This window comes from Cervus elaphus, chromosome 30, assembly GCF_910594005.1.
Source record: "Cervus elaphus chromosome 30, mCerEla1.1, whole genome shotgun sequence".
NCBI lineage: Eukaryota > Metazoa > Chordata > Mammalia > Artiodactyla > Cervidae > Cervus > Cervus elaphus.
The window spans coordinates 7,154,844-7,226,932 of NC_057844.1; positions in this window are offsets into that span (position 1 = coordinate 7,154,844).

The following is a 72,089-nucleotide window of genomic DNA, read 5'->3' on the forward strand; positions in this document are numbered from 1 at the left end:
TGTCATGACTCCTCTTAATGTTCAGCCTTTATAATCTTGTCTGCTTATGTACTGTAAAACAAGCTACCAGATGGTGAATTCTACCTGTATACATTATTTCCTTATCTTGCAATGGGCAATCATCATTGCTTTTGATATTATACTTATTCATTAATGGCTTTTCAAATATAAAGGCCAATAGACCCTTTTTCATTTCTTTTAAGGAATTTCAGGTCACTTTTGTTTCCTTCATTCTTTCAATATTTTTATGATATTTATTTACTTATTTTTATATTAAATTTTTATCAGACAGAAAATTGATATGAAAGTACCATGAATTCCCATGTAATTCCTCTCTGACACAAAAATTTCTCCTCTTATTTAAGTTTTGCTTTAGTGTTGAACTTTGGTTATAATTACTGAAGTAATACTGATGCATTAACTAAAGTCAATACTTTACATTAGGGCTTATGCTTTACACTGTACCTTCTATAGGTTTTCACAAATGTAAAACACATATCCATCATTTCTGTATCATATAGAATAATTTCACTACCCTAAAAATCTTTGTTCCACCTATTCATACCTCCTTCCCCTTAACTCCGTGGCAACCACTGATTTTTTTACATTCTCCATAGGTTGCCTTTTCCAAATTGTCGCATAATTGAATTCATACAGTATGTAGCCTCTTCAGATTGGCTTCTTTCACTTAAAGTGATTTTAGATCTTATATTTTTATTTTTTCTATTTCTATAGACTTTTTCTTTTTTACTGATGAAAAATACTCCAATATATGAATACCCATCCACCTATTAAAAGACATCTCGGTTACCTTTAAGTTTTAAAAATTATGAATAGAAGTGCTATAAAAATTTGTGTGAGGGTTCTTCTATGGATATAAGTTTTTAACTTAGTTGTGCAAATACTTATAAGTGGAATTGCTGTGTATTATAATCTAATTTTTTAAGAAACTCCAAAACTGTTTCCTTTTTTATGGAATGCTTTTCCCTCTACTATATTCCCTCAATTATATTTCCCTTATAAATATATGTTCTCCAAATATTCTTCTATACTTCTCATACACTGTTCCTGGGAAACAACACATACATAAATGAGTTTACCTAATGCTAACAGACTCATAAATTTCTACTGAGTAGCCTTGTTTGCGTGTGTTAGTTGCTCAGTCGTGTCTGATTCTTTTTGCCCCAAGGACTATATCCCACTAGGCCCTTCTGTCCATGGAATTCTCCAGGCAAGAATGCTAGTGTGTGTTGCCATTTCCTTCCCAGGGATTTTCCTGACCCAGGGATCAAACCCATGTTTCCTGCATTGTAGGTCGTCTCCTGCATTGCAGGTAGGTTCTTTACTGACTGAGTCACCAGGGAAGCCAGAAGCACACCTGCTATTTGGCAATAGTTTTTATTCCTCCCCTTCCTCATGTCCCTTATCTAATAACTAAATAAGATGTGTAGATATAAGCTCTTAATTATCTGTCTTATATGTATGTTTGTCTTCATCATTACTTATATTATCCTAATGCTATATTTAAATGTTTATATTTTGCTCAAAATTACTTTATGGCTCCTCATTGTCTTCAAAGTAAAATCACACCTCAACAAGTTTTATGCAGTCATATTTAATATATTTTTCATAGCCCTCATTTTCTAGCATTGTATGTATTATTCCAAAAACACAAATGAGCATTTAACTCTTTAAATAGACTCTCTAAATAAAGTTTTCCACATGCTCTTCTCACAGCCAGAAATGACTATTCCTCCTCTGTACTTATATTTATTGAAAAAAGTATTTCTATAACAATTTATGCAAGTGTTGCTTCTTCAAGTCTACTCTGACTCTCATTTGCTATCTTGTATTTACACTATAGTTTTTCTAATCTTGTACTATTGTGCTAGAGTTAACCATGTTTTGTCAGTTTTCCTGACTCTTTGTTATGCTAAAAACGTCTTGAAAACAAAAATCTCCTCTTTTCCATCAAGTAGATCCGAAACAACCTAAACAGAGCCTTAAACAGTGTTTAGCAGGTAGTAAATGCTCACTAATTATTTGTTGTTTTAGTAACAGTAAATTATACAGTGACTGAGGCATTTGAATGAGTTGATTTTCAGCTTTAGGAAAGGTCAGCTTATTATATTCTTCTCTTGTAAAAAAAATATGAAGAAAGACACGTGTAATTAGAAAAGAATATTTTGAAGGATTTTGCCTTTTCACATTTGAAAGGGCAAAGATGATATGTGCTTCTACTTCATACAACTTGTGAAAGAGAAAATATTTCTTTTGGACAGAGAAAAATGTGACTAGTTTCTAAAAAACAAAAATAAATAAATAAATCTATCTATCTATCTATATATAGATAGATAGATATTGTTTTGTGAAATGACTTGAGTAAAAGAGAAGTCTGAGACAAAATTTTAATTTAAATTAATTAAATATTTAATATAATGCCCCACAACAATTTTATAATATCAATGATAGTTCAAATGAGAGATATTTTTCAGTGAGTAATACTTTGTCTCTGAACATACGGAAATAATAAAAATTAAAAAGCAACACAGAGTGGGATTTTTTTCTATTTAGTTGAGTTTGTTTATGTTTTTGTGCTAAATTTTCAATTGATTTAAATTCTTTTGCATAGGCTAAAAGACTATCAAGTCAAATGAAAAACATGTTAAATTAGTAGGTTCACAGAAATTTTGCTCATCTATGGATTGAGGCTCTATTTAATGTTTGCTAAATATATCTTTTACTGCAGTATGTTTTGATGACTTATCAATGTGCTAATAAACAAAACAGATATTGCCCTTGCAGAAGCACCAGGCACATAAGGAGGAATAAAACTACAATCTTATACATTGAATCTCCAGTGAAAATTGATTTGCCAAATACTACTAAGTTCAACTACCCCTGGGGAAAACATATGTCTCTTATCTAGGGAGCTTAATAAGATACAGATTTTGAGTAGCAGAGGGCATTGAAAAGCAAATGAACAAACAAAACTTGTATCAGTTATACTACCCTTAAGTGTCCTTGAAAAAAATGCTTGGAAATGCTTTAATTAGACCAAAAATTGAAAATTGAATGCTTTAGTGCTCTAAGGAAGTTGGTAATTTACACAAAGTTTATTCCAATTTCAAGAATAAATTAATAAATTCCCTCTGGTTAATTTTGGTGGCATATATTTACTTATATTAAAAAAGAAATCCTCTATGTAATAATCTCAAATGTTGGTGCTGTGCTGTGTAATGCTTAGCTACTCAGTCATGTCTGACTCTTTGCAAGTCCATGGACTGTAGCCTGCCAGGTTCCTCTGTCCTTGGGGATCCTCCAGGCAAGAATCCTGGAATGGGTTGCTATGCCCTCCTCAAGGGGTTCTTCATAACCCAGGGATTGAACCCAGGTCTCTCAAATTGCAGGCAGATTCTTTACTGTCTGAGCCACCAGGAAAGCCCATGAATCCTGGAGTGGGCAGCCAATCTCTTCTCCAGGGGATCTTCCTGACCAAGGAATCGAACTGGGGTCTCCTGCATTGCAGGCAGATTCTTTACCAACTGAACTACCAGGGAAGCCCTAAGTGTTGGTTGTTGTTCTTGTTCAGTCACCCAGTCATGTTGGACTCTTTGCAACTCCGTGGGCTGCAGCACACCAGACCTCACTGTCCCTCAGCAAGTTCATGTTCATTGTGTTGGTGTGATTTAGTCTAGCCGTCTCATCCTCTGATGCCCTCTTCTCCTTCTGCCCTCAATCTTTCCCAGCATCAGAGACTTTTCCAATGAGTCAGTTCTTCACATCAGGTGGCCAAAGTACTGGAGCTTCAGCTTCAGCATTAGTCCTTCCACTGAATATTCAGGGTTGATCACCCTTACGATTGACTGGTTTGATTTCCTTGCTGTCCAAGGGACCTTCAGGAGTCTTCTAAAGCACCACAGTTCAAAGGTATCAATTCTTTGGCATTCTGAGTCCTCCAGTCCAGCTCTCACAGCCATATGTGACCACTGGGAAGACCACAGCCTTGACTATATAGACCTTTGTTGTCACAGTAACATCTCTACTTTTCAACACACTGTCTAGATTTGTCATTGCTTTCCTGCCAAGAAGCAACCCCCTTCTGATTTCATGGCTGCAGTCACCATCTGCATTGATTTTGGAGCCCCAAAACAGGAAGTCTGTCACTACTTCCACCTTTTCTCCTTCTATTCGCCATGTAGTAATGGGGCCAGGTGCCATGATCTTAGGTTTGTTTTTTTTTGTTGGTTTTTTTTTAATATTTAGTCTTAAGCCGGCTCTTTCACTCTCCTCCTTCACCTTTATCAAGAGGCTTTTTAGTTCTTCTTCTCTTTATGCCATTAGAGTGGTATCATCTGTATGTCTGAGGTTGTTATGTTTCTCCTGCCTATCTTGATTCCAGCTTGTAACTCATCCAGCCTGGCGTTCCTCATGATGTGCTCCACCTATAGGTTAAACAAACAGGATGACAGCAGACTGCACTGTCACACTCCTTTCTCAATCTTGAACCAACTAGTTGTTCCATACAAGGTTCTAACTTGCTTTTTGACCCACATACAGGTTTCTCAGGAGACAGGTAAGTTGGTCTGGTATTCCCATCTCTCTAAGAGCTTTCTACAGTTTGCCATGATCCACATAGTCAAAGGCTTTAGCATAGTCGATGAAACAAGAGATAGATATTTTTCTGAAATCCTTTTGCTTTCTCTATAATCGAGCAAAAGTTGCAATTTGATCTCTAGTTCCTCTTCCTTTTCTAGACCCTGGATACACATCTAGAAGTTCTTGTTTCCCATAATCTTGAAGTCTAGCATGCAAGATTTTAAGCATGACCTTACTAGCACAGGAGACTAGTGCAATTGTCTGATTATTAGCACATTCTTTGGTACTAACCTTCTTGGGGATTGGGATGAGGATTGACATTTTCCAGCCCTGTGGCCACTGCTGGGTCTTCCAGATTTGGTGACATAGTGAATGCAACACCTTGATGGCATCTTCCTTTAGGGATTTAAATAGTTCTACTGGAATTTCATCGCATCCACTAGCTATATTAAGAACAGTGCTTTTTAAGGTCCACCTGGCTTTGCACTCCAGAATGTCTGATTCTTGGTGACTAACCACACCATCATAGTAATCTGGTTCATTAAGAATCTTTTATACAGTTTTTCCATCTATTCTGTCTATCTCTTCTTGATCTCTTCAGTGTCTACTATGTCTCTACCATTTTTATCCTTTATTGTGCCCAGTTTTGGGCAGAATGCTCCCATGATGCTTCCAGTTTTCCTGAAGAGATCTCTAGTCTTTCGTCTTTGTTCTTTTCTTCTATTATCAAGCATTGTTCATTGAAGAAGTCCTTCTTATCTCTTCTAGGTATTTTTTGGAACTCCGAGTTTAATTGGATGTACCTTTCCCTCTCTCCCTTGCTTTTTTCTTCTCTTTGTTCTTCTACTATTTGTAAAGCCTCCTCAGATAACCAGTTTACCTTCTTTTCATTTTCTTTGGGATGGTTTTGTTCACTGCCTCCTGTACAATATTATGGACTTCTGCCCATAGTTCTTCAAGCACACTGTTAACTCAATCTAGCCCCTTGAACCTCTTTGTTACCTCTACTGTGAATTCATATGGGATTTGATTTAAGTCATACCTGGCTGTCCTATTGCTTTTCCTGGTTTTCTTTAGTTTAAGGTGAATTTTGCCATGAGAAACTGATGATCTGAGCCACAGTCGGATCCAGATGACTGTATACAGCATCTCCATCTTCAGCTACAAAGAAAGTAACAGTTAGATTTTGTTATTGACCATTTGGTGAAGTCCATGCGTAAAGTCATCTTGTGATGTTTAAAAAGGGTATTTCCTATGACTAGTATTAGTGGTACTAAGTGTTTATACTAAATTTTTGTTGTGTGTTCTGAAGAATGGCATTTTTTTTTTTCTCTAGTGGGTCAAATACTAAATATTTCAGACTTTATGTGTCATCCAGTCTCTGTCAGAATCATACCTCTGCTGGTGGAACACAAAAGCAGACATAAACAGTTAATAATTGAATCTCTCTCTGTGTTCTGATAAAATTTTATTTATAATAATGTGGTCGGCAGGATTTGGCCACTAGCGTGTAGTTTGCTGGTCATTAGCATACACTGTCAAACATCATCTGTGTGCAAAATCATCTCCAGCTAAGAACCACTGTTCTAGAGAGACCAGGGTCAATACAGTCATGGATACCTGTTACATTCAGTATACTTAAGATATTCTACATTTTAAAATAGATATGTTTTAAAGATATGTTCTCTGAATAAAAGTGCATGGAGTTTAGTGAAACAGAAAACTCAGATGATAAGCACTGTGAGGACAAGAACTCCATAATTACTATTCATCACTAGCTGCAGAACCTGATAGAGGGAACTAACAATCAACATTTATCCAAAAAGAAAATGAAGAAAAGTTTGCAAAAATAACTACAATGAACAATGTAGAACTATTTGCAAAGTTTTAAGTTACTATCTTATTTCCCTTAAACACATTTTCTATACTCTCAGACTCTGGGAAGCATGTTTTATTGGGTAAGATAATTCTCTGCTAAGTCTTTGCAATAGGGCATGATGGAAGCTAGAAGGCTGAAAGAGAAAGAAGGAATATGCAGCATTTTGTTGTGGTCTCTTTCCTGGTTCTGTTGCCATCACCTTAGCAAAATGTAGTGATGGCTTTCCTAACCATGGCACTTTGTCCCATTATTAGCAACCTCCACAACATTTAAGAAATCAGAATCATAGAACCCAATGCAGAGGGACTTTCTCCTCAAACATCTGAGTTAAAGCTTAAAGGGCTCCTACTCTAAATTTCTTAAGATTTAAAAATTCTAATCCCTTTTGCTCCTTCAGTGTTAGAGATTTAGCTATTTCTTGCTGCTGCCTTCTAAGGCAGGAGGTGAACGGAATGACAGAGGATGAGATGGTTGGATGACCTCACTGACTCAGTGGACATGAGTTTCAGCAAGATCCAGGAGTTGGTGGTGGACGGGGAAACCTGGTGTGCTGCAGTCCATTGGGTCACAAAGAGTCAGACATGATTGAGCTACTGAACTGAACTGACTGGACCCCTTTTCTCCTCCAGCCTTAGAAGTATAGCTATTTCCTGTTGCTGTCTACCTAAGAAAACACTTTCATCTACATTATTTGCCTTTTCATTTTTTCAATACATAGTTAACAAGTCTGTATATTAAATATTCTTTGCTAAAGTAATTGCTGTGATTTCTATGCCCAAACTGAGTTCTGGATGATACAAACTGAGGGAATCGAAAAAATGGACACCATCCATTCTATGGTAGAAAAATGGAGATAGGAGGGCCAAATGACTTAAAGGGATGATTTGTAATTGGTTCCTGAAAAACTTATAGGTGTTTGACAGACTAACCATGTAAACATTTTTAAGGGTGCATACATGTATGCTAAATCACTTGTCATGTCCAACTCTTTGTGACTTCACAGACTATAGCCCACCAAATGCCTCTGTCCACGGGATTCTCCAGACAAGAATACTGGGTTATGGTGTGCTTCTCTAGGGGATCTTCCAAAACCAGAGTTCAAGCCCATGTCTCTTGTGTCTCTTGCATTGGCAGATGGTTTTGTTACCAGTAGCACAGCCTGGGAAGTCCTCATTAAGTTTATTTGAAGGAAAAGATAATGAGCCTCCTGGGGAGGGGGGTCGGGGGCAGACAGAGAACTGTGAAATAGCAAATTTAGAGACTGTGAGAATATTTTAATAAGTGGATAGGAAAGATTAATGTGATTATGATGGGCTAGGGTGATACAACACTGGATATTCTAGGGTATCAATCATTCACTCAACTGTTGTGCTAAATTTATGGAGTAAACAAAATAGAATATGTCTATAAAGGTATAGCATATTCAGTCTAGCTGAAAGATTGATGCTAAAGATTTAATTTTACTAATAATTATATAATTAAAAATTCCCCAGAGAAAAATAAATGGAAATTCAGATAGCTAGAATGAAGAATTAGTAAGAAACTTTTAAATTAAGATGTGGTAAGGAAATCAGAAAAGGCAGAAGAACCAGAGATCAAATTGCCAACATCTGCTGGATCATTGAAAAAGAAAGATAGTTCCAGAAAAACATCTATTTCTGCCTTATTGACTATGCCAAAGCCTTTGACTGTGTGGATCACAATAATAAACTGTGGAAAATTCTGAAAGAGATGGTAATAGCAGACCCTCTGACCTGTCTCTTGAGAAACCTGTACACAGGTCAGGAAGCAACAGTTAGAACTGGACATGGAACAACAGACTGGTTCCAAATAGGAAAAGGAGTACACCAAGGCTGCATATTGTCACCCTGCTTATTTAACTTATATGCAGAGTACATCATGAGAAATCCTGGGCTGGAAGAAGCACAAGCTGGAATCAAGATTGCCAGGAGAAATATCAATAACCTCAGATATGCAGATGATACCACGCTTATGGCAGAAAGTGAAGAGGAACTAAAAAGCCTCTTGATGAAAGTGAAAGAGGAAAATGAAAAAGTTGGCTTAAAGCTTGACATTCAGAAAACTAAGATGATGGTATCTGGTCCCATCAGTTCATGGAAAATAGATGGGGGAACAGTGGAAACAGTGTCAGACTTTATTTTTTTGGTCTCCAAAATCACTGCAGATGGTGATTGCAGCCATGAAATTAAAAAACGTTTACTCCTTGGAAGGAAAGTTATGACCAACCTAGATAGTGTATTAAAAAGCAGAGACATTACTTTGCCAACAAAGGTCCATCTAGTCAAGGCTATGGTTTTTCCAGTGGTCATGTATGGATGTGAGAGTTGGACTGTGAAGAAAGCTGAGCACTGACGAATTGATGCTTTTGAACTGTGGTGTTGGAGAAGACTCTTGAGAGTCCCTTGGACTGCAAGGAGATCCAGCCAGTTCATCCTAAAGGAGATCAGTCCTGGTGTTCATTGGCAGGACTGATACTGAAGCTGAAACTCCAGTACTTTGGCCACCTCATGAGAAGAGTTGACTCATTGGAAAAGACCCTGATGCTGGGAGAGATTGGGGGCAGGAGGAGAAGGGGACGACAGAGGATGAGATGGCTGGATGGCATCACCGACTCAATGAACATGGGTTTGAGTAAACTCCAGGTGTTGGTGATGGACAGGGAGCCCTGGCGTGCTGCGATTCATGGGGTCGCAAAGAGTTGGACACGACTGAGCGACTGAACTGAACTGAACTGAAGGAAATCTTTTCTGAGGAAGTGACATTTAAGCTAAGAACCAAATAGGAAAAATGATTTTGGCAGAATTAGAAAGAGAGTTTGCTGTAAATATGGGCCTTACCCTGGGCTTGGTTGAAAGATTTAAGTATGAAAGTTGCATGATCTTAGTTGTTTTTTAAACCTAGAGTCTGTCATACAGAATGAAGTAGCACAGAAAGAGAGAAACGTGTAGTGTATATTAATAAATATATATGGAATCTAGAAAAACCGTCTTGATGAAACTATTTGTAGGGCAGGAATAAAGATACAATCATAGAGAACAAACTTAGAAACAGTGGGAGAAGAAATGGATGGGATGAATTGAGAGAACAGCATTAGCATATATACACTTAGTTTGGTTTAGTTCAGCCTCTCAATCGTGTCCGACTCTTTGTGACCCCATGGACTGCAACACACCAGGCCTCCCTGTCCATCACCAACTCCTGGAGTTATATATATATATATATATATATATATATATATATATTACAGTTACTTTGTAGCACAAATAGCTTTGAAAAGATCAGCCTTTCTTTCCAGAAGCTATGTTATAGGCAAATTATAGTGAAAGATTTATGGAATTTTGCAACACAGGTGGAAAGGAAGGAAAGCCTGTGTGTGTAGTTCTGAAGATAACTTTGAGCAATTAAGATAGACTTAGTTTCATAGATATGGGAGATGGAAAGGGGTGGGATAAGATTCAGCTATAATTACAGGTTTCTGAATTTGGTGCTAATATGACCCAGATAATGCTATTTACCAAGATTAGCAATATAGGGTGATAAAGGATTTATTTTCAAATTTATGGATATGTCTATTAGATGAAGCTAGTCATTTATTTATGTTATTTAACTTTTCTCTTTTTTGATAATATTCTGTCAGATTGACCTTTTAGTTGCTGAGAGAGGTGTTCGAAAAGCTCCGAGAGCCGTTATGGATTTTCATAAATTTGTTTGAAATTCTAATAATAGTATAATAGTTATATGTGTTTTTGTTGTTTGTTTTTAGCTAATATTAAGTGAGAATAATTGTAACCAATTACTTTAAATTTTTTTGACAAAACAGCACTGACTTTACCTCCTATTTCAGTTCCTCTCTATTACTCTGCTTGAGCCACATTTTTTTCTCCTTTGTTATTTGGAATATACCTAGCTCCTTTCTTAGACCTTATGCAATTACTTGCTTTGCCTTCTTTCTCAACAATCTTGACTAAACATGATTTTCTTAAACTGTCTTTTGAAATGCCAACTTATTTAATAAATCTTCCTTGGGAACTTTATATAAAATAGTATTTCACTATATCAAAATCCATTCACTTACTATGCTGCATTTTCATTTCTAGCTCTTATCAATGAATTATTTATTTGTTTTCCGTTGTTGATCCCCACTAGAGTATGAGCTCTGTAACAACTAGAATTTTATCTGCTTCTGCTTTATTGTATCCCTGGTGTAGGAGTTTAATAAATATTTACTGAAGAACAAATATGAATTAAATATTTTAACACTACACAATAGCTTTCTTTATTAATAGCTTTGGTTTGAAATATAATTGGTATTATATTAATGTAGCACAGTTGTTCCTAACTGGGGGTGATGAAGGAAATGGCAACCCACTCCAGTATTCTTCCCTGGGAAATCCCATGGACAGAGGAGCCTGGTGGTATACAGTCCATAGGGTCACAAAAAGTTGGACAGTACTGAAGTGATTGAGCATGCAGTGTAACCCAGTGCTTCTCACCTGGTGGGGGGGGGGCACCGTTGTAATCTAAGGGTGATTTTATAATATCTGGAGATATTTTTGGTTGTTACAACAGGAGGAGGGTAGTGCTACTGGCATCTACTGTGTATAGGTCTGGGATGTTGCTAAACAACCTGCAAGGACATACCTTTATAACAAAGAATTATGCATGAAATGCCAATAGTGTCACTGTTGTGAAACCTTGATATAGCCACTCCATTTCCACTTTGATTAGCATGTTCTTGTATCATTTTACTTTACTTTCAATCCTATTGTGAGTTTATGATTTATATATGCATTTCATAAAATTATTGCCTATGTTTGTATTTTTATATTTTAATTAGTTAATCTGTTTAAATTCACCATGGTGCTTGGTATATTTGGAACACTTGTATATATGCTGATTATCTCTCTTTCTCATTCTATTCTTTCCTGACTTCTTTTATATTGATAAAAGAATGTTTTCAGAGTTTTTAAAAACTTTTTATCAAAATATAATATAGAAATCAAAATGCACATAAGTGTAAAAATCAGTGAATTTCACAAGTTTAACATACCTCTATGTCTAGCACTCAGATTAAGAAATGGGATTATCACCATCACCCCATGTGGTCATGCTCCCTACTAGTCTCTAGCTAATCACGAAGAACCACTATATAGACTTTTTAGCAGCATAGAGAAAGTTTGTTGTTGTTGTTTTTTTTTTTTTTTTTTGGTATGTTAGTTGAATAGATTTATAGAGTATGTGTCATTTTTTTCTGGTTCTTCATCCAATACTGTGATAAAGAATCATTCTTATTTTCCATGTATTGCAGACTTTATGTTCTTGTGGCTCTATCACATTTTGTGAATCTACCAGAGTTAACTTACTCATTCTATGTCTTATAAGCATTTGAATAGTTAACAGTTTCAGATGATTATGTGATTATGTGTGTACTGCTATACACATTAGAACAAATCTTTTGTTAAACCCATGTCCACATTAAATTTGAGGATACACCTTTAAGTAAAATCATCAAATAATTTTCCAAATTGGTTGTACAAATGGTACACAGAATTCTGGTTGCTCCCCATTCTTACCAACAATTAATATTTTTCATGTTTCATTTGGTACATTCTGGGGTTTAGAGCATTGTGGTGTTGTGATTTTATTGATAGCTGATTAACTTGAACAATACTTTTACCTATATTAATTAGGTATTTTGATATCTTTTTGGTGAAGTATCTTTTTAAATCTTTATATCTTTTTTCCCTCTTTTTTTTAATTAAACTTTTTTTCTAATTGATTTATTGGAGAACTTCATATGTTTTGCATTTGTCAAATATATGCATTTTGAATGTCCTTTTCCTCTTGAGGGTTTGCCAATAAGTTGGTTTTTAATCACTTTAGTTCTTCTCTATTGGTTTAGAGTACATGCATTCTATTTTAACTATTACTTTTGAAATTTTAACATACACAGGATTCTATATGTACTTCCAACACTGCATTCAAAAGGATGTATTCTTTTAACCATTCACTCATCCTATGAGAGATATGCTATCTTTGTTCTATTTTCTTTCTTTCTTTTTTGATCCTACAAGTTAGACATTAATTTATCATTATTTTATATAGTCCATGTTTCATAAAGTCCATCCAAACATTGCATACTTTCTTGTATTTCAGTTCTATGTAAAGTTGCTTCCTTTTGAAGCAATCCTTTAGAATGGTGATTCTAATATTTATCATACAGAAAAATAACGTGGTAGACTTGTTGAAACAGAAATTGCTGGGCACCTTAAAAGTGCAGACTCCTTCAGGGTGACACTGACACCCTGGAGCGGGTCTGAGGAAGACCGTGGAGGTGACCCACTGGCCTCATTAGTCTCTCTGGATAGTCACGGTCAGCTCCTGGACATAGACTTAGAAGCCTGACTCCCCTGCAGCATCTTCTGAAGCATGCAAATGGGCCTCCTTCTGAAGTATGCTAATGAGCCTCAGTCAGGGAAAGGTTGGAAATGGGGTGTTTCTATCTACTGCCTCTGTGCTCTGCCTGAAACTCTGTGCTAAGGAGTCAGAAAGAGTCCTCGGGCACTAATTAAGAAATATTTCTTTTTTGCAGTTGTACTGTGGGTCTGGACATCAACCTTATTGGGTTTTAGAGCTTCAGGTGGAAGTTTTATAAGTTGAGGTGCTAGATATTGGGTCCAATCCCTTTGCTCCTCAAGTTCAAGCTGACAGTGTGAGTTCCCTTCTGATTGTACGATGTTGTGCTGGGGACGTGGATTAGGTGACAGTGTGTTGGGGCCTTTTGTACCCATTTCAAGGTGGGTAATCACCGATGCAATGGACATGAACTTGATCAAACTTCCGGAGGTGGTGAGGGACAGAGAGGCCTGGTGTGCTGCCGTCCATGGGGTCACAAAGAGTTGGGTGCGACTGGGTGACAGAACAACAATCTCTCCTTCAGCTGATGTGTATGAGTTACTCACAGAGTTTCTGGACATTATTTGGTGGGAATTGCTCCAAGTGTGGCTATACATCCGGAGCCTCCTATTTCACCATGTTGGAACAGAACTCTGTCTTTCTTTTCACTATTTCCTAATCTTGTCATCAAACCTCTTCCCTCACAGTAAGCCACATCTCAGTAAATGGAACCTCACATCTTCAGGTGCTTAGGTCAAAAATTTGGTACGTCTTTAAAAAATATTTTCTCGTGTTACTCTTTTTTTATCATATTGCACTGCACTCACACTCTAATTTCAAGTTACATTGACCTTCTCACTGTTCCTAAAACAGACCAACAAGCCCTTCCTCTTATGGCTTAAAAAAAAAGAGAGACAGAGAAGCATTATTTTATTGAAATATAGTTGATCTACAATATTGTGTTAATTTCTTATGCACAGCAAAGTGATTCATACATACACACATTATATAGGTATATATATATATATATATATTTATATTCTTCTTCATATTATTTCTCATTGTGGTTTATCACAGGATACTGAATATAGTACTGAGGCTGTACATTAGGACCTTGTTGTTGAGGCTTTTGGCATTTAATATTTCTTCAGCTCTTCCTCTAGGCACATTCATGACTTGCTGTTTTTCCTCCTTCAGGTCATTATTCCTATGACACAATCCGTAAGACTCTCCTTGGACACATTATAATATTAGAACCCATTCTAGCACATTTCCTATCTTCTTTTATATATTTTCTTAGCATGTATTGTTCTTGCTTAGTGTTCCACAAGGGAAAAGGTTATTTTCTTTTATTCTCAATACTATATTTCTAGTGTCCACAACAGTGCCTGGCACACAATATTGAATAAATAAATTGACCTTAAGAATCATATTCTTTCATTTCCCTTGTTCTATATTATTACTTGATCTTTTGTTTTTTATTTTTTATTTTTTTAATACTATGATTTTTTTTTCATTTATTTTTATTAGTTGGAAGCTAATTACTTTACAATATTGTAGTGGTTTTTGTCATACATTGACATGAATCAGTCATCGATCTACATGTATGTAGATCTTTTGTTTTTTAAACTTTTAAAAAATTGCTTACTTGTATATAGATTTTCTTTTCCCCCTAATTAAAGAGACCATAAGCTCCTTTGTGATCATAGCTGTATTATCTTATTTTAAAATCTAGGTTTGAGGTAAATAGTTCAGGGAGGTGTTTATTTACTCATTTATCAATTTCTGTAAAATCTTTACAATATTAATGTACTGTGTAGAATTAATGTTTCATTTAATGATTTATTTAATGTCGAGTTTATTATGTGCTCAAGATATATGATTTTATTAATGAACAATGGAAATTTTCATTAATATTTCACTTTTCCCCTAATTCACAATAGATTATATAATCATTACTTCCTTATTATACATATTGCTCAAATATTTAGTAACTTGTATCTTATTATTTACTCATATTTAATCTCTTAGGTTTTTAAAGATAAATTATACTTCTAAAACCTAAATTTTTATGCTGTTCTCTTTACTTACTCCTGCTTTTTTGAGTATTTCTGGGGACAATTTTTTAACATTGCAGAATATATAGTTTATCAATAGTTATTTTGATTTCCTAATAGTAGAACCTTTTATTAAAATCCAAAATGGGTTAATTTATAGGGTATGTATTTGAAGATAAAGCAAAAAGAGCAACACAATCTGTAGTATATTTAGTGCTAGTTTAGAGTTACCAACATATATGTTCCAAAATGCATCATGAATAAAAGGCTGAGAAAATGAAACATGCCATTTCAGCAAGTGGCAAGAATAGGGTGCTTCAACAGGACAGAGCTGGCATGAATTAACTGGACTTTCACATCCATGTTTGTCAGAATTATTATAATCCAGTGGAAGAAAGAGTGGAATAGATATTTAGATATTTTTATTTTGTCGATTCTGTTTCTTGATCTTTAAGCTAGAACACACATTAACATTTCTTTCAAACTACTCTAGTGAGTTTGGAAGTATGTATAAACCATGGGAATCATTTTAATGATTTTTAAGAGCATCTAAATAAAAAGTAGTACAAATTTGCTAAGGAAAATATTTTCATTAAAAAGTCTTTTGTAGGCAGTCCTATGTGGATTATTCTTAAAACAACTGTAATTTGTTGAAATTAGTCCTCTCACTCAAGAGAGGTGAGAACTGTCCATTTTTTTTTTTTCTGTTTAATTTGTCCTTGTTCTAAATCCTCTACATAGCCATGAAAATCTGATTTGTACATTAGTAAATCCAATAAAATTAAGAGTGACAATGAGGAGTCAGAGGAGCTAGAACTATGCAGAAGAGGCATTAAGAAGGTGGAAAGTACTAGAAATCATCACATATTGGAATGGGGGTCCTGTGGAAGGCACTGATGTCCATTAAAAGTGTAAAATATCATAATATTACTAGTTTATTTTTAACATCTTGCATTTTACCTTAAAATACACTCAACTAGATTTTAAACTGCTTGATAGCAGAAGTTATAAATAACTTTTTTTTTTCACACATAATGAAGCACATGTCACTCAGAGTAGAAATTAAATATCTAATAAATCATGAATGCTATGTTGGATGTTCCTTAACCCTAAATTAAAGCAGCTGTTAAGCATTATTTCTTTTTATCCTATAAAACTAAGTTGAAAATACAATACTTGAAAGTCATTCTTCTATCTTATTTTGTAGTATCTCACAGGTAAGTTTCTCAGGAACCAGAGGCCTCTAGAGAACTGGCCAACAGCTGCTCTAATGAATTTTGTTTCTCACGGGGAAGTACTTTGTAATGTCCTGCATTACTCTACGAGAACTACTGCAAAGATTATTGAAAATTTTGAAGATATGCTTTTATCCCAGACACATCTGCTTAAGCTCTTTCAACTACTCAGTAGAGGCAGCAACAAGATATTGTGCCGAGTACAGCATGTCTGCATGCGCAGGGGAGAGAGACACACACAGAGAATGAGAAAAAGAAACAGAAATGTTTAAGCTAAAGTTGTTAAAGTTTAGGCCCTCAAAGTTGAGTAAGAACTGTGTATTTCCCATTCTTTCTTGGAAAAAAAAAAAAGAGCAGAATGTGTGAAAATGAATACTTTTATAGTTTTCTTCGAGGGAAAATCTCTCTAGATACGTACATTTAAATTAGCTAATTTATAAATTTCTAACATAGAAAATCCTCGTCTCTGTGTCATCTCAATTGAAAATTGATTTTTTCAGCCAACAAAGACCAATTCGATGAGAAAAAAACATTATCTCATAAGTTATTATTGTTCATTTTCATTTTGAGTACATAAAAATGAGGACAGAAATGGACAGTTCATTAGGAAATCCTCGCTACAGCTACCCTTCAAGAACCATAGCTAGTAAAAAAGCCTTTTACACCTTCTTCAATCTAGTTTGTCTTCCTCTCATTCCAGCAACAGAATAAGCACGTTAAATTATATTCAAAATGAACATCTATTGAACCTTAAGAAGTGGTTCAGGGTGAAGTGTGAACAAAAAATCCTGGCGATGGCATAGTTTTCATGCAGGAGTGAACAGACTGCAGAGACAAAACTGGATTCGAAGACAGTGATTCCAGAAGGAGGCTTTCACTGAAAAACTTGCCTATTGTCTCACAGGGCTTCTCTAGAGTCACTGAAATTTGCCAAAGACAAACGTTGTTGCTCTTCTAGCTCCTCTTTCAAGCATCATTGGGGAGTTCATCAGGTCGTTGAATAAGGGAACACACATTGAATCATTCTATAAATGAAATTAATTAAGACAGGAGTGTTGGAAAAAAAAAGTGAATTAAGCCTAAAATAATTTCAGGTTTTTAACTGCTTGTTCAGTTCAGTTCAGTTGCTCACTCTTGTCAGACTCTTTGGGATCTTGTGGACCGCAGCACGCCAGGCCTCCCTGTCCATCACCAACTCCCTGAGTTTACTCAAACTCATGTCCATCAAGTTGGTGGTGCCATCCAACCATCTCATTCTCTGTCATCCCCTTCTCCTCTCTCCTTCAATCTTTCCCAGCATCAGGGTGTTTTCCAAGAGTCAGTTCTTCGCATCAGGTGGCCAAAGTATTGGAGCTTCAGCTTCAGCATCAGTCCTTCCAATGGATATTCAAGACTGGTTTCTTTTAGAAATGAATGATTTGATATCCTTGCAGTTCAAGGAACTCTCAAGAATCTTCTCCAAACCACAGTACAAAAGCATTTATTCTTGTGCTCAGCTTTCCTTATGGTCCAACTCTCACGTCCATACATGACTATTGGAAAAACCATAGATTTGACTAGACGGACCTTTGTTGGCAAAGTAATGTCTCTGCTTTTTAATATGCTGTCTAGGTTGGTCATAGCTTTTCTTCCAAGGAGAAAGTGTCTTTTAATTTCATGGCTGCAGTCATCATCTGAAATATTGAAATATTAGAATTCCCTAGTATGATCCTGATCCTGATCAATTTTGTTATGTTCAAGAAGTTAGAAGAAATTTGATAGTACCTTTCTTAATGTCCAAAGATAAAATCAGAAATGTGGAAGCCAGATGTTAAGTATTAATGATGCTTACATATTTCAATTAAATTTTGGATAATAGAAAGTTTAACTGAATTAATACAATTTCTTAAAATTGCCTATTACTTTATGTTAGAAAATATTTACAATTGCAGTGATAATGCAATTTACAATTGCATTATATATATATATATAGCATTCAAGTTTGCAACACCAGAGAGTAACTAAGTAGTGCTTTAAATTTAGATTTCTGTGAATCCAAAACTTTCTCTTTGTATAACACAGAACAGTGTCTTACAAATAAATAAAGGCATACATCTCAGTTTGCTTCCTACCTTACACCAGGAATACATATGGCAAGGTATGTATGTTACCTATGCTCTCTCCCAGTTAGAGAAAAAAATATTTATTTTTCATGACATTCTACCAATCTCTTACTTTATTTCCCTTTCATATAGGCTTAAACCCCTGAAGAAAATAACTCCTAAAGTGTCTGCTGGCAAGCAATTTTATTGTATCCACTTGAGGCTATAGCAACACTTCAGCAAGAGTACATTTATGGGAAAGCCAGAATGAAATTAAATAACCCAGTAACTCATTTTTATCATATTTATACAACACTTTACATTTGCACAGTGCTATACAATTATCTTCACAGCTTCTGTGTGAACTTTATTATCTATGTGCTATCATATGAAGTGGAAATTGAAGCACACTGAAGTTAGGTCACTCTCCCAAGGTGATATGAAAGTATTCTGAGAAACTGAGAGTTCAAGAAACATCTATTGCACAAAGCAGAAGATATTCAAAGTTGTTTTGTGCAAGTAGAATTAAATAAAGACAATACTTAATGTGAAAAAAGCAAAAATATATTTGAAGTTCAGTCATCAGTTTAGGAATAACTTTCTATAATGGAAGCAAGACTATCAAGACTGAATTTTCTTCAGACACCTGTACACTCTAATCCCTACACACAAAATATAAAATAATGAGCTTATACTTTGAATACTATGTTTAAATACAGTATAAAGTCATGGTTTGGGTAAACTAATTCTAAAATAATGTAATAAACTAACTTAAAATATCTAAAGGCAATAGTTGAGCAAAATAGATATCACTGTAGTGGAAGGTGATTCAAAGTTGTTATAAAACTACACAGAGGTATGATAATTATATTATCGTGTGGTTAACCAGATTAAACAAAATTCATGACAGAAGATGCCCTTTCTAAATTTTTAATTTATATTGGAGTATAGTTGATTAAAAATGGTTTGTCAGTTCCAGGCGAATGGCAAAGTTATTCAGTTATATAGATACATATATCTATTCTTTTTCAAAATATTTATCCATTTAGGCTACTACCAACTCTTGGGCTGAGTTCCTTATGCTCTACAGTAGGTCCTTGTTGGTTATCTATTTTAAATATAGCAGTGTGTACGTGTCCATCCCAGGCTCCCAAACTCCTATCTCTCACCCACCACTGCCCCCTGGTAATCATAAATCTGTTCTCTAAGTCTGTGAATCTGTTTCAAATAAGCTTATTTGTACCTTTTTTTTTTTTTTTTTTTAAAGATTGCATATAAACAGCTATACCAATTTACATTCCCTCCAACACAGTAGTAGGAGGGTTCCTTTTTCTCTACATCCTCTCCAGCATTTATTGTTTGTGTATTTTCTAATGATGATCATTCTGACTGGTGTGAGGTGGTATCTCATTGAATTTTTCCTCTCATAGTTGAGATAATTTCTTCGAAATTTGGAAATACATGCACAATTTTAAAGGACATGTTATAAATAGAAATCAAGCCCACTAAGCACATAAATAATGGTTCTTGTAGGCTAATTTTTAAAAAGAATGAAAACTGTTCTTAGCAAAGACTGGAGGAGCTGCAAGTGAATAAGTACAGAAGATAATTTTAAAATAAAAAATCAAAATATAAATTAAAATAAATTATACATTATTACCAGTATTTAAAATCAATTGATAACATGCTATATGATTTCTTATTTAAAAATTTTTAATTTTACATTTTTTTTCAGGCAAATACTTTTTCATAATAGGATGTATATGGCCTTAGGGAATCCATTCTCGAGTGGATAAAATCCATATGTCCTGATGTGCCAAAATGACTCTCATGACCTTACCCTTTTGGGAATCTGAGTCTCATTCCCTATTTTGGATCAGACTATATGTTTAACTTGCAAGAACTCTGCTGGAATACATTGGAAAGCTATACTTGTATCCACCTCCTTTGCTCTGTGTTATCATTACAGTAGTATCAACTTAAGAAATTGCTACCCTGTCTTGCAGTTCGTACTTTATATCCCTTGAGGGCAACATATGCTATATTTATGTCTTTTTGCAGGAATAAACTATTGTTCCACTTTTAGGTTGAGTGCTGAGCAAACATTTTGAATAGATTTGCCAGTTGTCCCATGACACTCTCATTTGTTAATCTTCTTCAATCTGTTTTCATATTCATCAGTTAAGACCAACTATATATTTCAATCTTATTGGATAGACACTTCTATTTTTGAGAAAAATTTTGTCATATTTATTGAGATTATGGCCTTTTGAGTAAAACAAGTCAATAATTAATCTAATTAGTGATTGTGTCAGTTTGGTTTAGTTTGTAAGCTTTCTGATATTTTTGGAAACCACTCAAGGATAAGCTAGATCTCAGGATTCATGCAATCTCTAGTCCTCATGCTGTGTTGTCCCATGCTTACTCATTCAGTCATGTCCGATTCTTTGTGACCCCATGGACTGTAGGCTGCCAGGTTCCTCTGTCCATGGGGATACTCCAGGCAAGAATACTGGAATGGGTCACATGCCCTCCTCCAGGGGGTCTTCTCAATCCAGGGATCAAACCCAGGTCTTCCACACTGCAGGCAGATTCTTTATCATCTGAGCCACCAGGGAAGCCCAAAATTGCTGGAGTGGTAGCCTATCCCGTCTCTGGGGGATCTTCCTGACCCAGGAATCGAACCAGGGTCTCCTGCATTGCAGGGGGATTCTTTACCAGATGAGCTACCAGGGAAGCCCAATCCTCAACCTACCAGCCAATAAATCAATATTGTGTGCACTTTAGAGTTCCAGAAACTGAGGCTCAAAAAGTCAAATGTCTAGCTCTAAGTTATCAGAGTTCTTGGTTATCTAATATGAAGCATTTCAGTACTTCCATTGTTCTCTATACCTGTTCTCCCTTCCTTTCTACTACTACATATTTAAATATTCTGCTTCCATTTCTTAGATTTAGCAAACAACCTCTACACCAAATCACATTAACTTTTTATTTATGTTCATCTATAATGACCCTTATACCTATTATCTATCAAAATAAGCAAAGATTTTGAACCCTCCAAATGTATCTTGCATTCTTTTAAGTACATGAGCGATTTCATCATGGCATGTTTTATTCTTTTAGTAAAACACATCTTCCTAGCAAAAACTAGATACTGCTTTATAATCTGGAAATTAAATTGTGTATGTGTATGTGTGTTTGTTTGGTGTGGGTAGGGGAAATGTCTTGAGGCATTGATAGCATGATCTTACAAATATTTGTAAATAGCTTCTTTGTACAAAAGTATATGGAATTTTGAATGTTATATTGGGTAGGCTTACCTATTGGGAAAGCAGCTCAAAGAGATTATGTGATCAAGATTTAAGCATGAGTTTCTACACTGACATCTCACGTTACTCTTAGGAAACTGACTCTTTCAACAACAACAGAAAATAACCTCAGAGTTAGTATCTCCCTACCCCCTCAGGGTTTCAAACCACACTGCGGTGAAAAAGCTGTATCCTGAGCCATACATTCTCACTATCAGAATTATCTCTGACTGAAAAAAGATGCAATCACCAACAGGACCCATTATATCCAGCTAAGTATTCTGGATTGATGACTATTTTTCTGACTGAATCTCTTATGAAATGAAGTAAACCTGTCAAGACATAGAAGACTCAATCATCTACAAAAGGGAAAGCTTCCCAGGTCACCAGTAACTGTTGTCATATCCGCATGCTGCTTTGCTCATATCCAATCTCCAATCATTCAGAACTTTCAAGATCATTCTGCGGTGGCCCCTAGAGCTCAAGGACTACTATACCAAAGTCTTCCTAACCACATAAGTTGCTTGAGTTAACTGAAGACTTGCTATCCTCAGAAGACAAAGTTTCTCCTGTAATCTACTGAAGACAGCTTCTTTGCAATACCCTGTCATGCAATGCCTTAATATACTCACTTCTGCTGGCTTCATGTAATTTATCTTCTTTTTTACTTCTTAAACTATTGCTCTTGTGAAGCAGATAGTATCAAAATATATAGTAACTTATTCCTCCCAAATGAATAATCATTAGAATTTCCAGTCATCCCTTTCTATCAGTAAAATCTTCAGTATATGAATCACTGATGTTTGCTCTATTTCCCCCTTTTTATCAGCCTAACCTATTTTATTAACATTTTCTTTTCTTCCCATTTAGTACCCTCCCCAAATGCCTTGTGCTTTGTCATCATTAATTAGGGTCCCTACTCCAAAATTTCAAATTTCATAATTTGCCCTTAGGCAACTATGTTCATCTGAGCAAATTTTCAGCAGTATTAATATCTGCATCCATTTAACCAACCCCATTCCCTGTCATTCATTACTACTCTATCCCCATCATATCTTCTCTTTACTCCTTTTATGTATAACTTATACTTCTAGGGCTGCCTGTTACACAGCACCACACATCGAGTGGCTTAAAACAACAGAAATGTATTGTCTTACAGGTTTGAAAGCAACCTATGATATCAAAGTGTTGGCAGGAGCATTCTGCCTCTGAAACTTGGAGAGGAGAATTCTTCCTTGCCTCTAGAGCTGCCAACTTGTGACCTCTTGGACTGTAGCCCGCTAGGTTCCTCTGTTCACGGGATTTCCTAGGCAAAAATATTGGAGTGAGTAGCCATTTTGTTCTCCAGGGGATCTTCCTGACCCAGGAACTGAACCTACGTCTCCTGCGGTGCAGGCAGATTCTTTATCACTGGGCCACCAGGGAAGCCCTTAAGCATTTTGTTACTTTCAATCAATTCTCTTTTTCTAAATAATGTTCCGTGTCAATATCTCTATATGTAAATATTGTACATCGCTAAACCACTAGTGTATAATTTCCATTCTTAATTTCAAATTATTTAATTATGTGGCTTTGGCGTTATGTGCTCTCTTAACCACTTGACTCCAATGTTCTGAAAATATTCTTAAGCAATGCATCCTGCTATCTATTAACTCAATTTTCTTTTTTCTAGAAACCTCACTGTTAGAGCCCTATGATTTCTTTTTTCTAATTTAGACTCAGTGTTCACTACACAAATCTTATCTTAGGACTTTCCTGATATCATCATCCTAAGAGCTTGCTTCACTTATCACCTGTTTTAGATATCCTGCTTTTTGCATTTCCAAGTGTTGCCCCTTCATAATTTTTCCTATCCTTGTTTTACCGGTACACAATATGCATTATCTTCCTGGGTAAAATTGTTAATATATGATATTGCAAATAATATGATATATGATGATGTGCATTTCTACTCATACTTTGTAATAAAAGTATACTTTATTGTTTAGAATTCTAGAGTGGAAGTACTTTTCCCTCAAAATTGCTCAGTTGTCTCTAGCTTCCCCTGATTCTGAAAATTCAGTTAGATTTAAAAGACTTTTCCTCCATAGTTTAAAAAAAAATCTTCTTTTTTAATTTTTTTGAAAATTTTCAATAATTATTATCAAACAATTCCAGAATTCAAAAAAGTTCTAAAATGTTATAGCATAAGTCCATTTACCTACTAGTCAAAAAAATATGTTCTGCAATTATTGTTGCATTATAGCTATCCTACCATAAGGAAATGGATCAAAGAGTATGGATATTTTCAATAACATTAGATATTGGTAAACTGCTCTTCTTAGAGATTTTTCCAATTCAGCTTCATCAGCAGTATATGGGAATTGTTTTCATTCTATATCTTTCCCAACACTTTATATTCTCGTTTTAAAATTCTGCCCATGTCAAGGGCCTGAAATACGATTTGATTATTTTTTGTTTGTTTTATTCAAAAAGCAGGTTTTATTCAGTGACAGAAAACTATAAGGAAAGGCTGCATTAAGACAATATATATGGTTATCAGTACATGGTAATTGTTTTTAAAATTATGATATTATATGTTAAAAGCATTTCCTATTCTTAGATAAGTTCTGGTCTGAAATTTATTTATTTATTTATTTATTTTATTTTTTAAATTGAAGTATAGCTGATTTACAGTGTCGTGTCAGTCTCGAGAGTACAGCAAAGTGCTTTAATTATACATATATATGTGTATGGGCTTCTCTGGTAGCTCAGCTGGTAAAGAACCCCCTGTGATGCAGGAGGCCCTGGTTCGATTCCTGGGTCAGGAAGATTCCCTGGAGAAGGGATAGCCTACCCACTCCAGTATTCTTGGGCTTCCCTGGGGGCTCAGAATTTAAAGAATCTGCCCACAATGCAGAAGACCTGGGTTTGATCTCTGGATTGGGAGGCTTCCCTGAAAAAGGGTTATGGAAACCCACTCCAGTATTTTTGCCTGGAGAATCCCCATGGGCAGAGGAGCCTGGTGGGCTACAGTCCATGAGGTTGCAAGGTATCAGACACAACTGAGTCGATATGCACAATACAGCATATATGTAAATATATTCTTTTACAGATTCTTTTCCCTTATAAGTTATTTCAAAATAATAGTTTCTTGTGCTATACCATAGGTCCTCATTGGTTATATATTTTACAGATTAGTTCCGTTCAGTTCATTTCAGTCACTCAATCGTGTCCAATTCTTTGTGACCCCATGGACTGCAGCACACACACAGGTAGTGTGCAGATGTTAATGCCAGACTTCTAATTTATCGCTCCTCCACCCTTTTTCTCTTTGGTAATCATCAGTTTTGTTTTGTTTCCTGTGTCTGTGGGTCTATTTCTGTTTTATTAATGAATATATATATATATAATAGACTTATTTGTATCAATTTTTAGACTCCACACACAAGTGATATCAATATGATATCTATCTTTCTCTTTCTGGCTTACTTTATTCAGTATGATAATCTCTAGGTCCATCCATGTTGCTGCAAATGGCATTATTTCATTCTTTTTTATGGCTGAGTAATAGTACTCTGCATGTATATACTACATCTGCTTTCTTCAGTCTCCTGCCAAAGGACATTTAGGTTGTTGTTATTATTTTAATTTGCATTTGTTTGGCTTCCATTGAGTTAGAACAACATACTTTCTTATGTTCCATGCTTTTTCCTCTCTTACATACAGCACTTTTAGTGACTACATATCAGTAGATTCCAGAGGTGAGGCATAGATGATATTGATCTCTCTTGCATTGAAATTTAGAATGTCTTTTCCATTTCTGATCTGTGGAGACATTCAGTTTGTTTCTTTAGTTCAATTATGTGCTTTGAATGTACATATACATGTATTTGGGCTTTCCACAGTGACAAAGAGGTGAAGAATCTGCCTGCCACACAGGAGCGACAGGAGATGTGGGCATGAATCTGCCTGCCACACAGGAGCTACAGGAGATGTGGGCATGATCTCTGGGTCAGGAAGGTCCCTGGAGGAGGACATGGCAACACACTCCAGTATTCTTGCCTAGAGAATCCCTTGGACAGAAGATCATGAAGAGTTAGAGTCTATTGGGTCGCAAAGAGTTGGACATGATTGAACTGACTTAAGACACACACAAACATGTTTTTATACATGTTCATGTTCATATATACATTTACATATACACATATGTTTCTGGATTTTTTAATTTTATTTCTCTCTGAGAGTTATAAATCATGCCAAAACTACCTTCTATGTCTTTTGCTGTGAATGAGAGTTGAACACTGATTTAGAATTTCTTTATTATTTAATTTATAGTCATTAAAAGCTTTGAAATACATAACCGGAAAATATTTGAGTTTATAAAAGTTAAAACTATGCAGTATAATACATCAGCTTTTAAGGTAAATTAAGTTGCTTTCTTATGATCTTATGTATGAATTTATGAAATTAAGGTTGCCATATTTAGCTAACAAAAATATAAGATATACAATTAAATTTGAATTTCAGGTAAACAGCAAATCTGTTTCAGTGTAAATATATCCCAAGTATGCCTAAATGGGGTATTCTGTATTTTTTGCAGCAACATTAATAAAATCCATATTTGTAATTAAATATTTTGGCAAATGTAATGCCATCATTTTAAAAATACTTTCTTGAGTTTTCTGCTCTGGTGGATTTTTCTTCTCCTAGATTTTTCTAATGTATTAAAATCAGAAATAAAATGAATATTATATGATTTTGAATAACAATAGACTGATGACTGTAAGGTGTGACTACATTGGGAGTAGTATACTATGGTGTCTATGATACTCTCTCTAGAACCAGTTTACTGGGCTAGAATTCTGGCTTCAACATTGTGAATTTAGACATGCTATGTAAACTCTTTGTGCCTTAGTTTCCTCTTCCAGAAATGAGTTAATATGTGCAGTAAATATGTGACTCAAAATAATATCTGGTTTGTGAAAAAATCTATAATTTTAGGTATTTTTATCTTCTATCTCTACATTAATTTTTAATATCTATGTATGTGTATGCATATTTTAAATATTAGAAGATAAGTAGGAATAGTTTAATGATTCTAGACTTGATAGCTTAAATTTAATTCATGAAAGGATACTAAGACAAGCCATCACATTATCAATTTACAATTCCCTAGAATAAGAAAGTATGAGAGCCTTATATTATCACAGAGAGTAGCTCTTTTGAGCCCAATTTGACATGTATCTGTAAAAGAATTACTTTGTATCTAGATAGAATAAGATCAAAATGTTACCTCTATGATTTTCATGTTTATCTTGAGAATTTACCTTATACCATATTTTCATAAATGATTAAAAAGATGCAATGGAAATTGAAATACTCTTCTATGAACATAACTGTCTAAGAATGTCATTCAAAGAGTCCTTCCCATTAGCTCACTGACAATCTGAGAGTTGCACAAGACTGGTATCGTTTAATTATTGTACTCTCTTCACCACTGGATTCATTTTTAGAATACCACATAAGCCGAGATAATGAAATAGTGAGTTTCACAATGTGCAAAGTTGTGAGAACATTAACCTCTGATAAATGTTGTTAGAAAGAAAAATCTGCATGTTAATTGAACCACATGATGAACACAGGTAATGTTTGAACAGCAATCTAATGTATTAGAAGTAATAAGTAAGCAGGAAAAAATGTTGATCAACATATCCAACTAAAAAGCTAACTGAAAAAATGAATAAACACACTAAGTTATAGACTATTAATATTGTTTTTTAAAAGATATGAATAATAAAAAATAAGGAAAAACTTTAAATGACACTACCTTAATAAATTTGAATACTTGACTAAATAAAATTGTATTAGTTTATTTGAATTACAAAAATTGCCTCAATGAATTTTAATATGTAATATATATAAATAAATAAATTTATTTGACATAAAAATTAGGTAGTATAATGAACTAATGCATTTGCAAAAGCAGAAAAATATGCAAGATATAAGAATATTATGAAGAAAAGAGTACTGCCTACATAAATAAAATTTATAACTGTGACTGAAGAATTTGTTTAAAAAAGATTGAAGACTATTTTGTGTCTTTCTAAATAGTTGTATTTGCCCCAGTTTACATTCCTGATATTTATTAATTTGGTGTATACATGTACTTATTAAAATGTTAGCAATAAACTTCAAGCCGTTGACTTAGGATGATATTTACTTTCCTTTTCATTTTTTTTCCTACAGTCTAAATTTCTATCTTATACATCTCTTTTACATTAAAAGTATTTTCAAGTAACAATCAAAGAACTATCACTCACTAAGTGCTAACATCTAAGTTATACAGGGCACATTTTGTTTTGTTTTGTTTTAACAAAGGAAGATTTTAGAATTTTCTTTCTATATTAGTATACTTCATAGCTTGTTTTTCATCTTACTTTTAACCATAAATTCTCTTAAAGATATGCCATATTTCTTGTTAATTTACTATTATAATTTCTTCTTTCCTTACAAACTCAAGTAACACATTTGTTTCCACTTGGAATCTTTTTATTTATTTATTTTTGCTACGTTATGTGTCACATTATTTTAGCTATTGTTGAGCATCTGTAGTTATTTTCCATCCACACAATCCTTGTGATAGAAGACAGATCACATCTCACTCTTGAAAGCTAACTGTACATTTAAGGATGTGGGTAAATCAGTCCTAAAAAAGATATTAAAGTATTTCAAAAGCCTGAAATAAATTTTCCACTTAAATTTCTCTTGCATTGATTATTATTTTTTTTATTTATTTATTTTTTTATTATTATTATTTTTTTTCCAGTGGGTTTTGTCATACATTGATATGAATCAGCCATGGATTTACATGTATTCCCAATCCCGATCCCCCCTCCCACCTCCCTCTCCACCCGATTCCTCTGGGTCTTCCCAGTGCACCAGGCCCGAGCACTTGTCTCATGCATCCCACCTGGGCTGGTGATCTGTTTCACCATAGATAGTATACATGCTGTTCTTTTGAAATATCCCACCCTCACATTCTCCCACAAAGTTCAAAAGTCTGTTCTGTATTTCTGTGTCTCTTTTTCTGTTTTGCATATAGGGTTATCGTTACCATCTTTCTAAATTCCATATATATGTGTTAGTATGCTGTAATGTTCTTTATCTTTCTGGCTTACTTCACTCTGTATAATGGGCTCCAGCTTCATCCATCTCATTAGGACTGGTTCAAATGAATTCTTTTTAATGGCTGAGTGATATTCCATGGTGTATATGTACCACAGCTTCCTTATCCATTCATCTGCGGATGGGCATCTAGGTTGCTTCCATGTCCTGGCTATTATAAACAGTGCTGCGATGAACATTGGGGTGCACGTGTCTCTTTCAGATCTGGTTTCCTCAGTGTGTATGCCCAGAAGTGGGATTGCTGGGTCATATGGCAGTTCTATTTCCAGTTTTTTAAGAAATCTCCACACTGTTTTCCATAGCGGCTGTACTAGTTTGCATTCCCACCAACAGTGTAAGAGGGTTCCCTTTTCTCCACACCCTCTCCAGCATTTATTGCTTGTAGACTTTTGGATAGCAGCCATCCTGACTGGCGTGTCATGGTACCTCATTGTGGTTTTGATTTGCATTTCTCTAATAATGAGTGATGTTGAACATCTTTTCATGTGTTTGTTAGCCATCTGTCTGTCTTCTTTGGAGAAATGTCTGTTTAGTTCTTTGGCCCATTTTTTGATTGGGTCATTTATTTTTCTGGAATTGAGCTGCAGGAGTTGCTTGTATATTTTTGAGATTAACCCTTTGTCTGTTTCTTCATTTGCTATTATTTTCTCCCAATCTGAGGGCTGTCTTTTCACCTTGCTTATAGTTTCCTTTGTAGTGCAAAAGCTTTTAAGTTTCATTAGGTCCCATTTGTTTAGTTTTGTTTTTATTTCCAATATTCTGGGAGGTGGGTCATAGAGGATCTTGCTGTGGTTTATGTCGGAGAGTGTTTTGCCTCTGTTCTCCTCTAGGAGTTTTATAGTTTCTGGTCTTACATTTAGATCTTTAATCCATTTTGAGTTTATTTTTGTGTATGGTGTTAGAAGGAACATACCTCAACATAATAAAAGCTATATATGACAAACCCACAGCAAGCATCACCCTCAATGGTGAAAAATTGAAGGCATTTCCCCTGAAATCAGGAACAAGACAAGGGTGCCCACTCTCACCACTACTATTCAACATAGTGTTGGAAGTTCTGGCCACAGCAATCAGAGCAGAAAAAGAAGTAAAAGGAATCCAGATAGGAAAAGAAGAAGTGAAACTCTCACTGTTTGCAGATGACATGATCCTCTATATAGAAAACCCTAAAGACTCTACCAGAAAATTACTAGAGCTAATCAATGAATATAGTAAAGTTGCAGGATATAAAGTTAACACACAGAAATCCCTTGCATTCCTATATACTAACAATGAAAAAACAGAAAGAGAAATTAAGGAAACAATACCATTCACCATTGCAACTAAAAGAATAAAATACTTAGGAGTATATCTACCTAAAGAAACAAAAGACCTATACATAGAAAACTATAAAACACTGATGAAAGAAATCAAAGAGGACACAAACAGATGGAGAAACATACCGTGTTCATGGATTGGAAGAATCAATATTGTCAAAATGGCTATTCTACCCAAAGCAATCTATAGATTCAATGCAATCCCTATCAAGCTACCAACGGTATTTTTCACAGAACTAGACCAAAGAATTTCATAATTTGTATGGAAATACAAAAAACCTCGAATAGCCAAAGTAATCTTGAGAAAGAAGAATGGAACTGGAGGAATCAACCTGCCTGACTTCAGACTCTACTACAAAGCCACAGTCATCAAGACAGTATGGTACTGGCACAAAGACAGAAATATAGATCAATGGAACAGAATAGAAAGCCCAGAGATAAATCCACGAACCTATGGACACCTTATCTTTGACAAAGGAGGCAAGGATATACAATGGAAAAAAGACAACCTCTTTAACAAGTGGTGCTGGGAAAACTGGTCACCCACTTGTAAAAGAATGAAAGCATTGATTATTTTTAAAAAATACAGAATGATTTAGCAATGCAAGTATAAAACTTTGTAAGTCTGTATTTTCACTTTTTGACTTCTTAAAATTTAAGATAATTATATTCTTCTAATGAAAGATTTTGAACAAAAATAGAAAGACAATGTTCTAACCCTGCAATACATTGAACAGGTTGCTATATTGTTACTAGTACATTTTGCTGCTATTTATTTACAAAAAATAATATTTTGTAGGTTAAAGACAAATTCGTGCCCATTGAGTCTTTTCACACAGTAGGAAGGGATCTAGAAGGTAATGCTTATCCATGCTGATCTCTCCATTTGAAATAGTCTGTTACACATTCCTGCAATGCTTTGTCTGTGTGTGTGTGTGTGTGCTCAGTCGCCCAGCTGTATTGGACTTTTTGTGACCTCACGGAAGCCCATCAGGCTCCTCTGTCCATGGGACTTCTCAGGCAAGAATTCTAGTGTGGATTACCATTTCTGGCTCCAGGGCATCTTCCCAAGCCAGAGATGGAATCCATGTCTTTTGCGTCTCCAACACTGGCGGGCAAATTAATTTTCTAGAACATTAAATTAATACTGGATATATTTTTCCATTATATGTATTCTTCCAGTAGATATCATATTGTGAAGAATAGCTTCTCATTTCCTTCACTTGTCACAAAGGAAACACTGATGGGAACTTGCACCCTCCTTTGATATTGCTAAAAAATAAAAAACTATGAACAACAAAAACGAGAAAGAGAGAGACTGTGAAAGAAGGAGAGCGGAAGGAAAGGGAAAGGAAAAAGAGAAATTTGGTTGACAATTGACTTTTATTAAGGAATGTCAATTCCTACACCAATTCCCAGGTGGCTTGATTGGTCAAGAATCCGCCTGCTAAGGCAAGAGACAGAAGAGACTTGGGTCAGGAAGATCACCTGGAGAAGGAAATGCTTGCCTGGAAAATTCCATGGACTGAGCCTGGAGGGCTATATCCCATCGGGGTCACAAAGAGTTGGACACAACTGAGCATAAACACACACTACACAAGGAGTGCAAACGGACCGGAAAAACACCAATTTAACATCTCCAAAAATTTATGAAAAGCAACTCTCAAACAACCAATTATACAAAAGATTAAAAAAAAAAAAAAAAAGTAGAGTTAAAAACAGTGAACAATGTCAGTGTTGAAATTGCCTGGAATAATACACAAATTGAGTTATATATTCCTTAGCCTTTTGTACACCAATGTTCTCTGCTAATTCAAAGAGGTGCACAGGACAATTTGTTAGCACATGTGTGGCAGCAGCATAATGTACTCTGAAATCTTTTATTTTGTACTTTTTTTGACCTTTCCATTTTTTCTAGACACAGTCTGAGGAGTTAAGAAAGCACACAAAAAGGGATATTATGTGTGGAACACTTCACAGGTGTTTCTATCTGCAATGCAAAATGTTGACACTTGTAAAAGCATGCTTTGCAATTCTTATTCACACAGATTGTGATCTCAGTGTTCATTTAGTTGATGCTAGCAATTTTATTTCTAACCCAATATTTTTTAGTAACATGCTTACAATATAATTTAGTGGGGCAGGTATAAATATGTCTTGAAAGTGAAAATGAATGTGTTAGTCACTCAGTCATGTTCAACTTTTGGGACCCCATGGACTGTAACCCACCAGGCTCCTCTGTCCATGGGATTCTCCAGGCAAGAATCCAGGAGTGGGTTGACATTTCCTTCTCGAGGGGATCTTCCTGTCCCAGGGATTGAAACCTGGGTCTCCTGCATTGCAGGCAGGTTCTTTACCATCTGAGCCACAAGGGAAGCCCTATAAAAATGTTTTAAAAATATAATTTTGTGTTATTATTCTATTTTTAAATGCAATCCTTAGACTCAGAATCATTATATAACTGGTGTAACCTTATCAATTTAAATGAGTTCAGTCATAATTCTGAAATTTGACCATTTTATTACTTATCACTTAAAATATTTTAAAATAATGTTTTTTAAAATATTTTCCTTATTTTTAAAACAAATGTAAAGACCTCATTACACTAAAATATTTACTTCAAAACAAATGGTATCATAGAACAAAATGAAAGGAAAATCAGGGAAATGTTTTTAATAACTGCATTTAATCTAGAATTATACAAATTTATAGCATTTATTTTAATTGAGTAAGAAAGTGAAAGAGGAGAGTGAAAAAGTTAGCTTAAAGCTCAACACTCAGAAAACTAAGATCATGGCATCTGGTCCCATCACCTCATGGGAAATAGATGGGGAGACAGTGGCAACAGTGTCAGACTTTATTTTGGGGGGGGCTCCAAAATCACTGCAGATGGTGACTGCAGCCATGAAATTAAAAGACACTTACTCCTTGGTAGAAAGTTATGACCAACCTAGATAGCATATTAAGAAGCAGAGTCACTACTTTGCCAACAAGGGTCCGTCTAGTCAAGGCTATGGTTTTTCCAGTGTTCATGTATGGATGTGAGAGTTGGACTGTGAAGAAAGCTGAGCGCTGAAGAATTGATGCTTTTGCACTGTGGTGTTGGAGAAGACTCTTGTGAGTCCCTTGGACTGCAAGGAGATCCAACCAGTCCATCCTAAAGGAGATCAGCCCTGGGTGTTCATTGGAAGGACTGATGCTGAAGCTGAAACTCCAATACTTTGGCCACCTCATGAGAAGACCTGACTCATTGGAAAAGACCCTGATGCTGGGAGGGATTGGGGGCAGGAGGAAAGGGGGACGACAGAGGATGAGATGGCTGGATGGCATCACCGATTCAATGGGCATGTGTTTAAGTAAACTCCGGGAGTTGGTGATGGACAGGGAGGCCTGGGGTGCTGCTATTCATGGGATCGCAAACAGCCAGACACGACTGAGCGACTGAACTGAACTGAGGTTATTTTACAATTATATGGTCGACTACATTAGTATGTTAATAAACATTATCAAATAATAACTTGTTTCAAAATATTCTGTAAAAAGAGTTAAATATTTATAGTTTGTATGGTATTTAAAGCATAATTACAGTATAACTCATAGATGTATGTCAAGCTATGGTAGTAAAATTTGGAATCTACTATATGCCGGCATTATGTTAAGAAAGATACAAATATATCTGGGTAATGAATAGCATAATATGTCGATAATGAAAAGGAAATTCTTAACCTAATAATAACTGAATGATAGTATGGAAGAATCCTTAAATGATCTTTCTTAAAAAATGGAAATTCTGCCTCTGGTCATAAGTGTACCTAAATATTTCATCTAAGATGGACAGTCTTCTTTCTAATTTCACATGTAACAAATCAAATTATACTTGCAGTTCCCATGTCACAAACAAACATTTATCTATAAACTAAAGGTTTTAAAATTTTTCCCTTAATCTAGAAATTCATCTGAATGAAAACATTAAAATGTTGTTTTATAATTATCATTACATTTCTTATACAAAATCTGATTCTGCATATATATTTCTGTACCAGTAAAACTTGTATTAATTATATATTTATATAAATTTACCCACATGCATTTATGTATTAAAAAAAAAAGCTAACCCATTTTGTTTATTTATTTATTTTCCTTATTGAGCAAGAAAATTGTATTTGTGACATTGGTAATGATGATTAGTTCTACATTGAAAACATGAAATGAGATATTCAAAAGGAAGAGAGATTTCAGAAAAGCAGTATGTTTGACAGCTTCTTGTTATACTCTTATTTGCAGCCTCAGAAGTACCAAGGAAGTATTGCTCATCTACTAGGCAAGTAGTAGGTACACAAATGTTAAGATGCTTAAAAATCAAATTCATGCTGAGCTTGTGTTTTTTTTTTATTTTATTAGTTGGAGGCTAATTGCTTCACAACATTTCAGTGGGTTTTGTCATACATTGATATGAATCAGCCATAGATTTACACGTATTCCTTGTGTTTTGAGAGACAGTTCAGTTCAATAAGATGTAACATAGTTTCCCTTTGTACACAGTTATTGATTATTCATAGATATTTATTTAATAGCTATTCTGTGCCATTTAGTACAGATACATAGGCTAATAAGACAAATAACATATTAATACATATTCAATATATCAAGGGGCTTCCCTGATGGTTCAGTGATAAAGAATCCGTCTGCCAATGCAGGAGATGCAGGTTAGATCCCTGGTTTGGTAAGATCCCCTGGAGTCGGAAATGGTACCCCACTCCAGTATTCTTGCCTGGAAAATCCCATGGACAGAGACGTCTAGCAGGCTACTGTTCATGGGGTCAGACCCGACTTAGTGACTAAACAGCAATATATCAAGGGGCAAGAAGTGATATTTAGAAAAGTAAATCAGGGCAAAATGAAAAAAAGTTGATAAAGGATTTTTATGCATGTGTGTTTTTATGAACATGTGTGTGGGGGGCACATGCATGCTTATATGTCTGGATGATCTATTCTTTAATATTACTGTGGTGCCTCTATTATAAAAATAGCTTTCCTATATGCTATTCTCTTATCCCTTCCAGTTCCCATCTGGGGAGAGGTCAAACATTCATTTAAGGAATAGCCAATTGTTCTAAAATTCTAACAAGCTAAGAAGCATTCGGAGTCTGAAAACTTGAAATCTCACCCAAAGGTGTAGTTTAAGGGCAATCGTTAGATTTATATGCTTCTGGATTTCTCCTGAATGTATCACCAAGGCATAATACACTTTACAAAGGCCTAAAATGGTTCCAAATACTGATGTTATGTGTAGCTCCAGGTCATATTTTCTATTATAGAAGATATGAGGGTATAAAAATTGCATTGCACACTGCATCAATAAAAGAACATTATGGGCCTTATCTTATCTTATAGAAATTTCCAATTTGAAACGTGCATTTTTGTTGTGAAAATGCTTTAAAAGATCACAGTACTTTCTGCCTCTACTGTCTGAATTATATCCAAATGATTTTAGGCTAAGCTTTTGTTCTGGTTGAAGATCTATGAACAGAAGTGGTTCTTTGCTAAAGAAGAAATGAGGGGAATGGGGCAGAGAGCATATTGCTAGATGATAAACTGAAGCACCTTGGGAAAGCATTCTAGTAAGATTCAATAAGATAGTAAATCAATTTTGACTGTAGTATTGTTTTTACAAGAAGAAAATATTAAAATAATTTATTCTAAGATCTCCCAGCATATTCTTCTCAGGAACCATCTTTAAAAAAGATTTCTAATGAGTATTGTCAAAATAGCAGATTCTACAGGGCTATTTATTTCCATTGGGAAGAAAAGTTAAAGGAACGAAAAGCATCTGTTTTACTTTTTTCTTACCTCTTACCAATACTGGTATAGAAATTATTTACCAGGCTCTCTTTTCCTGCTGTTGTGTTTATTCCTGCTGTTATCTATATTAATACTACTTGATAGCATTTTACTTTTACTGAGTCACGCAAAGTCTCCATTAGTAAGACAGATGTTTGTTGACACTCAATGAAAATAACCTAAGAATTCTCTTATTTTACTTAATCAAAATAAATTGATTTATAACTGAGTGCAAAAATAATTAGTGAAATATAAGTTTATTGGAAGGAAATGAAGATAAGCTAATAGGAAATAACAGAAAAATTAGGCTTTGTTATTACCTGTACATGTTACAGCCTCAAAGCAAGAATATATTGGACATATTTAGTGAATAACTTAATCCCTGGGCTTAAATTAGGAATTCATAAGATTTATTTACTCTTACAGTACTTGGATATCAGTTATAAAAGCTTTAATAAATAAGCCAAAAATGTGACTAAAATAATTTATTAATTTTTGCAAACATGCACACAGCTTTAGTTTGTTACAATGCTCCAGAGTTTGAAAAATGTAAATAAGTATTTCTAAAATCCTAGCATTTAGACTGCATAGCTAAAATTTATTAGTGAGCTATGACATGTGAATATTGCTTCTTTAGACTATCACTTACCCAAATACCCAGCGCTGTGAGATTATCATTTTAGAACATTTGGCAGATATGTGTTGATTACTTAGTGTTTAGAATCTAGGCATACCAACATTGACTTATTTTTCCTAGTAGAGTTCGGTAACCTTGTGTTCTTTCTGGTCTCTATCAAGGGCAATATTTTTGCTTGAAAAAAAAAAAAAAAAAAGAAGAAAAAGCAAGGAAAAAAACAATCAGGTAGTATATACATTAGTGAAACATTTGGACTTAATATCATCAAAGCAAATAATTAAGGTTATTTTTCTTTCTTTTTTTTTTTTTTAATAGTTTCCCACTCATATAGGCAGAACCCATGTCTTTGAATCCCTAGCAACAGGTATGCAGAAGTATATAAGGAACACAAACTTACACAGATTGACAACAAAAAATGGTTCAGAATTTGGTTTCAGGATTTACATTCTAATTTTGTCACTGAGCTTCTTGGATAGGTTACTGAAATTTCTTTAATTTTAGTTCCATTTTCTGAAATAGATAGCAATAGTATTATTCAAAGATTCCATTTAAACACAGCTCAGAGACTGGCACAGGAAAAAACATGTTTAATGAAGGTAAATTCATTGTGGTCAAACAATAGATAGCAAGATTGAACATCAGCATCTTAGGAATCAATGGGAATAAAAAATGGATGAGAATGAGCAAATTTAATTCAGATGACCATTATGTCTGCTACTGTGAGCAAGAACCCCTTAGAAGAAATGGAGTAGTGCTCATGGTCAACAGAAGAGTCCAAAATGAACGATTTTTGTCCAGCCTCAAAAATGACAGAATGATCTAGACTTGTTTCCAAGGCAAACCATCACAGTAATGCAGGGCTATGCTCCCACCACTGACCCTGAAGGATCTGAAGTTGACCGGTGCTACTTTTTAGTTCTGGAAGACTTCTAGAAGGTCTTCTGGAAATAAGACCAAAAATAGATGTCCTTTTCATCATAGGGGATTGGAATGCAAAAGTAGGAAGTCAAGAGTTAGCCAGAATAACAGGCAAATTTGAACTTGGAGTACAAAATGAAACATGGCAAAGTCTAACATAATATTTTCAAGAGAACATGCTGGTTACAGAAGCACTCTTTTTCAACTACTCTACACATGGACATCACCAGATGATCAAAACTGAAATCAGATTGATTATGTTCTTCTCAGCTAAAGAAGGAAAAGCTTGATACAGTCAGAAAACAAGACGTGGAGCTGACTACACCTCAGATCTTGAGCTCCTTATGGCAAAATTCAGGCTTAAATTGAAGAAAGTTGGAAAAATCACTAGGCCATTTAGGTATGACCTAAATCAAAACCCTTATGATTATACAGTGGAAGTGAAAAATAGATTCAAGGGATTAGATCTGGTAGACAGAGTGCCTGAAGAACTATTGATGGAGGTTCATGACATTGTACAGGAGGCAATGACCAAACCATCCCAAAGAAAAAGAAATGCAAGAAGCAAAGTGGTTGTCTGAGAAGTCTTAAAAAATAGCTGAGAAAGAAAAGAATCAAAAGGCAAAGAGAGAAAGGGAAAGATATACCCAACTGAATGCAGAGTTCCAAACAATAGCAAGGAGAGATAAGAAGGTCTTCTTAAATGAACTGTGCAAAAATAAATAAATATATAAAGAAAATGATAGAATGAGAAAGATTAGTGACTAAAAATCATCAGTGTGGACTTTATAATATATTCAGGAAGAATAAGTGTTACTAAACAGTGTATGAATAAGGCACTATGTAAGAAAATTAGTGGGTATAGAAAATTAGCAAGTTGTTTCCAAAGATAGAAAAAGCATGGCATCTACCTCAAGTTGAGTTCAACTTGTTGGGAAAGTCAATCCTACCGTGTCCTCAGGAGAAAAAAAAAAAACACATCTTTATGAATAGCTACCATAGGAATGTCTCTCATTCTTTAGTGATAAGTCTTAAAGGATGGAACATTCTATCTACCTGCCATTTTTTTCTAAATGCCACAATTAAAGTTTACATAGATTTCAGGGTTGCTTCAATCATTCTAAACAAATCATACTTCAGTTGTGCTTTGATATACTGGATGCACATAGAAGGAAAAATGTAAAGAGCATCTTATTGAGTGTGGACCATATTACACTTGTTCATTTCTTTCTTTTTTTTTTTTTTTTGTTAATCTTTGCTCAGTATTTTTAAAGATGGAATGGTCTTAATAAAACATCAGATTAAATTACACAGACCTATGTATCAGTCACCCTACTAGTTGATAAAGGCAGAATAACAATTATGGCACAGCCCCTCTCCTCCAGTAGCTCAAACATAAAAGGGTAATGGCCAAGTAAAATGCTATCAACCTTATTGATGATGAAGGTAAATCACTGTTATGAAAAGTCACTTAACGAAGAAGGAAAAGGAAACAGAATCAAGGATTTCACAAGAGCATGTGAAACATCAACTATGCAAAATTGTTGAGTGAGGCAGACAGACCCAAGTCTCCCCAACTTTAATTGCACATTCTCTACCTACCACATGACATTACCCTTAGGGAAAACAATCTCCACAGCTCATCAGCTTTCTCTGTAGAGGGATTTCAGTTGGACTAAAGCTCCTTGTCACAATCTCTTCCCCTAGACTGCTCATTCATTCCCCTCTAAGGAAGGAGAAGTGAGTTATCCAACAAATTTTGAGTTTGAAAGAATACTCCTCTTTGGAGAAAGCCTGCATATGACCAGATGTGACCTGCTTTTTCAGCTTTGTGATCTTGCAGTGCTGGTGATATTCTGGTCAATCAGCTTGCAGTGCTCCCAGTAACTGGCTAAATAAGTTGATCCAATCCTAGAATGTGTTCTCAAGTCTGTTTGGCTGTATATCTAAGCCATATCCTTTAAGACTTTGGTCTATTTTTTATTATCAATAAAGCTGGCAATTTGGTCTCCATCTGTATGATTTCTGTGTCTGTTCCCCGGTTTGTTCCAAACATAGACAGTCAAGAGGGCTAGTGTTTAGGGACTTAACATTTCAACCACCACTTCCAATATACTCTCTAAGAGGTTATTTCAATACACACAGCTTCATTTGGTGATTATTTCAAGATCCTAAACTCTGAAATAGGTTCAAATTCCACTTGGGACTTAATAGTATCTCCTTCCCAAGTCATAGCCAGGAGCTACACAGCTAATGGGTGCTGTAATTCTTTAATTGGTGAATTTATTCACTTAGCTTTTCTTCTCTGATAGGTCAAAAGTTAACAATAATACAGATCTATCACCACTGAAAAATAACTGTGAGAATTGCTCATATGCTTTTTGCATTACTGTCTTAGTTATCTCTGGCTGCAATAAAATAAAAATATAGACTGGGTAGGTTAGATAGCAAATGTTTCTTCTCATAGTTCTAGAGGTTGGAATTCCAAGATGAAGCTACCAGCATAGTTGGTTCCTGGGTAATCGAGTCTTCCTGACTTTCAGATCGCTGTCCTCTAATATGTGATGGCATGCCCTTTCTGTGTGGGCAGAGATTGAAAGGGAACAAGTACTCTGGTGTTTCTTCTTATAAGGACATTATTCTTATTGGATCATGGTCTCATCCTTATGACCTTATTTTAACTTAATTACCTCTTCACAGCCTTATCTCCAAACAAATAACCTGGGAGCGAAGGCTTCAGCATATGGACTGGGGATGGGGAACATTTCAGTTCATAACAATTACCATTCAGTAGAATAGTAGTGACTTCAGTTTTATTCTTTAGACACTAAGTCATGTCAGACTCTTTAAGACCACATCCACTGCAACACACCAGGTTCCCCCGTCCTTCACTATTTCCTGGAGTTTGCTCAAATCCATACCCTCTGAGTCAGTGACACTGTCTCACCACCTTATCCTCTGCCACTCCCTTCTCCTTTTGCCTTCAATCTTTCCCAGCTTTAAGGTATTTTCTAATGAGCTGTCTCTTCACATCAGGTGGCCAAAGTGTTGGAGCTTCAGCATCAGTTCTTCCAAAGAATAGCCAGGGTTTATTTCCTTTAGGATTGATTGGTTTAATCTCCTTCCTGTCCAAAGGACTCTCAACAGTCTTTTCCAGCACCACAATTTGAAAGCATCAATTCTTTGGTGCACAGCTTTCTCTATGATTCAACATTCATATCCATACATGACTACTGGAAAAAATACAGCTTTGACTATAAAGTGATGTCTCTCCTTTTTAATACACTGTCTAGGTTTGTCATAGCTTTTCTTCCAAGAAGCAAGCATCTTTTAATTTCAATTTCATGGCTGTAGTCACCATCTGCAGATATTTTGGAACCCTAATATCCACCAGATATGAAAGTGACTCTGTAGTGTCCAACTCTTTGCGACTTCATGGACTATACAGTCCATGGAATTCTCTAAGCCAAAATACTGGAGTGGGTAGCCTTTCCTTTCCCCAGGGGATGTTCCTGACTCAGGAATTGAACCAGGCTTTCCTGCATTGGAGGCAGAATTTTTTTTACCAACTGAGCTATCAGTGATAATCAATGCCAAAATCAAAGTGATTTTTGCATTCTTTGCAGCCAAAGATGGAGAAGCTCTGTACAGTCAGCAAAAACAAAATGGGGAGCAGACTATAGCTCAGATCATGAGCTCCTTATGGCAAAATTCAGGCTTAAATTGAAGAAACTAGGGAAAAGCACTAGGTCATTCAGGTCTGACCTAAATCAAATCCCTTATGATTATACAGTGGAAGTGACAAATATATTCAAGTGATTAGATCTGATAGCATTCCTGAAGAACTATGGATGGAGGTTCTAACCTTGTACAGGAGACAGTCATCAAATTCATCCCCAGGAAAAAGGAACACAAAAAGGCAGAAGGGTTGTCTGAGGAGGCCTTACAAATAACTGAGAAAAGAGAAGTGAAAGGTAATGGAGAAAGGAAAGATATACCCATTTGAAAGCAGAGTTCCAAAGAAAAGCAAGGAGAGATAAGAAAGCCTTCCTCAGTGATCAATGCAAAGAAATAGAGGAAAACAATAGAAAGGGAAAGACTAGAGATGTCTTCAAGAAAGTTAGAGATGCCAAGGGAACATTTCATGCAAAGATGGGCTCAATAAAGGACAGAAATGGTATGGACTTAACAGAAGCAGAAGATCTTAAGAGGTGGCAAGAGTACACAGAAGAACTGTACGAAAAAGACCTTCATGACCCAGATAACCACAGTGGTGTGATTAACTTCAGCCAGACATCCTGGAGTGTGAAGTCAAATGGACTTTAGGAAGCATCACTAGGAACAGAGGTAGTGAAGGTGATGTAATTCCAGCTGAGCCATTTCAAGATCAATATACATGCATATATACTAATCACTTGAACATATAAAATTTATGAATGCCAGGAAAGTTAATAAGATTTTTATAGAATGGAAAACCCACAAATGAATGAAAATATGAGCTTTTATAGGGCAAGAGATTTCCACTGTTTTTGACTATATATCCTCATGCTAATAATTCTTGGAATTTAGAAGGTTCTCAACAAATATATTGCACTAATAAAAACTTTTTCATTAATTTTAAGCATAAGATGTAACACTGAAAATTTATGTGCAAGGTGTAAATTTTATGTTGAAGAGTATTTCCTATGAAATTTTCAGGGAGATTCTCAAATAGGAAAACAATTCTAACATATGATTAAATCATGTAAAGGTCACTAAATACACTTCAAAAAGCATACTCTCTACAAGAAATACTAAGTACAACTCATACATGTGTGTACACTAGTGAAGGCTAATTTTATGTGTCAGCTTGATTTGGCTAACAGTTATCTAGATAGCTGGAAAAAACATTATTTCTGGCTGTGTCTGTGAGAGTGTTCTGGAGATTAGCATTTGAATCAATAGACTGAATAAAGAAGATAGTCTCACCAATGTGGATATTACCCAATCTATTGAGGCCTCAAATAGAACAGAAGTGTGAAGAAATGGTAAAATTTTCTCTACTTGACCTGGGACATCCATTGTCTCCTGATGTTGAGTATCTGTGTTCCTGGTTTGCAGACCTTCCAACTTGGACTGGAACTACACTGCCTGCTTTCCTGGGCCTCCACCTTGAAGAGAGTAGAAATCAGCTCCTCCATAATCAAGCGAGCCAATTCAATAATAAAACTCTTTTCATGTATCTATCTTTCTTGGCTAGCCCCTGTAAACAATTAAAAAATATATAGATTCCTGATTATGAGGCACTTGAGAATGCAATGTCTTCATTTGTCATCTTCCAATGCACAATGCCTATAGACTGAAGTGCCGGGTCCAGTGCCAGAGAATGTAAGAAGTGTCTGGAGTTTGTCATTACCTGCCTACTGTCAACTAGACCAATCGAAGTGACAGTCCATAACTATTGGAAAAATTGGTATGATAACACCTGAAACTTCTGATTAGTCTTAAGAGTACTGAGAGAGACTGTCAGACACTGTATAACTGTGAAAGCAAACAAGAGTTAGTCACTCAGTCATGTCCAACTCTTTGTGACCCCATGGACTGTGGCCCACCAGGCTCCTCTGTCCATGGGATTCTCCAGGAAAAAAATACTAGGGTGGGTTGCCATTTCCTTCTCTAGGTGATCTTCCCAACTCAGGAATCAAACCCAGGTCTTCTTCATTGCAAGTAGATTCTTTACCTTACCGTCTGAGCCACACAGGGAACTCTGGTGTGGTGTAATAGGAAGTACACGGCATTATTTATGAATTAATCATGCCACAACTCAAACATCTCAGCCTTAAAATTATAAAAGAAAGAAAAGAGACAGAGGACCAAATTCAGCCCCGTCATGGGGACACAATTAGCAGAATCCAGCATGTGGAGAGCTTGGGAGGCTGAGGATGAGATGGTTGGAGGCATCACCAACTTCATAGACATAAACTTGAGCAAACTCTGGGGGACAGTGAATGAATGACAGGGAATCTTGATCGGCTGAAGTCCCTGGGGTCGCAAAGAGTTGGACATGACGTTGTTGTCATTCAGTTCAATTGTGTCTGAAAAAACATCAAAGCATGTGGAGAATTCCTTAGAGCAGATGTCCTAAAAAAAAAAAAAAAAAAAAAGTTAAACGACTAAAATACATGAGCATTTTTTGATATAATTTCCAACAAACTTAACACCCAAAATGAGTTTTTGAAATGAGTGATGAATTTTGAATTCTGATTGCATAATTATTGATATTAAGAAACTAACACTATATTTTGAAAGCAATTAATTTTGACTGTGTTGAAAATAAGAACATTTTCTTGAGAAAACTCATATTAACAGGTAAAATTCTCTGCACTTACTCATTTTTAAAATTTATTTATTTTTAATTGGAGGATAATTGCTTTACACTATTGTGTTGGTTTCTGCCATACATCAACATGAATCAGTCATAGGCATCCTTATGTCCCTGCCCTCTTGAACCTTCCTTCACTTACCACCCCATCCCCCACCTCTAGGAATAGCAAATTCCCACTGGCTCCCTACTTTACACGTGGTAATGTGTATGTTAGGCTTCCCTGGTGGTTAAGATGGTAAAGAATCTGCCTACAATGCAGAAGATGTGGGTTTGATCCCCTGGTTGGGAAGATCCCCTGGAGAAGGGAATGGCTACCCACTCTAATATTCTTGCCTGGAGAATTCAATGGGCAGAAAGAGCCTGGTGGGCTATAGTGACCAGGGCTATAGCCCTGGGCTCACAAAGAGTCAGACATGACTGACTAGCACTTTCACTTCACGATGTATATATTTCAACCCTATCTCTCTACTCATCTTACCCTCTCCTTCCCCCTCTATATCCACAAGTCCTTTCTCTATGTCTGTTCCTGCCCTCCTGCCTTGCAAATAGGTTCATCAAAATAAGCTGTGATACATATAAACATAGGAATATTACTCAGCCATAAAAAGGAGCACACTTGAGTCAATTCTAATGAGGTGAATGAACCTAAAGCTTATTATACAGAGTGAAGTAAATCAGAAAGAGAAAACTAAATATCATATATTAACACATATATATGGAATCTAAAAAGATGGTATGCTTATTTATTATTAAAGTTGTATATTCAGTATTTCATTTGTTTCAGGGATTTTTAAAAATTGTACATCTTTTCAAATCAAAACATTAAATATTAAGTAGAGCTATTAGGTAATCTGAATATCATCAGTAACTTAGCCACAGAATCCAGTCTCTAATAGATCTCTGATTCCAAAATTTTAAATTTGTTTTGTGGATTATTGCTATTCAGAGATAAAATTTCTAGAAATAAGCAAACATTTATAGAACATTCTAATCTTTATTTCTTTCTCAGTTAAATAACTAATTAGATTTTTTCTTAAATGAGGGGATAGTGGAAGGGAAACTCTGAAGGCCTTTATCTATGAACACTCAGTAAAATCTTTAGCAGTGTATAGATTAAAATGTAGCCTCCATTTACCAGACAATAAACCCCACGCAGTAATATAGTGCTGCTATATTGCTAAGGGTAAGTTAACTTGTTACCAGGTTAATATTATGTGTAGGTGATAGGTTAAAGAAAAAAGAGGAACAATAATTACATAATTTAGATGTGTATATGAAATCAAAGGTCAAATTGTAAATATATTATAAAGAGATAAAAATGCCCATAGAACTTGAGTATTTATAATTTATGCTTTTCTCTCATTATATATTTAACAGAATATAATTCATACTGATTTCAAACAGGTCATAGTTTATGCAAGGGCACATTCTTATCATTTTGTATTTAATTATCATTTCCTAATTATTTACGCTATTTGTTCCTGATTTTCTTTTGTGGTTATATGTCCTTAATAATTATCACATCTGTATGATGGTTAAAAAAAAATGAGAAAAAGGAAAACAAGTAAGGAATGACAGATAATTAAAGCACAAGACAAACTTGATTATTGTTCCAGTAAAAATTTTATGAGGTTAATAATAAAATAATCAGATAAAATTAGGAGTTAATGGCTTCAATGACCTTTTCAGTTTATTACTTTTAGGCCTCACAATTACAATATTTCTTGGAATGAGAAATTTGCTTGAGAATATCTGGATACAGGGTGGTATAGGCTATTATAGTCAAGCTAGACTTGATCTTATTCTGCAATCAGCTATCTGTATTCAACTTACCATGCTATTAAATTATTCAAAGTCTCCATTGCTTCATTTGTCACACATGGATAACAAGTTATTTCAAGATATTGTTGTAAGAACTAAATAACTATGTGTGTAACGTACCTAGCATGTGGTTTCTGTCATGTTTTACAACAGTTAAGAGCCAAGTGGCTGCATTTGAACCCTGACTGTGACTCAGAATGTTCACAACATTGGAAGTTACATAATATTTCAGTGACTAAATTTTCTTATATATAAAACTGAGGATAATAATATATGCTTCTTGTACTTTTATGATTAAATATGTTAATATAAAAGCAAGATACCTAAAAGAGAGTCCAAAAGGAGATAACAATAAGGAAATAGTAAGCACCATTTTTTTCAGTGGCAATATCAATAAATGTTTCTCTTTATGTCCTCCTTGTATTAGAAAATAAGAGTTTTAAAAACAGGGATGGCCAGAAATCAGTACATCCTTAACTGTTTATATTTTAGGGCCTCAAGGTATCTCTAATATGTGTTAAAATATGTAAATAAAACTATATTCCTGAACAAGATGATTGAAAGTATAGTTTGCTTTAAAGGGTAAACTATTTCACTTTAAATATAATACTTGTAATTTTGTATTTCTCAGTATTTGTTAGGAATATCAATATGTTTCTGAAATTCCCTGATATTATATTAACCTTTAACAATGTGAAAAAATCAAAATTCATCTGAGTAAATTTAAAGATCTAATTGATTTTATTCAACAATTCATGAATCAAGCAGTGTCCATCTAGCAATTAGAAAGGAGTTTTAAAGAACTGTTCAAAATGCAAGGTTTTTATATTAGGTTGGTGCAAAAGTAACTGAGTTTTTTGCCTTGTTGAAATTTGTTGTTTCATATTGGAATACATTCTAAATAAATGTGGTTATGTTATACATCATTTTAATGTGCATTTCTCACTTATTTATTTATTTATTTGTTTTGCTAATGACATTGCTTGCTATTTATTTTATATTTATTTTAGACTACGGAAATGATGTTAGACAAAAAGCAAATTTGAGTGATTTTCTTATTATGGTTCAAAATGGGTTGTAAATCTGCAGAGGCAACTCGCAACATCAACAATGCCCTTGGTTCAGGAATAGCTAATGAATGTACAGGGCAGTGGTGGTTCAAGAAGTTTTGCAAAGGAGACGAGAGCCTTGAAGATGATGAGTGCAGTGGCCGGTATCAGAAGTGACAACATCCAACTGAGAGCCATCATTGAAGCTGATCTTCTTAATACTACACAAATTGCCAAAGAACTCAAAGTGACAACTCTATGGTTGTTCAGCATTTGAAGCAAATTGGGAAAGTGAAAAAAGCTTGATAAGTGGGTGCCTTATAAGCTGAATGAAATATATATATATATATATATATATATATATATATATATATATATATATATTTGAAGTGTTGTCTTCTCTTATTCTACACAACAACAATGAGCCATTTCTCAATTGGATTGTGGCGTTCTACAAAAAATGCATTTTCTACCACAAGTGGCAATGATCAATTCAGCGGTTGGACAGAGAAGTAGCCTCAAAGCATCACCTGATGCCAAACTTGCATCAGAGAAAGATCATAGTCACTCTTTGGTGGTCTGCTGACGGTCTGATTCACTACAACTTTCTGAATCCTGCTGAAACTATTACATCTGAGATGTATGCTTAGCAAATCAATAAGATGCACCAAAATCCACAATGTCTCCAGCTGGCATTGGTCAACAGAAACCGCCCCATTCTTCTCCATGACAACATGGTTGACACACAACCAATGTATCAAAAGTTGAATGAACTGAGCTACAGAGTTTTGGTTTTGCTTCATCTGCCATATTCACCTGACCTCTCATCAACCAACTACTGCTTCTTCAAGGACACTGATACCATTTTGCTTGGAAAACACTTCTACAACCAGCAGGAGGCAGAAAATGCTTTCCAAGAGTCACTGACTCCCAAAGCACGGATTTTTTTATGCTACAGGAATAAACACACTTATTTCTCATTGGCAAAGATGTGTTGCTTGTAATGGTTCCTATTTTTATTAATAAAGATGTGTTTGAGCCTAACTATAGTGACTTAAAATTCAGGGTTGAAACCATAACTACATTTGTAAACCTAACCCACTCCAGTATTCTTGCCTGGAGAATCCCCATGCACAGAGGAGCCTGGTGGGCTACACTCCATGGGGTTGAAAAGACTCAGACAGGACTAAGCAAGTAAGCAGAGCGCAGCACAATAGTTAAAAAGGGGGCAAGACAACAAAAAAATGAGTTTTGTTTCTTCAAGTAAGCTCTTCTTTTGGAGGGGGGTGGAGGAGTCTATCTTTTGGGTGGATTACCTCACTTAGGGCTGACTAGATAATTCCTGATCAACTGGTTAAACATTATTTTCTAGGAAAGGCAGAAATATGTTTTGGTTTTCTGACATAAAGCCTAGCACAAGTAACTCATTTGGGGACTTTTTTCTTTTTCTAAACAACAGTAAATACTGTGATCAGGCAATAATTGTCTGAAATGACCTACTGATTATTTTCTATGCTTTGTGTCAAAGACTACTTGGATCTCAATGAAAGGACTCTGGTGCATTTACTGTAATGAGAATTGGCAGCAGCATGAAAAGTGAAGGTGAAAGTTGCTCAGTCCTGTCTGACTCTTTGCAACCCCATGAAGTCTTGGAACATTCCATTTTCAATAGCTTATGGGATATTTATAAGATACTGCTAGGGACATTGTATAGTTCTTGAAATGACTATTCTAGATATGTATTAGTCGCTCAGTCATGCCCGACACTCTGCGACCCCACGCACCGTAGCCCGTCAGGCTTCTCTGTCAATGGAATTTTCCAGGAAAGAATACTGGAGTGGATTGCCATTCTCTTCTCTGGAAGAACTTCCCAACCCAAGGATTGAACTCTGGTCTCCTGCATCACAGGCAGATTCTTTACAATTTGAGGCTACAGGAAAGTACCACGTTCTAGATACGGTCACGTATAATTACTAAAATAAATATAACTGTTGCTCTTCTATTCCATCAAATACATAATTTCCCTTGGAAGGGTATTAAATATGAAGAGTTAATTCAGAAATACATAAGTATAAGCAGTACCGGATGGCCTCATCCATTCATTTTTTGAAACAATGTTGAGTTACTATCGGAAAATGAAGAAATGGTAGAGGAAATGGAAGTTCAGATTTGATTACAAGGAAGAAAGTATATGCATACCCAACCCACTGTAGACAGAAGCAAGCACATTGGAAAAGTATGTTAAATACTTTTGACATTTAAAATTGAAATAGAATGCAAGTTGATAAGATAGGCATGACATAAGTAGTTTAGGGCAGATTGCACTGCCTTTCATCATGTCCTCTCTGCTCACCTTTAGATCCCCATTGTTCATCATACCCTACTCCTACACTTAACGCTTTGCTTCAGCCACACAGGATTACTGGGAATCACTAATTCCTACCCTTCTGAGACTTCAAACATGCTACCATCTAAACTAAATGCAAAAATATTTCCAACTCATAACTAAGCCCCATTTTTTTCACAAGCAGTTTTAGCAAATCATTTTATCCAGAGATCTCTGAGAGGCCAGAGAGGTGACTCTGTTTGCTCTCATCATCCCCAGTACTCACCCCATCCTACTCTGACTATTTTCCATTCGCTGGTGGCTTTCCCTGCACAGTTAGAGACAATGTTATTGTATACATGGTGCTTAGGGCACAGTATGTGCTCAGTAAGTGTGAATGAAAAACAGAATCTTAATTTAAAAAAGGGGGGCAATAAAACTGAGAGTACAGAAAAGGGAATACAGATTGATAAAATATAAAATAGAGACATGGAGATATGTTCCAACACACACAAAGTCAGCAATAGACATACAACGTTTCACCTATTTGATTAAATATCTAAAGGAAATTATAATAGTTAAAAAATATAGTATTCAAATAAAGGGGTCCTACCATGTGGATATGAGTGACAACATAAGTTATTTTAAACTTTTCTTTAAAAATAACTGTGCAAATATATGACATGGTCATTTCCAGTTAAACTTGATCTTAGGAGTTAACTTAAAATTCAGGAATAGCATTTTAAAAGTGAATATTAAATTTGAAATAATATGAAGTGGAGAACTGAAAATACTCTCAGTGTTAAACTATAGTAAAAAGTCTGTGAAAACCTAGGTACATTTATAGACTAAAGACTGGAATAATTTTATGTGAAAGTGAAAGTCGCTCAGTCGTGTTTGAGTTTTTGTGACCCCATGGACTGTGTAGTCCATGGACTTCTTCAGGCCAGAATACTGGAGTGGGTAGCCTTTCCCTTCTCCAGGGGATCTTCTCAACCCAGGGATCAAACTCAGGTCTCCCGCATTGCAGGTGGATTCTTTACCAGCTGAGTCATAAGGAAAGCCCCACTAGGAAATTATTTTATAGTTATGTTTTATACAGATAATGAATAATTTTAAAATGTTATATAAGTAAATACAATGGTACACATATACACACATACACATACTAAAATAAGCAAAACAACATAGAAATGAATCCTAGATATTCCCTAAAATTGTAAAACATGATTATTGATGTGTTCCTCTGCAATTACAATATGTTGCACATGACATCCCTGTGATTGGGAAAATATTTATTGAATTAGAAATCTCAGAGCCCAGGCTCCAGAGAGAGAGAACTTGGACTTGATGACTGGCTATTTATTTTCCTTGTGATCTTCAGCAGTTGGCATTAGTTTGATGTTCCCCAGTTCTCTTATCAATAAAAAAGCATGCCATTGCTAATGCTGCCTTATATGTTACTAGGATTAAATGGCTTAATACCCATGACAAAGACTCTCTCCTTTGTCCAAATTTTGGTCAGCTCTTCTGAGTCCTCTTTCTGGCTAGGTCTTACCCTTGAACTCTGCCCTAAGCTAATTTAGTCCAATGTTAGTGAGAATCTTGCTGCATCAATTTAGTGAAAAGCCCCTGCCCTTGAAATATGATCAAATTTTATCCCCCACCCTAATATGTTATAATTTTGGCCTGCCTTTAGCAAAAAATTTAATCAAATTGGTTTAGCCATAATCCCCTTATCCATAATATTGTTTCAGTTATTTTTCATTTGCTGACTCCACCATGGCCTTTGGTTATAAATCTCCATTTATACTTATTTTCAGAGTTGAGTTTAGTCTCTCTCCCTTACTACAAACCGCTACTATAGTAGTCTGCCAGAAAAAAGTCTGCCTTTCCATTTTTAACAAGTGTTAATACTTTTTCCTTTTAACCCTACAAAGTATATAGAAGTGCACTCTGAAGAATATGAGCTTGAGCAATTTTAGCTCTTTAAATCATGATTAGTTTTATATTTTATTTTTACAATTCCTTACAATTTTCTATTGTTGTCTGGCTTTGGAAATTTACCCTGGGTAGATCACCTCATAGCAGCTTGTATTTCTTCTATCACTACGTTTATGACAGCTTATTACTTTAAATTCAAGAAGGACATAGTTCATGTCTGTCTTGTTCATTGTTACATTTCCAGTGTGAAGAAAGCTTCTTGACACAGGAGAGGCTTTCAATAAATATTTGCTGATTAAATTATTAATTGATGTTTGAATCTAATACAGAACCTTTTATCCTTCTATTATCTTTCCTCTAATCCTAGAGGATTCTCCTTAGTCTCATCATCAATTTCTGCAAAATAACACTTTTTTGGGGTGGGTCTATTTTCAAAACAAATGTTTCTGAATAACTTTTTATATCCATGAGGATTAACCTCATAAATTATAAGATACTTGAGAACAAAGGATTTCTCTCCTATTCTCTTTATGTTTTTCATGCTTCTCTTGGAATAATTTGTATACAGTAAGTCTTTACATGTGTTATTAAAATAATGTCTCACTTGAAAAGTCTCTAGACCTAGTGTTTGAACTAGAAATTACTTGCAATTGCATCTTATATTTCAATAAATGCATTAAAATCAATGAGGTTTGTGGCTATAACTTATTTTTGCCTGGTTCAAAAAAATGTAGGAAAAAATTAATGATAAGACAGCACATTTCAATTATAGTAGAATATGATTGTTTTTAATCAAAATAGTTGAAGTTCCAGTTAAACTATTTAACTGCTCATCTTTTCTTTATTGTACTTTTAGCTAAAGGAAATTCACAAAATGTTTTTAAAAGTTTATTATTAGGCATGTGGCTAATTGATAGTGTTCACTGTCTGCTATTGTTTTAAGTGCTGGTTAATTATAGCCCAAAGGTTACTGTAAGTTTCTATATTTAGTTTATTCCCATTTAAGATGACTTCCTTTCAAGAAATTTTAATTAATTAGTGTCACTTCTTACAAGGTATCGGTAAAGTATATTTTGAAATATACAAATTCTTTTTTAAATCTTTGAGTAACATTTACAGTATAAAATGTGTGTTCAACAGACTTCTTACAGAGGGTCTGTTTCAAATCATATTAATATAATGGCTATGAAGCATACATCAAAATTAAAAAAAAAAATGAGCACATGTGAGGCTGGAAAGGCTGTAAATTTTTAGCATCTGAACAGGTGGCAAACTTACCAAAACAACTTATGCCTTTATGATATCTTAACATAATGAAACAGAACCTGGTGTTTTACAATGATATTAAAACCAAACTCTAATTTTTACCATAGAGATAATAATTAACCAGTGTCAGAGAAAATAGTGAGATCATATCTTTTGAAAGGAAAAGGGAAGATATTGTGTCTGTTATGGGCCAATGAATGTTGACATATTTGATGGTGCTAAACTAGAAAGCTGTGAATATGGAGGTAAGTAGCCTTCGATATTGATGATCTTACTTTAGGACTTGAGGAGAGTGATGAGATATTTCATTATAAGGTGAAAAGTTAGGAAATCTGTGTACATTCAGATATTGATTCTATTTCAGAGCTTCACTTTATTCTAAAAGAAAAGATGGATATTTTATTAAACAGATGTCATAGCAAACTACCAAATTTCTCATATTATAATGCTAACTGGATACATTTAAAGTACTTAGGCTACAGTATCTAGAATAACATAAATAAACTACAATACATTAATTAATTATTCTTAGTAGCCTATTTACAGGCTTCCCAGGTGGCTCAGTAGTAAAGGATCTGCCTGCCAATGCAGGAGACATAGGAGACAAGGGTTCAATCCCTGGGTCAGGAAGATGCCCTCCAGGAGGAAATGACAGCTCTCTCCAGTGTTCTTGCCTGGAGAATCCTATAGACAGAAGAGCCTGGTGGGGTCCGGTTCACAGAGTCCTACATGACTCTGAGCACTACTGAGCACAACTCAGTAACCTATTTGGACTGTTGATTTGATGACACCCAATGAGAGCACACCTCCTCCTTGTTATAGAATAAATGGGAGTTCTGTTCAGCCTTCCTCATTTACTGTTTTTTGAAAACATATCTGTCCAAAGGCAAACATTAGAGTGGCTACATGTGGAACTTAGGCATTTAGAGAGCCTTAGAGGTCATTTCGGAGAAGGCAATGCAACGTGCTCCAGTACTCTTGCCTGGAAAATCCCATGGACAGAGGAGCCTGGTAAGCTGCAGTCTATGGGTCATAAAGAGTCGGACACGACTGAGCGACTTCACTTTCACTTTTCACTTTCCTGCATTGGAGAAGGAAATGGCAACCCACTCCAGTGTTTTTGCCTAGAGAATCCCAGGGATGGTGGAGCCTGGTAGGCTGCCGTCTATGGGGTCGCACAGAGTCGGACGAGACTGAAGCGACTTAGCAGCAGCAGTAGCAGCAGCAGAGGTCATTTGGGAATAAAATGTCTTATTCCTGACATTCTTCTTAGGTTATTTGTGCAGTTTATTTCTGTGACATGTTTGTTGCTTCCTGAAGTGTCATATCCCATTGACCCCTTGCCTGCTTCTAGCATCTTCCTCCAGCCCTTGATTTATTTTTTTCCTTTATATTCAGCACAATCTCTACTTCTTACCGTACCAACTCAAGATTTTCTGTTAACTCACATGTCTGTACATCTCCTTTGATTCTAGAATTCCTAAAACATCTCTCCATGTCAACCTGAATCCCTGAGAATACTCAGCATCTGTACTCTTCCTCAAGTACCAAGTTGCTTTTATTTAGTATAATAAATGATAAAGTAAAATTCAGTTCAGTTCAGTCACTCATCGTGTCCGACTCTTTGCGACCCCATGAATCGCAGCACGCCAGGCCTCCCTGTCCATCACCACCTCCTGGAGTTTACTCAAACGCATGCCCTTCGAGTCGGTGATGCCATCCAGCCATCTCATCCTCTGTCGTCCCCTTCTCCTCCTGCCCCCAACCCCTCCCAGCATCATAGTCTTTTCCAATGAGTCAGCTCTTCGCATGAGGTGGCCAAAGTATTGGAGTTTGAGCTTCAGCATCAGTCCTTCCAATGAACACCCAGGACTGATCTCCTTTAGCATGGACTGGTGATCTCCTTGCAGTCCAAGGGACTCTCAAGAGTCTTCTCCAACACCACAGTTCAAAAGCATCAATTTTTCCATACATGATCACTGGAAAAACCATAGCCTTGACTGGATGGACCTTTATTGGCAAAGTAATGTCTCTGCTTTTTAATATGCTGTCTAGTTTGGTCATAACTTTCTTTCCAAGGAGTAAGCGTCTTTTAATTTCATGGCTGCAGTAACCATCTGCAGTGATTTTGGAGCCCAAAAAAATTAAGTCTGACACTGTTTCCACTGTTTCCTCATCTATTTCCCATGAAGTGATGGGACCAGATGCCATGATCTTAATTTTGTACAAAACTTTGAATTGCAATTATTTGTTTTGTTGAACATTGTTCAAATAGTATTTATAGTATGTATTTATAATGTAGTTTCATTTTATCTCATACTGTCCCTTTAAATTTTTCCAAAGAGATTTTTCTGTTAGATGATGAGATGGGCTTCCCAAGTGGTGCTAGTTGATAAAGTACTGATTTTGATTAGCTTTATGGGCTTCCAAATGATTATCAGGAACCTATAATTGCTTATAGGCAAAACAATATTTTAAGATTAACCCAGGTGAGTAAAAAATTAAGAAATATAAAAATTATGACTTAAGCTCTTCTTCCTTTATTTTTCTGTCTCAGGCTCCATCTCAGGCACAATTTATTTATCCCTTGGCCAGATTCTGCCTCCAGTTCCAAATTCCCCCTTCCCTCTTATACCACCTACAACTCAACTATACCTTTAATTCCCTTAATATAAATTTTCTCATCAAGCTTCCCCTTTTCCCTGAAACTCTCTCCACTTCCCTTTCTTCTGAACTTGTCATAAACGTTCTTTTTAAATTAATCTGTCTTAATATACTCCCAGAACTAGAGCTGAACTGAGAGCTGCATTAAAGATTTCTCCAAAGTAACCAGAGTCCTCATAGATTTGCTAAGGAATTTCATACAGTCATTAAAACTGATCAACCTGGCTTCTTTGACTTGTATTAACTATTTCATATGCTTGTTGGTGAAGTCTAGGTTCAGCACGGGGTGAGAGCCGCTATTTGGAAAAATACTAAAAGTTCTAGATTTATAACAGGGAGATCAAGCTACTAACTTACTGTATAGTCAGGGTCTGGCAATTGTTAGGCAACTTCATTGAGCAATTCCTAGAGCTTTAAAAAAAAAAAAAAAAAAGTCTTGTCTCTTTTAATGTTGATTCCACCCAGGGAATCAACCTCTTTGATTCCCCTTTAATTTTATGATTATTAATAGGCTAATATAAAACCTTTTCCTTCTACTAAAATGACTAAGATGGAAAGGGGGGAAAAAAGGCCCACTCCAGGTATAGTCGGTCTGACAAATCATCTCTCTTGCACTATAGATGAGTCACCTAAAAAGAGGGTCACTAAAATTCTTAATCATCAACTCCTGCCAATGAAGGCCCTAGGTAAAACCAAAACCTTCCTAGATTCTGTTATTATTATAAAGAAACAGAATGCTGAAAAGGGGATTGTTTTAAGCATATTCAGTCCTCTAATCAGCCTTTACAAGCTCTCCTAATTCTCAATGACAGGGTTCAAGGAACTACAGATTTTTCCAAATCTTCCCTTTGATTAAGAGCATTCCTTCCTCAGAGGACTAAAGCAGTTCAATTGTGGGAATCTCTAATGAACCTCAAGAAGTTCCTGTCTCTGAACCAATCCCTTTTATTTAGAACCTTTGAGAGATACACAGCTTTTTCTTCTTATTTCCTCCACCCCTCCCTGTTTTTAGGCTGAGACTTAGAGAAGAACCATGCCACAGTTTATTTCTGCCAAAAGAGGAAAATAATTATAGAACTTAGCAGTAGTCATCAAAATAATCAGGGAAATCAAATGACCCTTTGACATCTTTTACTAGTTTCATCTCTGACAGGTCTAGAATTTGATCTAGTTTGATCAGTAGTGCTCAGAGTCATGTAGGACTCTGTGAACTGGAGCCCATCAGGCTCTAGTTTGATCTCCCTGTTATAAATTCAGAAAATATTGTCATTTGTCCCTACTGAATCAGATACTACCCTCCTTATGAGCAAAGTCTTCAACTGATATTGGTAAAATTCACAGTCAACCTCTCATTAAGAATCAAATAGGACCCTCAAAATTTTTCACAGAATTAATTGATATTCTATAGGTAAAGTAGCCTTTTAAAATATAAAGCACATAGTAGATTACCAGACTCAAATTATCTATTATCCTAGGCCCTCCAATACTCCTATTTTACCAATGAGGAAACCTAAGGACTGATCATGGAAATTTTTCCAGGAACTCAGAGCAATTTAAAAATATATATATTTTGACACTCCACTGTAACTAGCATTCATGGATTTCTAATATTCACTCCCCTGAAAGCAAATTCTTTACTGTAATTTATTCGGTGCATTCTTTCATATTCCAGCTGACGAAGCTAGCCAAAACACTTTTGCCTCCACTTGGGAAGGAAAACCAAGTCACCTGAACATTAATGCCTTAGGGTTTTATTCAGAGACCTTATTTCTCACAAATTTGAAGGTTAGAGGTTCAACTTTACTGTACTGTATGAAGGTCTTGCTTCTTTGCTGTCTTGTTCAATCCTCTTCAGAATAACATAGCATCCAGGGGCTATAGTTTTCAGTCTTAAAGGAACATAAGATCACCAAAAAATTGCATTGTTCCTTAACCATGTTTGATATTTAGGGCATCTCATATCAGAGAAAGGGCTATTGTTAGATCCAGGTAATCTTTATAGTAAACAACATTTTCCCAAATTCAAAGTCAAATATCAACTGCAGTGTTTTCTTGGCTAGTAGGTTATTGCTGAAATTGGATTTTAAATTTCTCTCTAATGTCCAACCTTCTGCATGTTTTTCTAAACAATAATAACCTCAACTCAGTTAGCCTTTAAGACCTTACAAGAGAGTTTAATGACCCTACCAGCCCATGGCATCCCAATTACCAGATTCCCTTTTTATTTTGTATATTTTTATATATGAAAAGGAAGGGAATGTCCTCGGAATATTCACTGTAATACACGGGAACCACCATCAGCCCACAGTGTATAATAGAATAGCCCTGTCTTGAGCTATTACTACTACTAAACTTTTGGTGAAGGTCACTAAGAATTTGATTGTGGGATCCACTTTATACATTTTTGTACCTAATGCAGAAGTCCTCCTGAATTTTCATCACACGTAACATTTCTCAGTGATATGCCTACCTGCTATGAAATGTTTCTGTTACTTGTTCCTATGTAACTATTTTTACAAAAGTCTTGATCTGCTTACTTTTCTCCCCCCCCCCCCATCCCTGAAGAAGTCCTTCTTAATTGCTTAACTTTGACAAATCATCTCCTGACTCCTTGTGATGATATGCAGGAAATTCCTTTGTGTAGTGCTGGCTTCTCATAGTTCACAGAAACATATCGTGTTCATGGATTGGAAGAATCAATATTGTCAAAATGGCTATTCTACCCAAAGCAATCTATAGATTCAATGCAATCCCTATCAAGCTACCAACGGTATTTTTCACAGAACTAGAACAAATAATTTCACAATTTGTATGGAAATACAAAAAACCTCGAATAGCCAAAGTAATCTTGAGAAAGAAGAATGGAACTGGAGGAATCAATCTGCCTGACTTCAGACTCTACTACAAAGCCACAGTCATCAAGACAGTATGGTACTAGCACAAAGACAGAAATATAGACCAATGGAACAGAATAGAAAGCCCAGAGATAAATCCACGAACCTATGGACACCTTATCTTCGACAAAGGAGACAAGGATATACAATGGGAAAAAGACAACCTCTTTAACAAGTGGCGCTGGGAAAACTGGTCAACCACTTGTACAAGAATGAAACTAGAACACTTTCTAACACCATACACAAAAATAAACTCAAAATGGATTAAAGATCTAAATGTAAGACCAGAAACTATAAAACTCCTGGAGGAGAATATAGGCAAAACACTCTCCGACATAAATCACAGCAAGATCCTCTATGACCCACCTCCCAGAATATTGGAAATAAAAGCAAAAATAAACAAATGGGACCTAATGAAACTTGAAAGCTTTTGCACAACAAAGGAAACTATAAGTAAGGTGAAAAGACAGCCCTCAGATTGGGAGAAAATAATAGCAAATGAAGAAACAGACAAAGGGTTAATCTCAAAAATATACAAGCAACTCCTGCAGCTCAATTCCAGAAAAATAAATGACCCAATCAAAAAATGGGCCAAAGAACTAAACAGACATTTCTCCAAAGAAGACATACAGATGGCTAACAAACACATGAAAAGATGCTCAACATCACTCATTATCAGAGAAATGCAAATCAAAACCACAATGAGGTAACATTACACGCCATTCAGGATGGCTGCTATCCAAAAGTCTACAAGCAATAAATGCTGGAGAGGGTGTGGAGAAAAGGGAACCCTCTTACACTGTTGGTGGGAATGCAAACTAGTACAGCTGCTATGGAGAACAGTGTGGAGATTTCTTAAAAAACTGGAAATAGAACTGCCATATGACCCAGCAATCCCACTTCTGGGCATACACACTGAGGAAACCAGATCTGAAAGAGACACGTGCACCCCAATGTTCATAGCAGCACTGTTTATAATAGCCAGGACATGGAAGCAACCTAGATGCCCATCAGCAGACAAATGGATAAGGAAGCTGTGGTACATATACAGCATGGAATATTACTCAGCTGTTAAAAAGAATTCATTTGAACCAGTCCTAATGAGATGGATGAAACTGGAGCCCATTATACAGAGTGAAGTAAGCCAGAAAGATAACATTACAGCATACTAACACATATATATGGAATTTAGAAAGATAGTAATGATAACCTTATATGCAAAACAGAAAAAGAGATACAGATGTACAGAACAGACTTTTGGACTCTGGGAGAAGGCGAGGGTGGGGTGTTTCAAGAGAACAGCATGTATATTATCTATAGTGAAACAGATCACCAGCCCAGGTGGGATGCATGAGACAAGTGCTCGGGCCTGGTGCACTGGGAAGACCCAGAGGAATTGGGTGGAGAGGGAGGTGGGAGGGGTATCGGGATGGGGAATACATGTAACTCCATGGCTAATTCATGTCAATGTATGACAAAACCCACTGCAATGTTGTGAAGTAATTAGCCTCCAACTAATAAAAATAAATGGAAAAAAAAAAAAAAAGAAGGTAATGGCAAATGTTGTGCTGGGTGTGCTGTTGAAATTCCTTTTGCCATCATTGAAGGAGCATCTTTACTTATAGTTATGTCAGCCCAACAGGCCTAATTATATGCTGTTACTTGTGCTCATACTGTAGCCATGGGCAAAACTGCCAATATTTATATTGATTGTAGAAATGGTTTCAAAGTAACTAAAGATTTTGGAATGTTGTGGAAACAATATGGTTTCTTGACTTTCAGCAGGAAATAATATATGTGTGTGTGTGTGTGTGTGTGTGTGTGTGTGTATAAAATATCTGTTCTTTGAACTTGGAATGTGTTTATTTTCTTTTTCTTCTGAGCATTTCTACACATTGTTGAAGACACCAGCACCCCATCCTCACTCCTGTAGTGTTTATTCCTCTAAGTATTTTAAATTCCCACAAGTATTACCAAGTGCTATGATGGCTAGTCATTTGCTTTTCTTTTGTAGCCTCAAGTGTATGCAAGTCTATTGTTAGCTCTCAAACACTGGATGATCCCTTTAGATGTGGAGAATTTGTGCATCCTTTGTCCACTCTGTGCACAGGTAACCTTCAAACTAGAGCCAATCTTGTTCTTTAGATTTCTTAGATATTTACTTAGACACGTTTTTCTCTGTCTTTTCATACACTGTTTAGCATGAAAACTCCTGTTAAATTCTCACAGTATAAATTTCACAATTATCTTCCTTGTTTTAAGTTAAGAGAGGAAGCACTTCCTTCTTACCTCTACTGGGTTTTGAGACTCACAGATACAGATACTCGCTCAGTCGTGTCTGATTCTTTGCAACCCCATGGACTGTAGCCTACCAAGTTCCTCCGTCCATGCGATTTTCCAGGCAAGAATACTGGAGTAGGTTGCCATTTCCTTCTCCAGGATATCTTCCCGACCCAGGGATTGAACCCAGGTCTCCCGAATTGTAGGCAGACAGTGCTAAGTCACTTCAGTCGTATACCCACTCTGCACGATGCTATGGACTGTAGCCTGCTAGGTTCCTCTATCCATAGGATTCACCAGGCAAGAATACTGCAGTGGGTTGTCATACCCTCCTCCAGGATATCTTCCTGACACAGGAGTTGAACACATGTCTCTTAGGTCACCCGCATTGGCAGGTGGGTTCTTGCCACTAATGCCACCTGGGAAGCCCAGGTGACTGCTAATAGCTCTCTCCAAAGAAATCCTGCTCAAGAATGGTCTTCAAATGTAGTCTAACTCTCATACTTTTATATTTTTGCTATGAAAGGGTGGTTTAATAAGCTTTTTACTCATTTGTTTTTAATGTCTACTTTTAACTTTCGGCAAGTTGGCCTCACTTTGTCAAAATCTGGAAAGAAAGGGCCCAGTTTAAAGCTTTAGTTTAGCTAACAGACATCATTGCTGTAGATAGATTGATTCTGATATTCAATAATAATTATCCTTTTTCAGGATTTAGTCATTTTGTAATCCAATTGCATTTTTACTCACTTCCATTTTTCCTTCATCTCTTAATTTCTCTTACCTCTATTTTTCTCCCATACTTTTTGCTTCTATTGCATGGAAAACATAAATAGTGGTGGAGAGGTTCCTATTAATTGATCATTTATTCATTGAATCTATATTTTGACTAAATATTTTTCACAAAATATTGTGCTCATTGATAAAGATGATACAATGATTATTCACCATGACCTCAAGGGAAATTAAAGTTTCATGTGGGCAATGATGCAAATAGGTAACTAATTTATCCCCAATGTAAGAAAGCTAATTTATGATCCTCAAGCTTCTGCCTAAATAACTTTATTATGGTCCCATTTTATAGCATAATTTCAATAATCCCCATTTTCATCATCTAACAATTTTATTTATTTATTTATTGCTTTCTCTTATATGATGACTACTCTCTCACCTCTGTCCTTTCTAAAACCACTAAATCTGGCCATTGTAATGGGAAAAATAAATAACCTCATGCCAAAACTCATGGATATTGCTGTTTATTCTTGATCATTTGTGTTTGGGTCATTAGTCTTATTCCCCATTTCATGAAAACCAGTTTAGAACCTTAGCTTTTTCCTGTTCTTTAGTAATTCAATTTATTTTTAAATGCCTCTAAGTCTTATTTTCTTCCTGTTACTTTAGTTCACTATGTGACTAATTTAAGTTGTATTCTCATTTGCAGAGGCAGCTTCACTAGTTGTACCTTATAGCTGAATTTTCTGTCTTCCTGGTCTCAGTTCGCTCATTACTGTTCCTTAATTCCAAGATATATATTACTTGCTTCTTATATCAGTGTATTTTGAAGTTCTATACCAATCACTGGCTGGGCTGATCACTTATTTCAGCTCCTTTCGAAAATGGGCTATTGTTCCTTATGGAGATTCCCACATAGTGCCATTGGTAAAGGATCCACCTGCCAACACAGGAGAGTCAGGAAGATCCCTTAGAATAGGCAATGGTAACCCATTCCAGTATTCTTGCCTGGAAAATTCTGTGTAACAGAGGAGCCTTGTAGGCTACAGTCTGTGGAGTCCCAAAGAGGTGGACATGGCTGAGCACAAGCTTATTAATGTTCCCTATATCCTATGTTGTTTTTGTTTTTTTTTTCATGATGATTGCCCTGAATTAAAGGTCCATTTTGAGAATGTCTCTGTGATTTTTCCTAAAATAGAAATCTGCTGCTTATTTCTATGCATCTTTACCTGATCCTGCAAATTTTCCAAAAATTCTTGTACTAGTTCCCCTGTACATTTCACTGCCTCTAAACACAAACCTAAGCTTAATCAGATATGTAAACAAAATAAAATACGGAAAAAAAAGAAAACATGGGGAATAGAGAAAAATTACTGGCAGAAGGTACTGGGATGAAAACTACAGGTAGGGATGGATGATAGGAACAAAGATCATTTTAAAGAATTATGATCATAAAATAGCATAAATGTTACTAAAGAGTTGCTATCTTTTCCAAACTGCATATGAAATATTGCCTTTTTTAGTGCCTTTCTCTTTAGGTCTTGAAAGGTGTTGAAAGGTGATCCCCCAATAAGATGTATTCACATCCTCCTTCCCAGAACCTGTGAATATTACCTTATTTGGAGAGAGTCTTTGTATATGTAATTCAGTTAGGGAAATTGAGATAAAGATATTACTTGGATTGTTTGATTATCCTGGCTTGTTTGTGGGTTCTAAATCCAATGAAGAGTGTCCTTCTAACTCTGAGACAAAGGAATATTTGATATCCATAAGATGAGGCAACATTGTGACCGCTGAGTCAGAGAATGGAGTGAGACAGCTACAAGGCAAGGAATGAAAACAATCACCAAAAGTTAGCAGAGGTAAACAGCATCTTCTCCCTTGGAACCCCAGAGGAAGTATGGCTATGCTGACATCTTGATTTTAGACTTCTAGCATCAAGAACCATGATAGAATAAATTGTAGTTCTTTTAAGTCACACTGTTTATAGTAGTATATTACAACAGACACAAGAAACTAAACAGTCATTCAACTGCCAAGATCCAAATAAGACATAAAATCCAAGTAAAACCATATTTTGGATTTTTATATAATGGACAATTTAACCTCTGTTAAGATAGAACTCCCCCGACCCTCTCCAGTTTTAACGAGGCAGGAGATGCAAGAAATGCAGCCTTGATCTCTGGATCAGGAAGATTCCCTGGAGGAAGAAATGGAAACCTATTCCAGCATTTTCGCTTGGAAAATTTCATGGATATAGGAGCCTGGTGGGCTAAGGTCCATGGGGTCGCAAAGAATCAACCGCGACTGACCTTCAAAGCACACACGTAATTGACATACAGAATTGCACATATTTAATGTATATATTTGGACGAATTTGTACCTGTGCATATACTTGTGATAATTTTTAAATCCCAAACAAACAGACAAAAAAGGAATGTATTATGTTAATGAAGAAATAAAGATAACACTTTTTTATTTCCTATTATTTCCTATCTTTTTAAACTTCAGATTACTAAAATTCCTCTTCCTAATGAATTTTGCCTTCTATTTCTCTGCGTTGTCACATACTCTACTAAAATTGTCATTCTTTAAGAGTTCTCATTTTAACTTAGATATGCAAAACCAAGACGAATGCTTTCAACGTTTTCCAACAAGTTTTGAGTATTAGAAAAGTATTCAAGACCCATATTTTTGTGTCACTAAAATTACTTTGCTTATTTTAAATGTTATGAGAAAAAAAATGAAGGAAAATTTTTCCATGTATGCATAGAACATGCACATTTTTAGCATTGGGGGAAATGAAAGATTTTTAATTAAAATTGAATTAATTATAGCATTTTACAATATGTTACACATTTAATATTTGTGCTATCAATCTTTTGTTTGGAGAAATATGTTTTAGATGGTCCCCTTACTTGTAGCCAATCTTACAAAACATTACATAGAAGGGTGTACATTTTTATGTCTTTTTTATGTACATTTTTATGTCTTCTAAATTACAAAAGAAATCCCTATACCAAGCACATATGACAAAAATGGCTTATTAGAGCCTGTTAAAATGACAAATAATTTAAATAAATAATCTTAAGATCATTTTAAGCACATATAGAAGAGAAGCTGATTCCTAGAAAGGAAAAAAGTATGATAACCACAAGTCTTGATTCTGTACAAGTAAGATAGCAAGATCATTTTCTGAGAACTGTCAACCCTGGATTGTTGCCTTGTGCCACCAAAAGAAGCATTTAGACCTGTTGATAAATAACCCTGGAAGGACTATGCTGTTAAGAGTCATAAGTATAACAACAACTGTTGGAATCAAAACTGTAAATGCAAATGAATGCAGAGAGGCTGCAAATAAGATCTAAATACATATCCTAGGTCAGGAAGAGTCAGTTCAAAACTATAAGCCTCAAATCTCCTCCAAGATATTCCTGACATATTTGAATCTACAAACTTAGCTCTAAGAACTCTTTTTTTTTAACAAGGCAAATCTCATTAACCCACAAAATTTCCAAATATATTTCTAACAAATAGCATGTACTCAAATATTTTATGGATGTTCAGAAAATATAAACAAAAAATTGAAACAAAAATCAAGTTTGTCACACATGCATTACATATTACAGATGCATGCTACATCTTCTAGGAGAAATCATCTTGACAAGGGAATGAAAGTCTTTCATGCTCATAGAGGTAGAATACTCAAAAATAAAATGTACTACTTTCTAAAATTTTGCCTTTTTTTCCCCCACATAGTTTCTGGTTCCCTTCTCTGAATTCAACACTGACTAGTGAAGATGGCACATATTGATATTTTTCTCTCTCTCATTGAAGGCACATATCTGTGTGAACATACATGCACACACACACACTATGAAATATATGCAGGGATTATGGAAATGGTTTTATCTGACTGGTATGTGTATGTATGTGTATGTTTTGTGTGTATCAGAGAGATCTGTGAGCCAAAATTAAGCACAGACTGGGGGAATGTGTTAATAATAAGATGTGGAATAACTGGACTACTCATATTGTTTTGCTAATGAAAACAGATTTCACTGCTTTAGAAAACAGTCATTACTTACAGGCATTGCTTCAGTTAAAATTGAAAATATATATTTATACAAAATAGAGTAGTCTGCAATGAGTAGCATATAAAAGGAAAAACCCTTTTACATAGTTAATTTTATAAACAGACACAGAAGGTCATTATATTTGACAAGTAAAAGTTTAAATATGAGATAATCTGTGTAGCTGTCAGATAATGAATATTTAAAAAAGTAAAATAATTTCATGTGCTAAAGAGAGGATAAAGAGTTGTTGGAGAGCCCTTTGAAATTGCTTATGAAAATGAAGTTTTGTATATCTTACATAGTAGCAACAGTATTCCAAAGTGTTTAGGCTAGTAAACCTCTGGGACATATCTTCAAGAGCCACATTTAAATATTATGTTGAGAAAGAAGCAGATAAAGATATTAGTTCACTCATTACAGAGGGATGTATATATAAATTATGTGATCAAAAATTTATGCAGCAGCCAGAAGTAATAAATAACATGCACATATATGGAGAAATACTGTAACACATTACTATATTAAAAAGTTAAAAAAAGAATTATACAAATCTTATATTGTTAACATAAATTTGAACATATGTACTCTGAAACCAAAATCATATTTTTAAGGATTGATGAATAGATGGAAAATTCATTCATAGAAGGTAGTTTGAAAGATCACTTTTTATATCTTTGCAAATTTTTAGTATATAAATCAATTGTGGAAATTATATTAGGAAGATACATTAAATCCAGCATAGTTGACACAGTGATGAATGTGGAAAATGGACAAGAATAGTCATGGAAGCAAAACAGAACAAAAGAAAATGACAGATCACAAGACAGATCTTGATTGGACTATATTGATAAATTTTATTTGAAGGCATTAGAAAGCACGTATTATATGTGTGATTTTCAGAGTATATTCAGGTTAGAGTTCCAGAAATTCTGAAATGAGTAGTCTAGTGGTACATTCTATGTTGGCATCCATATACTTTTCAAATTCAGCAAATTCGAACAATTCATCCCTCTTATCCTATAACTTCCATTCCTTCCATCACCAAAACAGGAAATAGATTAGATACTTCCTATTTTGGTAATGCTACCAGTTGTCCAATATTATAAATTTTTCTAATCTAAGTTCTGGATCTCACACTCAACTTTTCTCATCTGGATTATTATAGTCATCCAGTTATTCTCCAAGACCTTCCTTTAATCATTCTTTTGTCCTGCCCAGATTGTTGACTTTAAAACAGCAGTATGAGTATATACTCAAACTGATGTGAGAAGTTAAAAAAAATAACCCACCGGACTTGGCCCCAGATAGCTGTGGTGCATATGAAAGTAATGAATTCAGTAAGCCAAGAGGCTTGCATTTTCCCATACATATAAGAGCACTAAATTCCTTACTTGATATCTGGGTTTCCTTCCTTAACAATAAACTTTGATGTTTAGACTGCCTGCTCCCTTTGTTTAAAAAAAAGAAAAAAATGTATAAGACCTGACTCCCATTCTTGCCTCCTTGGAGCAGTTTTCTCAGAGCTACTGAGACGCTGTCTCCCAGACTTTGGGTTCTAAACATTCCCATCAAATCACATAACTCTATTTACAGGTTGGAACTAATATTTTCAGTTAACACTCTTAAAGGAGATTAAGTTCTATGAGGCAAGATGCTTGGTCTGTTTTGCTCACCACTGTATCCCCAGCAGCTAAAACAGTGCCAAGGGCAACATAGACACTAAATTTGTATTTATTGGATGCATAGTTTGCTGACTAGCTTCGAAAATGCTTTATCTCACCCCGTAATCCCAATTTGTTATTCTTAGCCTTGTAAAATCACATCCCTCCGAGCAACTTTCTTCTTAGAATTCCTCAACTCCGAGTAGATGTGTCAACTGAAAAAAGATATACAGTGTGAAAGTAAGAGTTGAGTTTTGTTTGGGCCAAAATGAGGACTGCAGCCTGGGAGACCGCACCTCAAACAGTTCTGAAAGACTGCTCCAAAGATGGAGTGGGGGAAGGTCAACAAATAAGATTTTGGTGAATGTGGAGGTCATTATAATCCAGTACTCATTTTCCCTCAACGTTGGCTCAAACGGTAAAGAATCAGCTTCCAACGCAGGAGACCCAGGTTTGATCCCTGGGTTGGAAAGACCCCGTGGAGAAGGGAGCGGCTACCCACTCCAGTATTTTTGCTTGGAGAAACCCATGGACAGAGGAGCTGAGCAAGCTACAGTCCACGGGTTTGCAGAGTTGGACATGACTTAGCAACTAACACACTTCAACACACACACTTCAAACACTCATCTTACAAAAGGCTTTCTTCTAGTTATGCGGAGCTGTTGTCATCATGAAAGCTTTTTCTAGGTATGAGGAAATGTAGGGACTGGGAACACAAAATCAATTCCTAATAAATTCTAACTATCTAAGACCTCTCCCATGAACCTCCCTGGAGCACAGCGTGCCTACCTCTTCACCCTGAACTCCCTTCAGGATATGTCAAAGGCAACAGCTGCAGCAGCACACTGTTCAGTCTCCACGGAGGCAGACGGTGAATGTCCTTGGCAAGCATCGGTTTGTAGCTGACAGATTCTTTTCTTATAGATTATAAAATTACTGACTTCCATCTTGCTATTAGTCTCTTCCTTCTGGGCTTTAATGAAGCAAGTTACCATGTTGAAGAGAAAGGCATTATGGTTACCAGTTCTAACATGTCGGTAGTAGGGTTTTGGAGATCTCCATGCCAAGCAACTCTGGTATACTAGCTGGGTGTCCTATACCTAAACACAATTCTCACACTGTCTACCAGCAGATAGTTCAGTGCAGTGCAGTGCAGTTGATCAGTCATGTACCATTCTTTGCGACCACATGGACCGCAGCACGCCAGGCCTTCCAGTCCATCACCAACTCCGGCGTTTACTCCAACACAAGTCCATTGAGTCAGTGATGCCATCCAACCATCTCATTCTCTGTCTTCCTCTTCTCCTCCCCCCTTCAATCTTTCCCAGCATCAACGTCTTTTCAAATGAATCAACTCTTCCCATCAGGTGGCCAGAGTATTGGAGTTTCAGCTTCAGTATCAGTCCTTCAAATGAACACTCAGAACCAATCTACTTTAGGATAGGCTAATTGGATCTCCTTTCAGGCCAAGTGATTCTCAAGAGTCTTCTCCAACACCACAGTTCAAAAGCATCAATTCTTTGGCGCTCAGTTTTCTTTATAGTCCAACTCTTACATCCATTCAAGAATACTGGGGAAAAAAGCCTTGACTAGATGGACCTTTGTTGACAAAGTGATGTCTCTGCTTTGTAATATGCTGTCTAGGTTGCTCATAGCTTTCCCTCCAAGGAATAAGCATCTTTTAATTTCATGGCTGCAGTTATCATCTGAAGTGAATTTGGAGCCCCCCAAAATAAAGTCTGCCACTGTTTCCCCATCTATTTGCCATGAAATGATAAGATCAGATGCCATGATCTTAGTTTTCTGAATGTTGAGCTTTAAGCCAACTTTTTCACTCTCCTCTTTCACTTTCAACAAGAGGCTCTTTAGCTCCTCTTCACTTTCTGCCATAAGGGTGGTGTTGTCTGCATATCTGAGGTTATTGATATTTCTCCCAGCAATCTTGATTCCAGCTTGTGCTTCACCCAGACCAGAGTTTCTCATGATGTACTTTGGATATAAGTTAAACAAACAGGTTGAAAATATACAGCCTTGACGTACTCCTTTCATGATTTGGAACCAGTCTGCTGTTCCATGTCCAGTTCTAACTGTTGCTTCCTGACCTGCATACAGATTTCTCAAAAGGCAGGTCAGGTGGTCTGGTATTCCCATCTCTTACAGAATTTTCCACAATTTATTGTGATCCACACAGTCAAAAGCTTTGGCATAGTCAACAAGGCAGAAATAGATGTTTTTTTTTCTGGAATTCTCTTGCTTTTTCAATGATCCATCAGATGTTGGCAATTGGATCTCTGGTTCCTCTGCCTTTTCTAAAACCAACTTGAACATCTGAAAGTTCATGGTTCATGCATTGCTGAAGCCTGGCTTGGAGAATTTTGAGCATTACTTTACTAGCTTGTGAGATGAGTGCAATTGTGCAGTAGTTTGAGCATTCTTTGGCATTGCCTTTCTTTGAGATTGGAATGAAAACTGACCTTTTCCAGTCCTGTGGCCACTGCTGAGTTTTCTAGATTTGCTGACACATTCAGTGCCACATTTTCACAGTATCATCTTTTAGGGTTTGAAATAGCTCAACTGGAATTCCATCACCTCCACCAGCTTTGTTTGTAGTGATGTTTCCTAAGGACCACTTGACTTCACATTCCAGGATGTCTGGCTCTAGGTGAGTGATCACACCATTGTGATTATCTGTGTCATGAAGATCTTTTTTATATAGTTCTTCTGTATATTCTTGCAACGTCTACTTAAAATCTTCTGCTTCTGTTAGGTCCATACCATTTCTGTCCTTTACTGAGCCCATCTTTACATGAAATGTTCCATTGGTATTTTTAATTTTCTTGAAGAGATCTCTAGTCTTTCCCATTCTATTGTTTTCCTCTATTTCTTTGCACTGATCACTGAGGAAGGCTTCCTTATCTTTCCTTGCTATTCTTTGGAACTCTGCATTCAAATGGGTATAGCTTTCCTTTTCTCCTTTGCTTTCCACTTCTCTTCTTTTCACAGCTATTTGTAAGACCTCCTCAGACAGCCATTTTGCTTTTTTACATTTCTTTTTTCTGGGGATGGTCTTGATCCCTGTATCCTGTACAATGTCACAAACCTTGGTCCATAGTCCATCAGGCACTCTGTCTATCATATCTAGTCCCTTAAATCTCTTTCTCACTTTCACTATATAATCATAAGGGATTTGATTTAGGTCTTACCTGACTGGTTTAGTGATTTTCCCTACTTTCTTCAATTTAAATCTGAATTTGGCAATAAGGGGTTCTTTATCTGAGCCACAGTCAGCTCCCAGTCTTGCTTTTGCTGCCTGTATAGAGCTTCTCCATCTTTGGCTGCAAAGAATATAATCAATCTGATTTTGGTATTGACCATCTGGTGATGTCCATGTGTAGAGTCTTCTCTTGTGTTGTTGGAAGAGGGTGTTTGCTATGACCAGTGTGTTCTCTTGGCAAAACCCTATTAGCCTTTGCCCTGCTTCATTCTGTACTCCAAGACCAAATTTGCCTGTTACTCCAGGTGTTTCTTGACTTCCTACTTTTGCATTCCAGTCCCTTAAAATGAAAAGGACATCTTTTTTTGGTGTTAATTCTAGAAGGTCTTGTAGATCTTCATACAACTGTTCAAATTCAGCTTCTTCAGCATTACTGGTAGGGGCATAGATGTGGATTACCATGATATTGAATGATTTGCCTTGGATATGATCAGAGATCATTCTGTCGTTTTTGAGACTGCATCCAAGTACTGCATTTTGGACTCTTTTGTTGACTGTGATGGCTACTCCATTTCTTCTAAGGGATTCTTACCCACAATAGTAGATATAATGGTAATCTGAGTTAAAGTCACCCTTTCCAGTCCATTGTAGTTTGCTGATTCCTAAAATGGTGATGTTCACTCTTGTCATCTCCTGCTTGAGCACTTCCAATTTGCCTTGATTAATGGAACTAACATTCCAGGTTCATATTCAGTATTGCTCTTTCCATCATCAGGCCTTGCTTCCATCACCAGTCACATTCACAACTGGGTGTTGTTTTTGTTTTGGCTCTGTCTCTTCATTCCTTCTGGAGTTATTTCTCCACTGATCTCCAGTAGCATGTATTGGGCACCTACCAACCTGGTGAGTTCATCTTTCAGTGTCCTATCTTTTTGCCTTTCCATACTGTTCAGTACTGTTCAGTTCCAGGAGACAGTACCACAGGATAAATGTTCCATAGGAGACAGATTCCACAATTAGAGTCTCAGTCCCATAAACTGCTCTCCCCTAATTCAGATGCCAATGGCAAGTCAAGGCTGTTAACTGTACTTTTGAATGAGGGCTGTAAATCAGAGGTTCCTGTGAACTCCACCTTGAGTTTGATTAATTCAGTAGAGCAGCTCAGGGGAATCAGGAAATCAGTTTGATTAGTTTATCTCAAAAAATGTCAAAGGGATATGAATCAACAACCCCATTAGATACATAGGTAAGGTTCTGAAGGAAGGATTTTCTGTCCTTATGGACTTGGGGACCTGGTATTAAGGCATGTGGATACATCTGGTAGAGCAACCTGAAAGCTCTCTGAACCCCTTTCTTTGGATCTTTATAGGAACTTCCTTACATAGATATTGCACCATTGATTAAATTATTGTCATTGGCATTGATTCAAATTCTAGCCCTTTTCTCTTCCCTGGAAACCAGTGGGTGGGACTGAATGTTTCAACCCTCTACTCAAGGTTGACTTTCCTGACAGCCAGATACCCTCCTCTTCTCCTTTTTGTTGTTGTTGTTCAGCTGCCCAGTTGTGTCCAACTCTTTGTGGCTCCATGGAGTGCACCAAGTCAGACTTCACATCAGGTGGAGCTTTAGCATCCTCTTCCCCTTAAGTCACCTTATTAACATAAACTCAGAGTTGAAAGGGACATGTTATAAATAATGAGATACACATGTTACCTTTATTGCTCTGAAGAACTAGGATAAGAAACCAATATTATAGCAAAAGACAAAGATGCCTCCCTTGCTCTTCTTGCTTAGAAAATTCCTAGGGCTTATGGAGCCTGTCAGCCAGGGACCGTGTATTAAGACCAAATGCATATGAGATATGCTTTCTTGGTGGCTCAGCTGTAAAGAATCTGTCTGTCAATGCAAAAAGTGTATCAGGAGATGTGTGTTTGATTCCTGGGTCGGGAAGATCCCCTGGATGAGGGCATGGCAAACCACCTCATTATTCTTGCCTAGAAAATTCACATGGGCAGAGAATCCTATGGACAGAGAATCCCTTGGACAGAGGATCCTCTTCCATAGGATCACACAGAGATGGACACACACAGCACACTCATACTCCTGTAAACATGTATACATGGTAGACACTGACACACCTGAATAACTCCCTAAATGACCAAAACTATCACTTTAAATACCATTTCCAGCTAAAGACACACACACACACACACACACACACACACACACACACAAATGTTGGTGGTGGGGGACGGTTACCAGAAAATCACAGTAAACAATGTTATCCTGTTCTTGCATGAATACTAAGTGGCTTCGGTCGTGTCCAGCTTTGTGTGAACTGTGAAT